The following is a 72,089-nucleotide window of genomic DNA, read 5'->3' as shown; positions in this document are numbered from 1 at the left end:
TGGACTAAGCGAACTACCATGTAGTGCCCGGAGGCACCAATTAGGCCGACACTCACGTCAGGGGATTTCACCGTGTAATAACTTTGACGGTCTAACAGCACCGCTTAGTTCCGAAAATACACGTGTACCGCGCACAAATATCAGGCATGGAAGCCGCAGCCACAAAAGTGTACGCGCGTTTTTGTTGTGTAGTTATCGGAAGTGGCTTAACTGAGTTTCACGCTTTTTTACAAGGATCATTGATTATAGCTGTTACAACTTCTTGTCCTTTCACGTGAACAGTGAGACGTGAAGGCGCTGACAGCACTGGCCACAATATGCATTCGAGCGAAGCCTTGCGCTATCCATACACCACCTTGTCCGCAACGTCTCATAGAAGCCTTAGTTAGCGATGACTACTATGTTCTTTATTTTATGATGGAAGTGGTGAGCGTATGTGACTTGGTCTAAGGATATATAATTACTGAGTTTTAAATGCGAAGCATTTATTAGCGAACCCTACGCACTTTGAGCGTTCCTATCTATCTATCTATCTATCTATCTATCTATCTATCTATCTATCTATCTATCTATCTATCTATCTATCTATCTATCTATCTATCTATCTATCTATCTATCTATCTATCTATCTATCTATCTATCTATCTATCTATCTATCTATTCGCCTAATTCTGAGTGCTCTCATGATGGCCTCCTTAGCTTGGTGTAGACCAAAATTGGTATGGGCGAGTAAGAGGGTTGGACGAATATGGCTGCCTCGTCATGACATGAATAACGTGAAAATCCTGTCGAGTACGTCGTCAAACCCTTTTCTACAGACACGTGTGGCACATACCCGTGTACCACGGGCTACGGTAAGCGGGTATGCCTCACAGGTGATTGACAGTTCGTATCTTCCCAAGAGCGGTGAGAGCAGACATTGGCAATTTAAAAGCGAGAGCTTCAAGAAAAACCGTCATTGGCAGAGCTGACCCGAAGAATGCGAAGAATGAAAATCAGTACCCGGCATTAATCGAAACCAAGCACTCTGCGTGGCAGTGAGGTATTCTACCACAGAGCCACGCGACGTCTTCAGACTGCTTTGGAAAAAGGCCCTATGCAGGCGTCATGTCAGTGCAGCGCCACTTGTGGTGGCAGTGCTGGCTATCTAATTTTATAACAAAGCAATAAACATTACATATGTACTCCTACGATAGAGGCGTCATGACGGGTTAACGCCAAATGTAACTCCAGTGTTGGCTCCGCATTCATAGAAGTCAAATAAACATTACATTTTTATTCTACGATTCAGGAAGTTATATTGAGGCGTTGCTCGATCCCGGATTAATACGCTAACGAAAGTTGCGTATGATATTCCGATCATCGCACGGTAAAGTGCACTTCGCTTCGATAATACCCACGTCTGTACTCTAAAATCAGTGCTGACGTTACGTCAGACCATAAGTCACCCTTTACAAGCCTGTGTTGTCGACGTGCCTGTAAGGCCACGATGTCCACACAACTACTACGCTTACAAGAACACGTAGATCCACCTCGCAACGCTTGGCTGCAGAAGCCAAAAGATGCGCCCATTGGACGCCCTGCTTCACCACCTCCTTTGCCACCCGGACTCTGCACCGGTGGTAGGAAACAGAGTGCAATGAAAGGCACGGTTTATGTGGATTCCACATGGCCTACATTGCCGAAGCCCAAGCCACACGGATCGGCGACGGCCAGTACAAACCAGAACACCATGGATTGCATGGACACAACGGACGCAGCTTGGCCTCCGTTGTCGAAGTCGCAGCGACATGAAGATTCACAGTGCACATCGGCAAAAGTGAACCTGGAATCTCCGACTGACAAGTTGCCAGAAGAAGACAAGTCAACCCTAATAGTGCTTCAGTCACTGTTAGATACACTTCGCGTGTTCCTCGGCAGGCTGAAATCGCCATAAGTTGAGTCCGTACAACAGGTACTGCATGTTCTATGTCCAGTACTTGCGAGCCTTCAGTAGGCATCATGATTCAACAATTTACAGTCGAACGTGATACGCCTGAGGTCTTGCGTCTAGTACTATCGAACGCAGCAATGCAGTTGAAGCCCACGTGTATCTTTTTTTGTATGTTCTCTTCTTTCTATCTCCCTATCTTTTCATCCCTTAATCCCCTTCCTCCAGCGTAGGATGGCAAACCAGACACGCGTCTGGTTGACCTTCCTGCCTTTCCTTCCTCTCCTTCCTCCTCCTCCAAAAAATGCAGCATAGACAACTACTCGCTGTTTGCTTCGCGTGAAACCGACTCTCACATTGCGTGGGATCTGCCGAATTTATTCTATGGTATACAATTAATGCAGTTATTGTTTTGATAAAATACGTTTTCATCCAGCTGTGTACTTAGATTTAGGTGCACGTTGAAGAAACCCATGTGGTCGAACTTTTGGAGCCCTCCGCTACGACGTGCACCATTATCATACCGTGGTCTAGCACGTAAAACCTCGGAAATTGTTTTGATTAATATGCACAGGTCATTATCCTCACTATACGGATTGGTCATTTTGCCCTCTAACGAAAACAGTGTTTTCAGCTCTTTGTTTCGGTAATTTGTTAAAATCAGAATTGTGATTTTTCAGTTAGGCAAAAACTTATATTGCCTATCATGAAAATGCAGTTGCGAAGAAAACACACATACCGATCACATAATAAACGCATATTAAGAAGATCAAAAACCTTTCAACGTGATAGCGTGAAAGAGCTTGTTTCGCAGAAATTCCGGTGTTGGCGTCGGTGTTGGTGTAGTTGGTTGTGAGCGAAAAATAAGCATTGTCCGTTACCGAAAAATCCCGAAAGATGCAAATGAAATAAGCAACAAAGACCTTTGGTTCAATTGAGATTCGAACCCAGGCCTTCTGCGTGGCAAGCAGGTGTTCTACCACCGAGCCAAGCCATTGCTTGAAACTGCTCCGAAAAAAAAAGTATATGAATGTAGTGTAGTGAAGGACACAATATTAATGACAACTAACAGACAATAACGCCAAGGAAAGTACAGGGGGTGTTATCTGTAGTATTTAGAATGTAAATGTGAAGAAAGTAAAGTGGACGAAAAGATGACTTGCCGCCGGCAGGGACCGAACCTGCGACCTTCGAATAACGCGTCCGATGCTCTACCACTGAGCTACGGCGGCGGTCATCCTCCCGTCCACTTTCTGGGGTATATATGTTGATTAAACCTAGGAGTGTTAGTCAGCGCCAATCGCAGCCATGGCGGCGAGTGTGGAACACTCTTTTTTTGCCTCTTGGCGTCACGTAGCACGTGATCTTTTTACGAGTTGGCAGCTGACCAATAATCCCTCGCATACTACCTGAAGGCATTAAGTCTGCCAGGACGAGACCCTCGTTATGAATGAAGGAAAGCTATGATTTTTCAAGGGCTCGTTTATCTTTGTTAGACACAATATTAATGACAACTAACAGACAATAACGCCAAGGAAAGTACAGGGGGTGTTATCTGTAGTATTTAGAATGTAAATGTGAAGAAAGTAAAGTGGACGAAAAGATGACTTGCCGCCGGCAGGGACCGAACCTGCGACCTTCGAATAACGCGTCCGATGCTCTACCACTGAGCTACGGCGGCGGTCATCCTCCCGTCCACTTTCTGGGGTATATATGTTGATTAAACCTAGGAGTGTTAGTCAGCGCCAATCGCAGCCATGGCGGCGAGTGTGGAACACTCTTTTTTTGCCTCTTGGCGTCACGTAGCACGTGATCTTTTTACGAGTTGGCAGCTGACCAATAATCCCTCGCATACTACCTGAAGGCATTAAGTCTGCCAGGACGAGACCCTCGTTATGAATGAAGGAAAGCTATGATTTTTCAAGGGCTCGTTTATCTTTGTTAGACACAATATTAATGACAACTAACAGACAATAACGCCAAGGAAAGTACAGGGGGTGTTATCTGTAGTATTTAGAATGTAAATGTGAAGAAAGTAAAGTGGACGAAAAGATGACTTGCCGCCGGCAGGGACCGAACCTGCGACCTTCGAATAACGCGTCCGATGCTCTACCACTGAGCTACGGCGGCGGTCATCCTCCCGTCCACTTTCTGGGGTATATATGTTGATTAAACCTAGGAGTGTTAGTCAGCGCCAATCGCAGCCATGGCGGCGAGTGTGGAACACTCTTTTTTTGCCTCTTGGCGTCACGTAGCACGTGATCTTTTTACGAGTTGGCAGCTGACCAATAATCCCTCGCATACTACCTGAAGGCATTAAGTCTGCCAGGACGAGACCCTCGTTATGAATGAAGGAAAGCTATGATTTTTCAAGGGCTCGTTTATCTTTGTTAGACACAATATTAATGACAACTAACAGACAATAACGCCAAGGAAAGTACAGGGGGTGTTATCTGTAGTATTTAGAATGTAAATGTGAAGAAAGTAAAGTGGACGAAAAGATGACTTGCCGCCGGCAGGGACCGAACCTGCGACCTTCGAATAACGCGTCCGATGCTCTACCACTGAGCTACGGCGGCGGTCATCCTCCCGTCCACTTTCTGGGGTATATATGTTGATTAAACCTAGGAGTGTTAGTCAGCGCCAATCGCAGCCATGGCGGCGAGTGTGGAACACTCTTTTTTTGCCTCTTGGCGTCACGTAGCACGTGATCTTTTTACGAGTTGGCAGCTGACCAATAATCCCTCGCATACTACCTGAAGGCATTAAGTCTGCCAGGACGAGACCCTCGTTATGAATGAAGGAAAGCTATGATTTTTCAAGGGCTCGTTTATCTTTGTTAGACACAATATTAATGACAACTAACAGACAATAACGCCAAGGAAAGTACAGGGGGTGTTATCTGTAGTATTTAGAATGTAAATGTGAAGAAAGTAAAGTGGACGAAAAGATGACTTGCCGCCGGCAGGGACCGAACCTGCGACCTTCGAATAACGCGTCCGATGCTCTACCACTGAGCTACGGCGGCGGTCATCCTCCCGTCCACTTTCTGGGGTATATATGTTGATTAAACCTAGGAGTGTTAGTCAGCGCCAATCGCAGCCATGGCGGCGAGTGTGGAACACTCTTTTTTTTGCCTCTTGGCGTCACGTAGCACGTGATCTTTTTACGAGTTGGCAGCTGACCAATAATCCCTCGCATACTACCTGAAGGCATTAAGTCTGCCAGGACGAGACCCTCGTTATGAATGAAGGAAAGCTATGATTTTTCAAGGGCTCGTTTATCTTTGTTAGACACAATATTAATGACAACTAACAGACAATAACGCCAAGGAAAGTACAGGGGGTGTTATCTGTAGTATTTAGAATGTAAATGTGAAGAAAGTAAAGTGGACGAAAAGATGACTTGCCGCCGGCAGGGACCGAACCTGCGACCTTCGAATAACGCGTCCGATGCTCTACCACTGAGCTACGGCGGCGGTCATCCTCCCGTCCACTTTCTGGGGTATATATGTTGATTAAACCTAGGAGTGTTAGTCAGCGCCAATCGCAGCCATGGCGGCGAGTGTGGAACACTCTTTTTTTGCCTCTTGGCGTCACGTAGCACGTGATCTTTTTACGAGTTGGCAGCTGACCAATAATCCCTCGCATACTACCTGAAGGCATTAAGTCTGCCAGGACGAGACCCTCGTTATGAATGAAGGAAAGCTATGATTTTTCAAGGGCTCGTTTATCTTTGTTAGACACAATATTAATGACAACTAACAGACAATAACGCCAAGGAAAGTACAGGGGGTGTTATCTGTAGTATTTAGAATGTAAATGTGAAGAAAGTAAAGTGGACGAAAAGATGACTTGCCGCCGGCAGGGACCGAACCTGCGACCTTCGAATAACGCGTCCGATGCTCTACCACTGAGCTACGGCGGCGGTCATCCTCCCGTCCACTTTCTGGGGTATATATGTTGATTAAACCTAGGAGTGTTAGTCAGCGCCAATCGCAGCCATGGCGGCGAGTGTGGAACACTCTTTTTTTGCCTCTTGGCGTCACGTAGCACGTGATCTTTTTACGAGTTGGCAGCTGACCAATAATCCCTCGCATACTACCTGAAGGCATTAAGTCTGCCAGGACGAGACCCTCGTTATGAATGAAGGAAAGCTATGATTTTTCAAGGGCTCGTTTATCTTTGTTAGACACAATATTAATGACAACTAACAGACAATAACGCCAAGGAAAGTACAGGGGGTGTTATCTGTAGTATTTAGAATGTAAATGTGAAGAAAGTAAAGTGGACGAAAAGATGACTTGCCGCCGGCAGGGACCGAACCTGCGACCTTCGAATAACGCGTCCGATGCTCTACCACTGAGCTACGGCGGCGGTCATCCTCCCGTCCACTTTCTGGGGTATATATGTTGATTAAACCTAGGAGTGTTAGTCAGCGCCAATCGCAGCCATGGCGGCGAGTGTGGAACACTCTTTTTTTGCCTCTTGGCGTCACGTAGCACGTGATCTTTTTACGAGTTGGCAGCTGACCAATAATCCCTCGCATACTACCTGAAGGCATTAAGTCTGCCAGGACGAGACCCTCGTTATGAATGAAGGAAAGCTATGATTTTTCAAGGGCTCGTTTATCTTTGTTAGACACAATATTAATGACAACTAACAGACAATAACGCCAAGGAAAGTACAGGGGGTGTTATCTGTAGTATTTAGAATGTCACGTGCTACGTGACGCCAAGAGGCAAAAAAAGAGTGTTCCACACTCGCCGCCATGGCTGCGATTGGCGCTGACTAACACTCCTAGGTTTAATCAACATATATACCCCAGAAAGTGGACGGGAGGATGACCGCCGCCGTAGCTCAGTGGTAGAGCATCGGACGCGTTATTCGAAGGTCGCAGGTTCGGTCCCTGCCGGCGGCAAGTCATCTTTTCGTCCACTTTACTTTCTTCACATTTACATTCTAAATACTACAGATAACACCCCCTGTACTTTCCTTGGCGTTATTGTCTGTTAGTTGTCATTAATATTGTGTCTAACAAAGATAAACGAGCCCTTGAAAAATCATAGTGTAGTGAAGGAGTCTCCTTAACGCATGTCATATTGCGTTGTGGAACCTTACAGTTGTGCCAGGCTTCAAAACATTGAAATGCGCAACAAGTGGGTGTTTTAGAAGCCCACCCATTACAAAGCACTCAGTCATTTTAATCACCATCATGAGCAAAAACATCAATGAACCTAGCAGCTGCGTAGGTTTGCGTGTTGCCTTACGAACGCGTAGTGGGCCCTTCACTGATTGGCAAAAGGGAGAATTATGATGTAGTGAGCACTGCGCCACTGTACTTGCCGTAGGCATTGTACGATAGTTTGAAACGCCGAGTGTTACGCGCACGGATGTTCGTTTCCTTGCATCACGGTTGAGGCATGCACTGAGAACCGAAGCTATTTCGGCTAGCAAAAGAGAAGGCGATGCGCACGGCGCCCATTGACGCTATCGCGTTTTAATCTTGAAGCCAGAGCTCAGGCGTCCTCCAAGCTTTTCTGGTTCTGTACAGTAAAAGCAAACGTTCACGGTGAGCATAAACATACAAGACATGGCGCAGCGAGCACGTCTAAGCGCTTCGTAGTACCTCGTCATTGCAAATAATTATATCTTATCTGATATGTAGTCACTTAAGCGACTCTGAAGGCGCTGAATTTTAAGAACGACATCCAATCAACTAGATCCGCGCGTTGGTTGCGTCATCTTTTCTGGCACAATGCCGACACTAAACGTCCCATTACTAACAAGGTTCTCAAACCGGTGCCGAAGAAAGAGAGAGAGAGATGACCCTTTATTGTACGAAGGGATTCGGGCACGTACGTCACAGGGTCCTCGCACGACCCCACGCGCTACTCGTTCATGAGTTCATGCCGTTCCATCACGTGGGCGGCCCGATCAGTGGCGATCTTCGGCTTGACCGAGTCCATCCTGTGCAACAAGGCACCCCAATCCTCCCAAGTGGTCTGTGGCTCAGGGTCCCACGGGGGAGGGTTCGCCGCGCATTCAAGCTGAATGCAGGTGTGGGTGGCATGGTGGTGTGTGCATTGAGAACATGATGGTGTGGGGGGAAACTGAGAGGGGAATAGGGGGAGGGAAGGGTGCGGATCTAAGGGCGGCGCCATAATATTTAGTAAAAATTGTAGAGGGATCAGTGGGGCGGGGGTTATATATCTGGCGTTCAGCGCGATATGCCTGGGTCATCTACTTGAACGAGTGCATGTGCTCCCTGGAAGAGCCCGACACCGATTCCGCCGCCGCCCGGTTGATGAGACCTCGGGCGTTGCCATTGGCGACTTCGTTGCCGGGATTCCCGGAGTGAAGAGACTTTTGTTCTTTCATATAAACGTGTCCAATTCGGTTCAAGCATGGCTGGCGTCCATGCTTTCATTGAATTGCGACACTGTAATTAATAAGATTCTAGCTTGTTCTAATGTCGTTTGATTGGAAAACGGTTGCTTCGTTTGGCACTTGGCTGGAAAGATCTTTACAGCAGAGCTGTTATGCCCGTCTGTGAGTTTCGACAGCGGTCACAGCGCTGTCGAAACTGACAAACGGCGGACATATATATATATATATATGCATGTGTGTGTGTGTGTGTGACTGAAGTAATATCACGTGCGGGTGCTCGTACAGAAAAGAAAGGCAGCTTCGCCATAGCGGTGCCAAGCCTGAAGGAAGTGCGCAGCTGGGCAGCCTTCTTTCTTTCTCTTCGGTTTTCTCTTTCTTTCCTCCTCTCTTTCTTTCTTTTACTTTTTTGCAGTTTTGTCTGTCCTTTTTTTCTGTCTTTATTTCTATTCTCTCCATTTTTCTTCTTATTTCTTCCCTTTCTTTCTCTCTATTTCTATTTGTTGCTTGCTTCCTTTTTTTCTATTTTTATACGTGGTTTTGCCTGCGTTGCGCCAAACGACGACAGCATAGGACAGCCCGGGCCCTTAAAGTGCTCCGCACTTAATATCATCATGCATGCGCTCGAAAAAACTAGAGGAAGAAGACGTCTCTGCACTTCCTATTACTTCCTATTCACCGAATTCAAGGAACGTGAACATTGCATATATATATATATATATATTATATATATATATATATATATATATATATATATATATATATATATATATATATATATATATATATATATATATATATATATGATGTCCGTTTTTGTTGTAATAAACGGGTGCATGCGACGAAGATGTCTTTACAAAGGTAACGCGAACAATTTCTACCGAGAATCGACTGCTGTATAAATATCACGACACACTGCAATCAGCTCACATTCTTTCTTCTTTTTTTTCCCCACGGGGTTTCAAATTTTTTTTTGACTAGCTGATGCGATCTTATTGCTTGCTTTATGTGATCGATTCGGCCAACCTAATTGAATGGGGCATACGTTATGAAGCTAGCACGATACTCTTTTTGTAAATATTTGATATTGATCTTGGCGACCCACTCGGATGCAGCAGAGAGGAACGTAAGTGGCATGAAGAAATAATTTGCATGCTCTGTGGAGAAAAGGAAGAAGAGATCTTCTTTGATCTCGCAGAATACGGTAGAGCGATACAGTTCAAGCGTAGCAGCGGGTCCTATGTTTACAGAAAGAAGCAAACAAGATAGATAGCGCTGCAAGTTTTCAAGGAAAAAAGCTAGGCTTCAAGTTTGTCAACATCTGACCGAGACCTTTGTGCAGCCTCGAAAGCTCCCGCTCTTCAATGGACGTGGTTTCCTCAGGAAGGGAACCTGGCTAATGGGCATGATATGACGAAATACGTCTTTCAACATATTATTACTTTAATTAATACCATCATGGTCTAGTGCTCCTGCAAAACGGGATATTTCTTCTAGAGCTCTCATGCCAGAGCTTGAAGGACAATAATTATGCAGGTTAAAGGTTGCGGCGCGCGTAGGCACAAGAGCGTTTAAGCAGAAGGAAAAGTGAACTTATAAATGTTAGAGGAACTCCGTACAACTTGAGTATAGGTTAGTGAGGAGGCTGAAAAGAGCGCGAGGCTCGATGTGCGTTTGTGTTTGTGGCATGCATGTGTGCGTGTGTGTGCGACTTATACAAGCTTTGTCTCTGAGCGCGATTTTATGTAGTTTCATTTGATGACGGTTGTGATTTTAGCTTATGCTTATACCACTGAAAAGGAGTCGCCGGTGCTGTATAAAGGCACCAGCACCTTCTAAACAAAATATAATAACGAAAATAGGGTCAACAAAAGGATTCCTATTATCTGAAGGACTTGAACGTTCTGTCTGTAGTTGACATTACAGATTCCTGCAGTGTATTATTAATTTTTATGTTATATGATGACGGCAAAATTTGCATATCACATGAAGATACTAACCAGCGTGTCATCCTTCTAGATTCCAACACAAGGCATATTATAAGTTTGCTGCGTTTTAATAATTGAAATGAGTGAATTTTAAGAAGAAAGGTGAGCAAAATGTTAGAACGAGCCCTCCATAGATGTTGTGGATGCACCTGCCGCATACAGTGTTCTCCTTTTTTTATGCCAGCTTTCTTATTAATTAATGATTCTACATTTGAATCAAATATTGAAAGGTAATTTTCTCTATGTATTCGTTGTCTTAATTTTCTCTTGGCTTCAATATCAGTAGAAACCTAATTTACTAACGACACTTTTCTTTTCTGCCTACGTTTCACATCCGGCCACCCTAGGTACTAAAATTCTGCTAAATTTTTGTTATATCATCGTAACGTTTGCTATCTTTGATTATGAGTTTCTTTGGGGTCGCTGCCGAGAAGTTAAATAGTGCAACTGCTTTAAGGAACCAAGACACTGCTACAATTTTATGGTTAGGGCAATAATTAGTGCTAATTATCATATGAACATCCGAGAGACCGCAAAATACCCATGGTTTTTAAGTCGGGTTCCCATGAATATACTGTAGCCATGACATAATGGATTTTCTTCCACTGCATTGCTAGCCTTCCGATAGGTTAACTTATGTATAGCTGAGATAAACAAGTCAGGGCAGCTCGGAAATAATGTATACTAATAAATGGTTTGGATTCAGAGCATAAAACCTAAAAATTTATTTAGATGCAAACAATTTCAGGGTTCTCGCATATAAATGAAACGTACATTATTAGCGGTGATCGAAGCGGTCTAAAAAATTGTTTTTGACTGCACAAGAAAACTGAATGAACAAGGAAAAAAACGCAGGCATGCGGTTGCCCAGGGCCCTCATAGTTAAAAGTAATATTGTGGTTACCTAACTATTACCTATTAGAGTGTATATTCATGTGTGCGTTCGCTCGAAAACAGAGGAGCAATGAAAAACACCAGCATCATATTAGTTATATTATACTTCCCTTTCAAATGCTGAATGTATTGCGAATGCATGGACAGCCCAGAAATAATGGGATGGCGAGGTGGAGAAGCCAAGTGCTGAAGCATACATAAGTACTACAGTTATACGCCGTTACATTTCTCATTGGACAATCGTTTTCTTTATTAACGCGATAGCGTTAAAGAGCTTTCACAGAAATTCGTGTGTCGGCGTCGGGGCCGGCGTCGATTGGTTGTGAGCAAAAAATCAGCATTGTCTGTACCGAAAGATCCAGAAAGTTGCAAATAAAATATATAATAAAAATATTTGGTTCCAGTGACAATCGAACCCAGGCCTTCTGCGTGGCGAGCGGGTGTTCTAGCACACAACCACACCATTGCTAGAAACATCTTCGAAAAAAAAAACACTATATGAATGTCTTGTAGTGGAAGGAGTCACCTTAACGCATGTAATATTGCATGGCAGAGACGTAGAATCGCGCCAGGGGTCAGAAGATGTCGATTGCGCAACCAGTGGGTGTTTTAAAGGCCCTCCCATTACAAAGCACTCAGACATATTAATTTATCATCACCAGCAAAAGCATCAACAACGTGAGCAGCTGCGTGGGTTCAAGTGCTGTCTTACGTACCCGTAGTGGGCCCTTCGCTGATTCGTGAAAGGAACAATTATGGCATAGTGGGCACTGCGCAACTGTACTTGCAGTAGGCATTCTAGGATAGTCTGAAACGGCCAATGGTACGCGCACAGACATTCGTTTTCTTGATGCACAGTTGAGGCATGCACCGCGAACCGAAGCTATCCTAGCAGTTTGGAAGGCGATGCGCACGGGGCCCGATTAGGTTATCGCGTTCTACTCTTGAAGGCGAAGTCTACTGCGATGCCGTAGGTATACGCTAGTGTGAATATAGGGCTCTGCTTAATTGTGCTAATGCAAGAAATTAGTATTTTATCGCCCCAAAAATAAAAGTACTATTTTATTGTGACAATTAACTCCTTAACACATCTTAACCACCACAAAGCATCATGGGCGATCATCGCTCATAGGCTTAAAACAAGTACGTACGGTGATGGATGCATTGCCGCTCTTTGGTTGTCCTGATAATTGTGAAGGAAATAACATTCTCTTCAATAAACATCCAAATGAGGGTAGGCATTTTACCATAGCTGTCTTTATTGAATCAGACTATGCACACCATTTGTAGTCACATTTCTCCCTTCTCTCCTTGTTAGTGAAACATCGTACATAAAATATGAGTGATTTCATGAAGTCTTAAAAGAGATAGCGAAGCTTGCTCTAAGCACTAAGCCGCGCAAGCCTTGAAACAGTGAAACTGGGTGATTGTGAAGAATAAACTGGTTGCTTCTAGGTTTATTTCTAGGCCTCCGCTAGGAAATGAGGTTTGTTTCTAGGTTGCTTCGAGGTCATTGCTAGGCTTCAACTATATATGTTACGTTAGGTTGTTTCTACGTTAATTCTCAGCGCAGACAGGTTCGAGTTAAAACACACACAGTCGCGGACACGACACGGATGTCTAGAGACAGGAACTCACGCTGAAAGCAAGCGTTCGCACCTCTCATGCAGTCAAAGACACCACATGGATGTCAAACCAGAGACAAACTCGTGCTGAAACGAAGCGTTCGTACCTCTCAGAGATCTACGGGCACGTCGTCGTTGGCGCAAGCCTTCCATTGCTTCGGGGTCTTCTCGCAGCCGCCGTTGTCTTTCTCATTTAATGATGATGATGATGATGATGTTCCTTGGATGATGGCACCTACCCACTCAGGGGGATCGGCCAAGAGTCGGGCGGATCATAAAGTCTGAAAATTTTAAGAGCTAATAGACGTTACTGTATCAATTAGAATGAAGCTTCCTTGTGTTGGGCTAACTGTTGCCTTCTTCCTTTTCAGTAGACCAGGGGTGAGTAGTGGGAATTGCCCAATTTCTGTGGCACATACCGGTTTACGATGAAGATAGTTTCTCGCCGCCACCGTGGCCTTTCCCATTGCCTAGTGTTGGGCTAAGTGTGGGAGTAGTGAAACTTACCAAATTTATGTGGCACATACTCGTTGATGAATCATGATACGGCACACATATTACGGCTGCTTAAAATGCTTCTCTGTTAAAAATCCCACAAAACTTCCTGTCCTAACCTTCGCAGTGTATTTATTTCGCACGGTAAAGTCACAGATACTGGTACGAAAGCTGACTTTACGCTAATAGTCATATTCTGCTATAAAGAGGTGGCGAGCGAGTAAGTAGAGCCAACCAAGCATTCTTGTTCAAAAGATAGGTTTTAGCTTTTCAGTGCCAACGCGAAACCGAGGCGTATACCAAGTTATGACAGTGTATTCTCGCAGTTTAAACATCTCGGTAACAGCGCGCCTACGGAAATACCATTAGTCGAGTCTTCTAGACTAAACTTGAACGTTTGAAAGAAGTCAGAATAACCTGGATACTCGTTTGTGGAGAGAAAGTCGAACCCTGTGCATCGACATTTCTTTTCCGGGCCGTAGTAAAGGCGTGCCCGCGCAGCATGCACAGCTGATTATTTAGGCAACTGCGGCGGCTGTTTCTTCTTATTTTATATGGACGCGTTATATAACTAACCAAGCCTTACAGCATTACGCTCTTTAGAACCGTAAGCTGAAAACCGTAGAGCTCAAGATAGGGCTGCGTGCTTTATCGAAATGAGAAACCTAAACCTGAAAAGTGGGATTTGCGACTAATATTACCGTTTATTCACGTCAACGGGTGATGGAGCAATACTGGGAAATGCGCCCTTCATTGTGTGTGGCCGTAAAGTTTATAGTATGCAAAGCAGAATTCTGTCAATAATAATATCTGGTGTTTAACGTCCCAAAACCACGATATGATTATGAGAGACGCCGTAGTGGAGGGCTCCGGAAATTTCGACCACCTGGGGTTCTTTAACGTGCACCTAAACCTAAGTACACGAGCCTCACACATTTTCGCCTCCATCGAAAATGCAGCCGCCGCGGCCGGGATTCGATCCCGCGACCTTCGGGTCAGCAGTCGAGTGCCATAACCACTAGACCACGGTGGCGGGGTAGAATTCTGTCAAATAAAGATACATTCATGAGGTGCATATCCGGGACTAAAGACTACGACAGGTCTCCAAGTAAAAGTGGTGACGAATTACTCGAATGACAGAGCGTGGAGCGAGTTGGCAGATACGGACAAATGAGCGCTCTGGGACGGGGACAGACAAGAGGCACACAGGATGCTGAAGAATCTCAACCTGGAATCGCTCTTGAAAAAGGTTAAGAAAAAAGGTTGAGAAGACCGAAACAAGTGCCTTGGAAGCCTTCTTCACAGGCAAAATGCACAAGCCGGAATGTCCGCTTAGGACGATCGTCACAGAAAAGGGATCCTGGCAAGGCCTTGTGAGCCGGTATTTACAGCAGCACCTAAGTTCTTTGGTGATAGAAGACCCCTTCCTAGTGCGAAGTTCAGGTGACATCATCAAAGGTCTCACTGATGTGTCCGGCTCCACTGGGCTGTCCGTGGACGTCGAGGAACTGTTTTATTCCATCCCTCACGAGGGACTGTTCTGTGCGTTACGTGATGTGATTGACGGGATCGGTGAGATTGGATTCCAGAACGCAACGGGGGTGAGCAGTGACAGCTTCCTTTCAATTCTCGAGTTTTACCTCGAGTCCACAGCTATTAGTTTTAAAGGTCAACATTATGTGCAAAAATCAGGAATATGTATTGGGTCTTCAGTCGCACCTGTTTTATGCGACATTTTTCTATCCTGTGTAAACAAGCGTATCGCACCTGAACTTGGCGATTTTCAGGTTGTTAAAGCATTCAGATACGTGGATGGTTACCTGCTGATATTCAGTGACGTAGAAGGACCGGTTCCTGACAATATTACTGCAGGCATATTGAACCTATTCGAATGATCCGCAGAGGGTCTTAAGTTCACTTGGGAATCGGTAGAGCGGAACTCCATTCAATTTTTAGATTTAAAAGTTATCTTCAAGCCAGATCATTTATGCTGGATATATAATCCCAGGTCCAAGAAAGGTTTGTTGCCGTTTGACAGTGCCCACTCCAAGCTTATCAAAAGGGGGATCGCCACGACATGTGTAAAAGCGGCTTTGCAAAAATTATGTCAACGTGAAATGAAAAAGGCACTTCAAATCCAGGTTGTGCGTCTTAAAGCAGCTGAGTACCCACCGTGGTTTGTCAACAGTGTTTGTGAGTCCCTTCTGCAGAAGATGAAGCGCACTCGTACAACTAACAATAGTACTAATGAAATACAGAAAACTCTAGCTGTTCCTTATGTCCATCGCATTTCCCATAATTTGAAAAAAGTTATCTCGAAGTACCACGTCAATGTTGTGTTTTCAGCGCCGTGCAAATTATCAAAAATTTGCTCTCTCACTTCTAATGGTGGTCGCACGCAGTGTTCCAAGCGGCATGCCACTCAGTTCACCGCATGCGCGGCGAAGGTTGTGTACCGCGTTCCTTTGAGCTGCGATAAAGTGTACACAGGGCAAACGGGGAGATGTTTCAATGAAAGAGCGAGAGAGCATAGTTTGTCAATCAAGAATAACGCTGGTGGCCACCTTTCGGAGCATTGTAAAAGGTGTGGGTGCAGTCCGGAGTTTGCGCGCACTGATTTCCTTAAGCGTTCTCATGACAGAACAGAAAGGGAAATCGTGGAAGCATACCATATTCACAGGGCCGGTGATAAGTGTATCAGTGTACCTTCTATCACACTCTGTGACAAGGAAGTCGCCTTCCTAGAAGGTTATTTATAAGCTTCCATTCTTTGGCGTAGATGTTTTGTGCTGTTGTTTTTGTTTATAGGGTTGAGTGGGTAATTCATTTTTTTTGGAATACTTCGTTTTCCACTGTTTTCTGACGTAGCTCCTTGTTGTTTAAGCATTGTTAATGACCTATTGTTTTCTCATGGTTTTTGACGCGGATCTTATGTGTTCAAGTTTTGTTTTTGGTTTTTATGGTGTTATGAAAAAAAATTGTTTATTTTACTTACGCGGCTCGTGGTTAGGTTTTCTAGGAGTTCCGTTCAGCATATGTGCAGAATCTGTAGCCCACATTTCTTTTTTGTCCGATGGTGGGGTAGTTTGTTTCCACATTGCTAGGCTGGTTCGTTGACGGCCTGTTCAGTTTTGTTGGCGCTTGCTTCCTTTTGGGGTTCGATGTTAAGGCTTGTTGATTTTGACGTTAAGGTTTCTTGTGTGCGCATGCGTCTTTCTAGATTTTTTTTTAATGCAAGTGTGTCGCGGTCTTCAATACCGGACGTTTTCTAACGGCTTTGAGCGGTAGGAACTTGATTCGGCGTGGTGCGTGGCCATGACGCGGTTTTGTGGTGAGGTCTTGGCACTTTTGTTATCGGGCGGATGATTCACAAATGTTATCGCCCTTGCTGGTTGCTTGTATAAATTTTATATGTCTGCTCAATAAACCTCAGTTGAAAGTTGAGCGCCTGTCCTGTGTGCCTCTCGTCTATGTCCCCGTCCCATAGCGCTCGTTTGTCCGTAGCAAGTATGAACCAACTTGCCCAAACACAAGTCTTGACGAGTTGGCAGATTTGGTTTAGCATTCATTGTGAGATAGTTAAATGCGATCCCCGGAAATAAAGAGGCGCAGCAACCAGAAACAATTTGCCCGTTTCGATGCTACGTATACCTGTTATTGGGACGGGGTTCAAGCTGTTCGCAAAGCACTCACCTCTAACGGGCAACATGAAAGAAACTCAAAAGAGAACAAAACAATTCGCCTCCTTAAAACTGTCATAGGCGAATGGAAGAGGTGTTATCAGCGAGAACATTTGATTGAGCTAGCTTCCGCTCTTCTTATTTCATGAGTTTATTGCCGTAATGCTCTTCCAAAAATTGCCGTTTCTTTTTCTAGAAAAATAGAGGAAAGAACGTGTTTAGGGCGCGCATGATACCAAGATTGTTCACATAATACAGCACTCGGGAGTTTTAGCATGAATTTGACCAAATGATAAAGTACCAGCACATCGACGGAGCGATGTATGAAAAGCTTTATCAAATGGTTTGTGCGAAGTTAATAAAAAACTTACAAAGCCATTTACATTGCATGACAACTGCATATAATATGCTTCCGGCAAAGTACTCGGCAGAAAAGACTGCTAGTTTTAAAGCTCTGAAAACTTCAGAAATAGTATCCGTCAAGCGAGACACCAGTGCACTCACTCTGAACTGGTGCTTATCTCCTCTATTTTTTGCGTGTTTTGTACGTTGTTTTGCACATTACGCTGTTGGTTCTTCAATATTAACAGAACGAGCAGTTCCGAATTCTCGGAATGCACTTTGTCAGCGTAAGTGATTGTGCATTTTGAAATATGTAAAACGTAGACGGCAAAACCGGCTTCGCAAATCGCAGTAAAGAAGGATTAGGAAAAGTACCCAAAATATATAGCTAACATGCAAATCGCATTAGTTATGAAAAATGAAAACTCTTTTATCATTTGGTTAGTGCGTGTTAGCGAATGCGCTTTAGCGACGATGTCTGAAGCTGGATTTATCACACGCCAACTCAGGCAGTATAATGGGCTTACGCGTGGGACGGTTCGTGCCATTTAGATAACGCGCCATGATTCAACGATGCTTCACGAAACCCAGATAAGTAATTCGGTTGCTGGACTAAAGTTTTACCCATATTTCGAAGTAAGCCGTCGTAAATGTCGTATAAAAATTTGAACACGAGACACGCATTAGCACGGACGGAAATCTTTGTCGCACTGCGGTCCGAACTTCGGTTGTCACTGCAATGGGACTGCTGCGAGCTCGAAACAAATCAGCGGTATTCTAGTCTTGAGCGCAATGCTTCGGACCTTTCACACCTACGAGTCTTTTTAAAGACGCTGGAAGATGCTACATCGTGAGCGAAAAGCTCGCAGATATTGCTTTTTATAGAAGTTACTTGTGGTTTCGAAAAGAACGAATTGACTTCGTTGCACCTGCTGCAATTCAATTAGAACTAACAGACGATAAAGCCAAGGATTGTATAGGGGATGTTATTTGTAGTAGTTATGATGTAAATGGGAAGGAAGTAAAGTGGATTTTCTTGAACTTATTTTCAGAAGAACACTTTCTGAAAGTATATGCGCTCATTAAGGACGCACTCAATAGTGACGTATATTAAATAAGCACACGCACTGGGCCTTTATATAAAGTGTCTTACCATGTGGCCTCGGCAGCTGTAACGTTTCGCAACATCACCACTAAATGATTGTTACACTGACGTGCTGTAATTAAAAATACGTAGAAATTATGATGTAATAGATAATTTGTTGAGGTGAAAAATTCAAATGCGAAGCATTGGCCCTTTCCGCAGGACACTTAATGTAAGAAAAAATACAGCTTTCAGCTCGACTACACAATGATATGATTTACTGCTACTCTATGTGAGATAGAAGACGTTCATTTGTGAGTGCATTACTATGACTTGCTAATACTCGGCTGCGGGTGGTTTTTTATTATGTTGAATGCGCAGTTTTAAGAGTATCTAATTGTACTGAAACAGCCAATCATTAAAAAAACTAAGACCAATGCTTCATTCGCTCTTGAAAGGCAACATGTATTTTCTTGATTAGGGTGCGCTACAAGAAAGAATTGTCTAAGGCAGACGTCGATAGACGTGCCTTAACAGGAGAAAAAGAAGGTCTGAAATTAAAGGAGATCTAGGCTGAAGTATAGCAACTCGATTTCGGTTCTCCTTCATAAGGACTGCAACGAAATCTCCCGAAACGCCGCTGTGATCCTCGCGCAGGATAGCAAGCCGGCAAGAGCTACGAGGTCGATAAAAAAATTGTAATTGTACGCTGTAGCTTGCACGGGGGCATCGCGAAAGCTCGTTTAGCGGCAGAGGTGGGGCTGCATCGCCAACTTGGTGGTGTTCCGCGGAACAGATAAATGAGGCCCGCGATCTAGAATGGCAAGGATTACGGTACCCTTTCTGTAATTTTCAGTTTTCTTTTTTTCGTGTGCCCTTTTTTTTCACTTGCAACGTTTTCTTTTTATTTCTTTGCTTACACTTGTTACTCCGTTGTTAGATCAAGATGACCCGTGTGATCAATTTCGCTGAAGAACGAAAAGATCGGGCCAGGGCCCCACCGAGGCAATCACACGCAGGTTCATAAGCTCGCGTCCGCGGCAGTCAGTACGTGTGATGGTGAAAGCATGCAGTTTTGCCGATAGGCTCGGCCGCTATGACACGACTATCAGTTCTTGCGAGAAAGAAGAGAGAGGGGGGAGAGGGGGAGCTCTGGGCTCTCGGGAGTTCAGACGCTGATAGGAAATGCAATTTCGAGACGATGTACACACACGCTCATATATCACAGCTGCGATTTCAAGACCAAAATATGATGTTTGCATGCGTTCATTCATCACCGCTGCTTGTACAAGCGATGGCCTAACTTGAATGTTCGGCTTTGATTGGTTATTTTGGTTTTGCGAATTCTGAGACACGGGGACCTTCCAAGGACATAATGCATAAGGTTCTTTGCGTGGTTTGTTCACATTCTTAAGATAATAGCTAATGTACAAAAATTACCCTGGTATAACATAATTAACTATTTTGTTGTTACTAGCATTTTTTTAACAATTCCTAAGTGTTTATTTTGCCCATAAGTATTATTGTGACATGTATTCTTTTTATGAAGTGGCACAAAAAGCGCCTTCGTTCCACTGTCAGTTTACGGTGATAGAATTTTACTTCATATATTCTCTGCAGCCGAGATTTCAAAAGCAAAGTGCCATATTGCCTTGCGCTCATTCAACATTGCAGCTTGTACCAGCGATGAGCAACGTTTTTTCAGTTCTTGCGTTACTTTAAAGAAAAGTCAACACGTTTGCTTCTTTAGACACGGAGATCTGAGCCCAGTGACGAGCCTAGGAGCTCGTCCAAAATATTTTCTATTCTGGTAAATAAACAGAATTGAAGTCGGAACAAAATTATGGGGGTATTTTTAAGAGCAATCGCTGTTACTATAGCAGTTTTGTACACAATGATACGAAAACAGATATCACAAAATCTCAGAACACTGCGTTTATGTAATCATATTTACATTACCTTAAAGTACACTGAAAAAAAGCTTACGTCAGTTTTCTTTGTTCACTTTATTCCACAAGTTATGTCGCTGTGGATTCCCAAAAAAAAGTTCTAGAGTAACACAAATATATATTCAGCAAAAACATAAAAAATTTGTATAGCGACCATATCATTATTGATACGCAGAATCTCTCAGTATAGATTGAAAGATTGCGAACTAATCTAGTCAAAGGGCGTGTCTTGTGGAACCCTATTATTCAGACTTATTGGTGAAAAGTCAAAATAACGCACCTCTATTCTTTGCTGCCAAGATGTATGCCGATATTGTCAACACATCAGCCAATTTTCCTTGAAAGGTACTCATTCAACCATCAGATAGTGGTAGTGGTAGTAGGAGTGAGGTAGTCTGAGTAGCTAGTGATGGTAGCAGTACTAGTACAAGTAGTAATAGTTGCAGCAGCAGCAGTAGTAGTAGTAGTAGCAGTAGTAGTAGTAGTAGTGGTAGTAGTAGTAATAGTAGTAGTAGTAGTAGTAGTAGTAGTAGTAGTAGTAGTAGTAGTAGTAGTGTAGTAGAAGTACTTGAACATGTTCAACTTAGCGCAATGACGACGTGGACACAAGAGAAGAGGAGACAAACCACATCGCTGACTCGCAACTGAATATTGATTAGAAGACATGAACAAAAAAAGGACACTTCAATCCTCACACCCATGTGACAAACTAAACCAATGAAACGGCAGATCAGCTGACATCCTGAACAATAAAGAGCCTCACGCAGACCACATGTAGCAAGCCGGTTTGGAGTAAGTGTAGTTTTTTCGTCGCCTAATAAGTTGGATAGGGTTTGTGGGATCGAAAACTTAAGAAACGCGTGTCAGGAGTCGTTAAAGATGGCTGTGTGGTCAAACACGTGACTGCTTTTGTACAGTGTAGGAAGGGTATCGTGTATCTTTTGCCGTTTACGTGTGGTCGTGTATGCATAGGCCAAACGAGTAGATGCATTAACGTTAGCCTGATGGAACACACGTTCGTTGCAAAGGAATGTTTACTCACATGTGTCCCAGCATGTTGCGCAGTGCCATTGCGCACCCATCTTTATGAGGCTGAAGTTCTATCGACACGCCGAGATCAAACCACACGAGAAATAACTGAAGCTTATAATATCAGAAAAAGGGGAGAACAGTGCATTAGCGTGCCTTCTGTTGCCCTATATGATAGCAAGGTTAGGTTTTTAGATAGCACGGTATCTTAACTTTTCTTGTGTTGGAGAGTACACGTGGTCCGCGTGAGGCTCTTTATTGTTCAGGGTGTCAGCTGACCTGCCGTTTAATTGGTTTTGTTTGTCACATGGGTGTGAGGGCTGAAGTGTCCTTTTTTCGTTCGTGTCTTCTAATAAATATTCAGTTGCGAGTCAGCGCTGTGGTTTGTCACTTCTTCTCTTGTGTCCACGTCGTCATTGCACTAAGTTAAACATGTTCAAGTACTACTACTACTACTACTACTACTAGTAGTAGTAGTAGTAGTAGTGGTAGTAGTACTACCACCACTAGCTACCAGGGCTGGGCAGAGATACTCAGAAAAGTATTCCGAAATACGGATATCGAAATACATGAACTGGAAGCCTAAAATACAGATACTGAGATACATTTGCTCTTAACATAACGGGATATTTCGGAGATACTTTTGCAATAAGACGAAAAAAGTATTCCGGAATACAGTTACAGCGATACAGATACTAGAATACTTTTTTTATTTGAAGGATGCTCATACTACGCAAAGACACATATTAGTGCAGCATAATGTTGTAATTAAAGAGACAGTGCATCGAAACGTTCATTTATTTATTTATTACAGTACCCTCAGCGCCATTAAGACATTGCAGGGGAGGGGGCGGGCAAAGTACATAATTAGCAATAATGACATAATTACAAGTATCAATTGCAATAAAAATACACTATTTCACAGAAACAGAACAAGGATTGGAAACCGAAATCGACATACTTGGCGTACAAACTAAGCTATGCTAGACATACCACACTTTAAGCAAATCACTCGAATAACTAATGAACACCAGTGAATTCAGAAAAAGTATGCATTTACTTTGCACATAAGATCTGCTTTGCTGAGAAGGTTGCTGTGTGAGCATCTCAAATAGGCTGCCTCCTAACAGCGTCGGTTCAGCCTCAGCACAAGACTCACGAAAGAAAAAAGTCTGTCTACCGCTGAAGGCGAGCACAAATTCGTGTTATAGTGAATAAATATCGCCTTCATAGCCGGATTGCCCTGCAGCGTGGCGATATCTCTTCTCAGGTAATCTAGATACCGAAACGCTTCCGCCCTCACTTGGGTTGTTCTGACTGTTCAGAATCCGAAGTCTGTCCCCATCTTCGGAATCCTAAGCCGTCTGAGCCTGTCGGCTTCAATGAAGCTGTCACCACCACCGACGCTACCAGCAGCCATTTCAGAAAGCCGCAACAGGCGAAGTCGGCTCTGGCGGTGGGGGAGCCTGCTACCACAAAAGACCGTTTCACGCATGTAATCAATTAGGAACGCACCCCGACATTGGAGAGGTGGCTGAAAGCGCGTCAAAGATAGCCATCTTCTAGTCCCTTCCGCCGCGACTACGGGAACTGCTTTTGGAAGTGCCGCCGCTTAGAGAACTGAATGCACGCGAAGCATTGCAAATCATGTTCCAAGGCGGTATCCACGCGGGGGGTCGCGAACTAATAGCTTGCCACCCGAAAAAAATTAGGCGTGCTGCACTGACCTTGAGAGACAGCGACTTTCGTCGGCAGAGGCCGACAACACTGGCCCCGCGATTCTGCCGTCTGCGGCGTCGCGCGCTTTACCACATGGACCATTCTGTGCTTGAGCGGAAACAATCGCCGCCCTATCTGTCGGCGACCGGCGGCGCGTCTTTTTGTCTTGGCAAAAAAAGAAAAAGAAACGCCATTCCCCCATTGGAAACAAGCCTCAACTCATTTCCGACACACAAAAAAAATGTAACGAGATACCCGTGTCCAGCATAGTATCGCGATACAGGCGATACATCGTAAATGTATTTCACTACTGAGATACAAATACATTTTTCAAATGTATCTCGAGACAGAAATACAGATACTCAAAAGTATCTCTGAAATACTATCGCGATACTCTTGTATCGCGATACTGCCCAGCCCTGCTAGCTACTAAGACTAGCTCGCTACTACTACCACTATGTGATGGTTGAATGACTGGCTTTCAAGAAAAATTAGGGTCTAGGCTTATCGGTAGTGTATCGTCATCTGCTGTCGCCGCGTGCATCGTCGTGACCCATCTGCTTGCTTGCATCATTTTGTCCTGTCCATTTGCTTGAGCGCAAGAGAGGGCGCCACCGCCTCAGCGCTCACCGTGTGGCGAGAGAAAGTGAACGGCGCGCGTTGACTATGGAAACGCTCTTTCTGCGATGAACGCTGAACTACCATTCGCGAAGAACGAAAACGCGCCCTCGCCCGAGAGAGACAACGCCGACGCAGGTAGCGTCTCCTAGCGAGTTCTGCATAACCGTTCACCGGCCACCCCGGGTACATAGGCACTGGATCTTGACCTGCGATGTAGTGCCGCTGAGAGTTTTGTTTTTATCACACCTTTTTTATCATCGCGCATGTCTTCGTCGTCGCTTTCGTTTACGAATGACAACGTCCACCCCATGACATAGTTGTAGTAACATTAACAATATAATTCACTTATTTGTCATGTTAAACGTAAGAACACTACAATGTCAGAAAAGCGCCATGCCCGCGCTGAACGCCCAGCACAGTCACAGCGTAAGAAGGAGGAGCAATCTTCATACAGGCCGTTATAAACTCCTTTAGGGCGCCGACTGGATGTACGTGCATTTACGAGGTACCCAGTAAGCAATGAATCAACAGATTTTTCGAAGTAACGAAGCACCCACTACGAGTTTCTCAGACAATATGGGCACCTACAGATCTGTGCAATTTGTTGTTACTGTGTTGGATAATGATGAGGATGGCGAAGAATTATAGCCCAGCCATTTTTAATGGGTGGGAAACTTTCAAAACCGAACTGTCACGCAATTGGCATGGCGTCACACCCGGTGGGATTTTGCTGTTGTGCCACACAGTATCACATTTATAAACGCGTTTACTCGTCATAAAAGACGCTTGTATATGTTCTTTTTTCCGAAAAGGCTTCGCGCTTCCTTCCCACGCAGAAAGCCTGGGTTTAAATCCGCCTCAAACCCTAGTTTTTAACACGAAAACGTTTTATGTCCGGGTCTACCACGACATTCATGACGTATATTCGTAAAAAAAATACGTCAACAAAATACACATGACCATACTGCAAAGAAATAAACTAGAAGAAAAAATTGGCCGCGTATCTGCGTGCTTCGCTGCAAATGTCGTCTAAAGACGATAGAAGAGGCGTTGCGTGAGATATGGACACCATCTGGCAATACGTCGGGAAACATGAGTGCTGTGTTGCGGGCTGGTAGTCCCGGCGCAGCGGCAGGCGAAGACCGGCGGTGACCAACGCGACCGGTGGGGACGCCGGCCAGCCCGAACACGTGGTTTGGCGCGATGCGCCGAAAGAGAAGAAACGTCCGCACTCAACGAGTACTCTCCACACACTCTCTTATTTACACGTCGCCTGGGTAAAACAGGAATGCCAGAGCGGCGCCCCATGGCATTCGTACAGTGCAGTACTGAACCGAAACCGAAACACAACATGAGCTTGTGCAGAGGGCACGGAGGAACACAAGTTTCAGCGCAGTCGCATTTTCAGCGCAGCTTAAGAAACTAGGGTCTTTAAAATTGCGTATCTATGTATTTTATATTAAAGGAACACACCGCCTAATACTTATGTAATGTTGTTGTGCCTCAGATATGCGTAATATTTACTTTTTGATCGACAACGTTCACAAGTATGAACAGCCGTACCAGTTCAAGATGGGTGGGCGGTAAGCAAGTGGTTCAACTTTGGCCGGGTTGTTGAATCGAGTGACGTGCCGACAAACAGAAAGACAGACAGAAAGACAGACCAAAATTTCTGCGTTTAAGTTCCCCAATAAAGACTATCGTCTTTAAAAATGTTCCGCAAACGGGAGACGAACCCATGAGCTCTGAGTCCGCGACGATAGGTGAAGGACGCTCTAACAACTGTGCCGCGGTCACACATCAGGGCACTCCATGAACGCGCCTTTTAGGGGCGAAGCTACTTAGGGTGTGGGTTGTTCCCTCCTCTGTAGTAGTAGTAGTAGTAGTATGTAGCCAGCTCTAGTTTAATGTATTGTTCCCTAGATGATCAATTCACTAGATATCATAATTTACAAGACATCGTAGTGTTCCATAATTTAATCACACTAAAATACATACTTTGCGGGCGATATACTCTGATGAGCTTTCCGCTATTCGTCTTAATGTACATGATAAAGAAATTATTTCTACGAAAAACACAAAGCACACCTTGAGCGAGATGTTTGGCTAAATGGGACCATGAGGCGATGCGAAGCAGGAGCACTTTTGCACGATCGCGTTCCGTTGGCTTTCGTTGGGCATGCTAGCGTCGTGGAACGCGAAGAGGAACGCTACGGGCGTCGTGTGTTCCCTCTAGCCTTGCCGTTAATTCTCACAGGGCGAGCGGGGAACGCGGTCGCTCTTGGCGCGCTTTCTCTTTCGCTCATGAGCGGACACTTTCCCTGCATTTCACCGATCACAAAGCAATGATAATGAAGGGACCACGTAAACCAACAGTACAATAAAAGTTTGATGTTTAATATATACACGGTGTTTCACACTCTTTATATGATGTACTGGGCGCAATTTCACGGAAGAGTTTCACGGTTTACCGATGATTCCCTCCGGAGCTTCGCCCCACTCATCATCATTCACCCCGTGGATATGCTGTCATTTTTTTATCTCTCACATTTTCCTCTCACAGTGCTCTTGGTTTGCCGGATGGTGTCGCCGTCTGGGGGCGTTAGAGGGAAGTAATGCATGGACTCCGCGATTAGCTATGGCGATGCGTCGTTGCACTGTTGTTACGGCCGTCCCATTTCCTAAAGAAGTGCAGTTTTGTCAACGCGTTACACCGAGAGGTGGCGCATTCAGCCCAAGCCTCGGTCGTAACATCCACCCATATGAAAAAATAGCTCTTTCGACTCTCGCGTGGCTTTCCCACCGTGGTGACCGCTCGAACCGTCAAAATTCACTGCCAGACTAGAGCAGAGACACAACGCGGGTCGAGTTTCCCGTCGAATTTCGAGCCCGCCGTGATGTGCCCTTTCTGTTAACTCTTTTACATTCCGCGGGATGGCGACCTTACCCCAAGCTCAGTAAAGAAGCTCAGCGCCCAATAACCGACGCTCTCCTGGCTGTGACGCCCCTTTCTTTGATTACGCTCTCCCCGTGCGAATGGAACGGCCTAAACAACACTGGCAGCGGCGCGTTGCCGGAGCTAATCTCGGAGGTCACGAATCATGCAGCATGACACAACGAGCACCGACAGCGAGCACCTCAGCGTGGCGGAGGCTTTCGCTGCAATATTGCAGATACCTTTATGGTCGGCGAAATGCGGCGTCCACGGTGATTTGATTCGGTGACAACGCAGTTACGTAATTCACCTTTCGCGTCAGCACGTGACGCCTCTTCACCAGCTTAGGTCCGCTTCCAAATGAACTAAGGGCGTTTCTCCGCCCCCCACCCACAGCTTCGAGTGCACTGGCACTGACTACTAGGGAGCGCACACCGTGCCGTTTCACTCCTCAAATGACGACGATTTGAAAGAGTGCATGTCGAGTTAATGTTTATTGTGCACGTGTCTAATAATAATTGTTGGGGTTTAACTTCCTACAGCACCGATATAATTATGAGAGACGCCATAGTTGAGGACTCCGTAAATGTCGACCACCTGGGGTTCTTACCCCTGCAACTAACTCTAAACGCATGGGCCTCAAGCATTTACGCCCTGCATCGAAAATGCGGCCGCCGTGGCCAGGATTAGATCCCGCGACCATCGGGTCAGCAGTAGAGCGCCATAACCAAAAGACCACCGTGGCGGCTATATGCATGTTTAAGCTATCTTTGCGCGAGATTGATTATATGCTGTTTCCACGTGTATGTTAACTTCTACAGCAACCACAAAGGTTTAATCACGCTCATAGACGTCGGTCGTGGGGATAAAGATGCGCCACCAGGTTTCAACGCGGGTGCGTCCACATGAAGCGGAGCTATAGTGCCAAAACACAAATAGACATTGTTCAAGCTATGACGGAGGGATCAACCTTGTTCTTTTTCCCCTCTATCAAGTTAAGATGCTCTTGCACCACTCAGGAAAAGGCATGCAACATTTTTTTTTATCGTGAAGACGCTACCTCTTTCGAACTGCCATACACCTAGGTCCTGACATGCACGCTCATTTCTCCGCATTCCGTCGACAGAATTTCTTCACCAAACGCTGAGAAAACTTACTGGTCGTTAGTCATCGTCCCTTCGAGAAACACGTGTCCGTGATGAACCATTTGTTTCCCGGTCTTGTACATCGTTCTGCATTCCTTTATACGGTGGAAATTAATCGCAACTTCCACCAAACGAAAATATTAGAAAGAGCACCCAAGAGAGAATAAGGAAAATAAGGCACCACTACGCGTTCTTCTGTTCATTTTCCTGCTTTGCAGCCCTTTATGCGCTGTCAATGATTGCGCGCCACATCCAACCAGCGAATCATTAGAGGCACGAGCCTGCATCTTCGAAACCCTGCCTCTCTGTCCTTGCAAAAAAATCTATAAAATACGCTGAAGCGTCGTCATTCCCCGATTGGGAGATACTAGAAAAATACCTTCCGGCGGAAAAAGGAACTGGGTGCAAATAAGGGACCTGAAACTTCCGTCTGGCGGCATTCTTTTCTCTAATTGTGCTTGAATCTCATTAAAGTCTCAAATAAGGCTGCGCACGCACAACTAAGCTACTTTGTATGCTCTTGCGAACGACATTTTGTCTGCTCATTCTCGCGGTATTCTTAGATATTTTCGATAAGACATATTTGACCTTCTACGTCCTTAGTGATACTTGTTGCCGGGCTAGTTCAAACATGCTTATTGAAATGGAAAAAAGAACGCCTGACCACCATAGCAGGGGTTATGAGTGACGCCATTTTCTGTTCTACCTCCTGTAATTCTATCGTTCTGACGTGTCTTTATGCATTTCAATAAGTCCTACGTACTTTATCACTTGTACGAAAAAAACTAGAGCCTATACCTGTGCGAAACGTTAGGACTAACAAATAAATGTGGCAGTGGCATTCTAGTGCAGCCAACAATATCTACAGCAGTTTTACTTGCTACGTAAACAGTTATTCTGCTGATATCAGCCAAATAGATCAAAGAGAATAAAAAGTGAGCACGCAACTATTCGTGTTTACACAAATGAACCTCAGAAAATATAACCATTTACGATAACGCTTACAACACAGGAAAAGTGTTCTTTAATATTGATGAGAATATACGAGTAGCAGAATAATACTCGCAGGTATTTTAAGGATCTTACTCGTCAGCGCTATAACAACGTGAAGAACGGAATAAGATATAACCTAAAAAAAGGGAAGTAGTATAGGCCTCTAGTACTAGAAGAAAATTCTATTGTGCCAGTGCACCCCCTACTTTTATTATCCAAAAGAGAGATAAAGCATGTAAAAGAAAGATAGGCAGTTTTGCTCCTGTAATTGTTACTGATACCCGCGAAAGACTTCTGGGTATGTATAAAAGGCCGATTTTCATCAAACATTCAGTTCGCAGACAGCGCTTGTCCTGTTGTATTCTTTCCTTTCTGTCCTTGTTCTGCAGTAGCGCTGTTTCATCCTCAGTTATAAATATGAACCAACTATCCTTTATCAAGTTGTTACTAATGCGAAGAGTTTGCCTTGCAAAGTCTTCACCGCAGTACCAATGCAGCAGTCACAGCAGCATTCACTAACTTGTTCTTAAGGGGCCGCTTCTCTTCATGACGCTTGCAGCCAACTTGCAGTCAACCCGAAATGTTCTGGGGAGTTGTGACGCCGGCTTCTTCATCTTCTGACTCCTATTTTGTAAGTGGTAAAAGTTTGCGAATAAAAGTGTGCTGCTTTTAATGGCCATTTCAAGAATGTATTCACAAGTGATGACGGTTGTCTACCATGCTTCTCTACAAAACTGCCTCCCCTTCCTGACCTTGTTATTTCGGAACATGGCATTCTAAATTTACTGTTAAAGCTTGATATAAAGAAATCCCCAGGACCTGATGGTATCATACACTGTTTGTTAAAGCGTTACGCAGAATGGTGTGCGAAATACTTGCGTGTTCTATTTACGAGATCTGTTAACGAATGAACATTACCGGAAGACTGGAAGGTTGCTAGGGTGAAGCCTTTGCATAAATCAGGAGACAAAGCTCGCATAAAAAATTTCAGGCCAATTTCATTAACTTCAACATTCTGTAAGCTCTTGGAGAATATCATTCCCAAACATATAATTAGTTTTCTCGATAAACATAAAGTGTTAACAGATATGCAGCATGGTTTTAGAAATGGCCGCTCGACAACCACGCAGCTCCTTGAGATCGTACATGACTTCGCTAGCACTATAAGTAAAGGAAAACAAACAGATGACATATTTATGGATTTTAGCAAAGCATTCAATAAGGTCTCTCATGTTAAACTTCTTCATAAGCTACGTGCTGTGTTAAAAAATGACAAAATGATACGATGGATTACAGCCTACCTTACAAGCCGCCGTCAGTTCGTTGATGTGGATGAAACAGTGTCAGATATAGTTCCTGTCAAGTCTGGCGTCCCACAAGGATCCGTTCTTGGACCCCTTTTCTTTTTGTTATATATCAACGATATCGTCGCTAACTTGTCCGTAAAAGTCAGGCTATACGCTGATGACTGCGTGTTATATAAATAAATAACAACTCAGGAAGACCAGCTTAGCTTAAACAGAGATTTTAAGAAGGTAGCTGAATGGTGTCAGCAATGGCAAATGTGCATCAATTTTGAAAAGACGGTGTACGTGCGGGTAACATTAAAAAAGAAGCCACTAATATATTGCTATGGCATGGAAGACGTTCTCTTATTAGAAGTTACACAATATAAATACTTAGGCCTTCACATAGCATGTGATCTCTCGTGGTCAAAACACCTTGACAAAGTGCTAGCAAATTGCAGGCGTAAGTTATTATTTTTAAGGCGTGTATTAAAATCGTCCACACCAACAGTACGTTTGTTGGCATATGAAACACTCGTCCGTCTTGATTTAGAATACGCCCTCATTATATGGGGCCCGTTCACTAAAACCGAGATAGCAAAACTAGAAAACTTACAGAAAAAAGCTGTTAGATTTATCTACAATACGTATGGCCGCACTTCAATCACTAACCTCGTATCTCAACGTGGCCTACCTGCTATAAGTCATCGAATTCGTGTATGTCGCCTAAAATTTTCTTTTTAGTTAATAAAAGGTCAGTATAAGATCGACACGTCACATCTTGCATATACGACAGGTTACGCTACCAGGCACACACTAGCTGTTACTCCATTCACTACACGTGTCAACTGTTTCAAGTACTCTTTTTTTCCTCGAACGATAGTCGATTGTAACAAACTGCCCGATAAAACTGTTACACAGGACTCACTGTCGCAATTTGAGTCACACCTTCAGTAGCTAGCAGTTTTCCTTGTCTGGCTGTGATGTTTCATGTGTTTTATTTTTCTTTTTATTTCACTTGTGCTAACGGATTCTCTGTTCGATTTGAAAATTGTTAGAATAACGTTACTTGCATTTTTATTTTGTTCTTGAAAGCGCATGTGTGAAGAAATTCATATGATCGTTTCCCATTGCTATTTTTCTGTTGTGTGCACCTATTATGTACCACGCTGCCAAGATCTTGAAAAAAAAGATCGCAGTATCTACAAATAAATAAACTTAACAGATGGCTGCAATAGGAAGAGAAGAATGCACCGATTATTTAAAGTGCGTCCTGACGTTCTGGAACTCAGATTTAGGTGCACGTTAAAGAACCCCAGGTGGTCGAAATTTCCGGAGCCCTCCACTACGGCGTCTCTCATAATCATATCGTGGTTTTGGGACGTTAAACCCCAGATATTATTATATTAGACGTTTTGGAACTCATCGTGCGCACACAGAATACAGGCAGGGATATTAAACCGGCGTTAAATTATCGGAGTACCGTTCCAGGAATTCGGGCAACCTGAGGAAGAACAGCGTAAGATCGCTAGGTAAATTGGGCCTGTTTACGAAATAGTTGCCTAACTAGTCGAAAGTGTGCGCAATCAGTGTAATGGTGTCATTTGTTCCAGGTAGGGGAGACTCGAAGCGAAACCGATAATGATTCTGGAACTGCTAAAGACATTGGTAAATGACTGCTGCCTAAACGACGTGACCAAAGCAAGCGTTCGGTTTTTCATGTGATATTTGTTGTCTACAGCCTGATATATCAGACGCAACACATTTGAGCTGCATGGTGTAGCGGCAGTTTGTGGCAATATATTGTGAAACCCTTCGGATGACCATTGAAGAAAATATTCGATAATAATTGCAGATACATATAAGTGAACATTTTTCGTCTTTCTAGCGATTTTCGCAATAATGATAGTTTCAATATACAGCTTAGATAGCCCGGAAAGCGAAATTAACGAGAACTGAAGCATTAAGAGGTAAACCTCAGGAGTAAACATCGAGGAAGTTTCGTGTTAGAAAAGCTGGTAGCACACGCTCCTACACCATGTATAACCAATTTCGTAGCTAAGTCGTATTGTTATTAATCCGGTATGCACGTGTATATTTGTGCATAAGGGTGTTGAAGCCCACAACCTACTCATTGTTTTGCTAGCTTAACGCTGGTGTGCCAGATGCCCAAGGGAGTGTCCAAGGAACGAAAATCACTTAAGACTCATCAGGCGCATACATCCTTTCGTTTCCATATCTCTATATTGTGACTTCCCATTGAACCTGAATACGAATGATTGATCAAACTAATAAGTAGCAGATAATTAGACCCGTTACATGTTGCTGTGACGGACTTAACGGGGAAATGTTTTCGTTTTTACGTCATGTTGGGTTCAATACACATGAAACACTTGCACAGCAACGCATGCACAATCCACACGCATACGTTGTTCTCATGTACATGGAAGATGAAGCCATGTTTAGTTGTTGATAAACGTTTGAGATGCAGAGGCAAATGGTCAAAGTCACGTTTTAGTATGCTCTTCGGAGTCCTTTCGAGGTGAAGCCTTTCCGAGGTGCTGCTTTTCGCGAAAACTTCACCCATACATTTTTTTCAGTCGTGGCCGTACAATACCTGAAAAGTATCATCCAAGTTTCCGAGCAGGACCCCTTATCTGAAGTTGCTCCAGCATGAGCCATCACTTCTTTAACGACCCCTGATTGTTAACAGGGAGAACCGCATTTCTCTGACTACCAACAAAGCTTTCTCGCTTTAGCAACAATCTACATAAAAAGAAAGCTACACGACCTGCAAGAGCTTCTGCATAGAAAGGATGAGGACCATCACTACCACCACCATCACCACAACCACCACTACCACCAAATACGCAACGCAATCTTCAATATCAAGATTGCTTTGAGTGAATAGTTCACTTTTTTTAAACCAAAAGGTGCCGCGTTTCACACTTAAAATCACATGTTACCACGCGAAGATTACCGAACCTACAAATCAATGCAAGCGTAAGGTAATATGCTCCAAACGGTGTTTTTAAAAGAATAGGAATTTGTAATGGCTTTCTAGGAATATTTGGGAAAGTTCGAAACTAGCGTTAGAGCGAAATAGGCGGCTGCGAATGTATAAACTTGTGCTCGAAAGCATACATTACGCCTCCGCTTGAAGGTACCTGGACATTCCTAAGGTAGGGTCTCCCATATAATATAAAGTACAGAAAAAAACGACACCATGGAAGACTGTCATTATGTGACGAAAAAGGAGCAGCCACTGCCCCAACGCGAATCTCGCTTTTCAAGCTGCAGCTGATCCTGACACTGATAAAAGACTTGGCGTTCGGATGAAAGGCCAGAAGTTGCGTCACTTACTTTTGTCTGCGCTTTTGACATATCCGTCACTCTGTTTCTTTTTAATGCGAAGCATTCTTGCGGAGGCTCCTAGAGGCTCCTGCGCAAGCTTGCAGGTCTTGCCAGGTCTTACCAGGTTATGCTTGGCCTCGTCCATTCTCGCAAGATTTTTCGATTCACCGTAAAGAAAAAAACCCTCCAATCGGAGTACATATTAGGTGCCATTCAAACTACTTCCATAGGTGTGCGTGTAGCTTACACTTTCCTCTGCAGGCTAAGCAGTAAAGCGGGAACATAGTTGAATGTCATCATCGTAACTAATATGTGCCGTAATGATAGTTTATTAGCGCCTGCTCTAGAGCTAGTTGGTACATAGCTGAAGTTCATTTGATCAGCGCAAATACGAGGGACAAAAACACAAGACGGAGAGGCACTTCTCCGCGTCTTTTGTTCCTTGTCCTTTGCTTAGCATTTGCGTCAATATATTTAAATTCAGTGCTGTAAGGAGTACAATTCTTTTAGTAAAGCGAATCTTACTGTTTCTCGTTTCTTGGGGTTTCTGGTTTGATGCTCCTGCGCAGTCAGCCTCTCCAGAAAGTGCACTTTTGCCCGTCCTACATGACCACACACCGCTAGATGGTACAAAGGTAGTGCCAGAAAGTTCACTCCGGCTGCGCATTTAGCCGCTTTGCCCAAGACTAAAAGGTTATATGGTTAAAAACCATAAAGGATGAGAACAGGAGGTTAAACAACTTTATTCTTAGAAATTTGCGTTAACGTTGCCTAACATATCCAACAGATATGCGGGCACAATGAGCAGTTTCACGTGAGTAACGATGGAGGCTTTCGAGGATAACTTAAGTGGCGCAATTGTGTATGTGGCTCCATGGTGAGTGAGAGTGCTTCAGCGGACTCCCCTAGTAGAGTACACGCTACTCTAAATCGTCTTCTATGTGTTCTAAGCACAGCACGTCTACAACACCTGTTGTTCTTAAAGCGAAGCTTGTATTGACTGTACTGCGAAGCTGGTGCTGCTGGTGTTCCTAAAAACCATCCCCACCCGCAGCTGGCGAGCACAAAGAAATAACAAATTAAACAAAATGAATTTTCATTCCGGGGCTAAGGTGTGAACGCGGGTTCCCGCAGTCCCAAAGCTAATTGCTTAACCACTAGGCCATACGCCCATGCTGGCTCCATGTGACTTGAACTAAAGCATATGAATGCATTCTATGGACGATGCAAAAAAAAAGAGAAAATTGGGAAGCAGTACACTTGCTACGGGTGCTTCATTGAAATATTTTGTGCTGGCGAATATGATCTGCTGGATAACGCGTAAGGTCGATATCAGAAATATTACATTTTAGAAAAGTTCTGACTTCCAGATAATTGGCGTCCTAACCCGCGTTTTAATGATCACGAGGTCGTCCTTTCATTGGGCCTTTCTACATGCTGACGAACTCTGGAAAGAACATGAAAGACGTCATGCCGATTAAACCCGAAAGCAGCGTTCCGGGGACGGCTGTTACCAATAATAAAACTGGACGCTTACGTTAGGAGGGAGCATTGCGCAATGAGAAAGAAAGAAAGAAAGAAAGAAAGAAAGAAAGAAAGAAAGAAAGAAAGAAAGAAAGAAAGAAAGAAAGAAAGAAAGAAAGAAACACAGTCGGTCAGGCACGCCCGCCCCAAACTTCGCTAGTCCCCATTTCCGCGATAGAGGTAAGACTCCTGAATTTTTGGGGATCTTTTTCTCACGACAGCTAATGGCTCTCCCCTTGCAGAGTACAAAATACTGTTAAATCTTCTCCATCTTATCCAAACGCACGAATGCTGCGGTAATATTGGGATACGGTCTCCTGCAACTCCCTCCGCAGTAGAGCAGCTGTTACTCCAAATCGTTCACTTTTTCGGTTATAAATACATGTCGCTTGTTTCGAGGCCGCTGACCGCTCTCGCATAGTACAGTTACACAATAGTTTTAAGTCGCCTCCCTTTCTTCTAAACAATCAAATCGGGGCACCGTCTTCTGGAGTACGTAATACTGGGAGACAGTAACGTACAGCTGTCTTACAGTCGATCAGGTAGTATTTAAAATCGTTCACTTTTAAGTGCGAATGCATTTATTAGTCGGGCTATGTCAGGCGTCCGGCGTTGTCCGTGCGCCGGCAAGTGTTATCTCTCCGCTCTCACACCCCTCTCCCGTAGCAACAGCTGCGGGCGCGCGCGCTTATCCTCGCCCCTAGCAACCAGAGCATGCGGTGCGAGAGAGTGTAGGAGAGGGTAGGTGCAGTTCTTCGCCGCTCCTTCTCTCGCCGTTCGCTCTCTCTCCTCCCTGCGCCCCACTCTCCCGTCCGCTCGCGCCTCACTCTCGACCGTTCGCTGGCTGGGCGCCTCTCAAGAACATCCGGTAATGTGTGCTCGAGACGCCGCTGTGAAACGCCAACGGCGACCACAAGGATGAGATTATGGCCGTCAGGTACAATGACAACACAAACAGGTGCTGATGAATGTGTAAATAAATGGTTACGGTACAAATCCTCGTCTCGTCATTAATTTACGCCATTAAAATTACTACACCGTGTACTCTCGGCGCAAGAAATGCATTCGCATTTCCCCACGATTCCCTTCGGGGAGCTGGGGGCATTTTCTTGTTTTGAACGGCGTCCTTTGATGGGCAGTTTAGCCGCGTACGTCATTGTGCTCTCGTGGCACAAACAAAGTGTGCCTCTTGCACAGTGCTTTGTAGGGGCGAAGAACCTTAGGTCTCGGCGTGTCGGCGTCCATCGCTCTCTGCTGTCGTGACGGTCCATTTGCTTGAACGCAAGAGAGAGCGCCACTGTCTCAGCACGCGAGTGAGCGAACGGCGAACGTTGACTATGGAAACGCTCTTTCTGCCATGAACGCTGAGCTCCCAGCTCGCAAAGAACGAGAACGCGCCCTTGCCCGCGAGAGACAACGCCGACGCAGGCAGTTCCTGCTAGCGAGTTTCTTGATTGAAAAACCGACTGCTCGCGCTGCACAGCCGTTCACCGGCCACCCCGCATATATAGGCACTCGATCTTGACCTGCAATGTAGTGCCGGTGGGGAATTTCTCTTGTGTGTAGTTGAACAATAAAGATTCGCAGCGTACACGTTAACTAAAAGCGGACTGCGGTCTCTGTGTCTAATCTTTCTTCTGTGTCTCACGGCACATTAGCAGTGATTTTGCTGTGGGAAACACCGGCGCAGACTGCATGCTTCGCTCCTCCACAGGTCTCACGTTAGTGGAGCTGAAACGCCCTTCCCTACGTACTTCGTCCTTCCCCAATTTTTTCACCGAGTTACATTTTATTGCGATAGCAATTATATGGACAGTCTCGGCTGGATTTTGCCCTCGCCGTCGCCGCCGTCATGCGCGGTATATGTATAAGTATGCATATATATGTAAAAGCCCCAAAGAAAAATAATTCAGAAAACTGCTTCCGAAGCGCGGAATTGAACCAGGGACCTCTTGCTCCGCAGCGAGTGGCGCTAGCCACTACGCCACGAAACGCAGATCCTCCACGTACCTAACGGCGAGCATTATATACACACCCTTTACCGCTGGACGGACTCAGAGACGACAGGAGATAATAAGCGTTTCTTCATTACCACCGAGATGGCGCTAGGAGCGCAACGGGCGCATTTAAATGTCGTCGGCGTGCTCGCTCGCTTCTTCTTATATTTGCGCAGAGAGAACCTCGCCCTTCCGCTGTCTGCTCGCGCGGTTTTCTCGTGGTGAGGGGAAGAGGAATGTTTCAAGCTTTCACCGTGATGTCCGCGCTCATGTTACAGAGCGTACGAAAGTCACTCGAGCTCAAGGGACGCCGCTAAACGAACAAACAGAAGATGAGCGCGAACTATCAAGTGTCACAGCTCGAAACTTGAAGTACGCTAGTTTCCTTCACTGCTTCGGCCGCCTTTGCAACTGGAGCGCTGTTCAAACTGAGAGTATCCATTGGCAAGCCTCACTTCGTATAGCATTAATTCCTTGCTATCGCATTCATTGCTCCGCCCTTGCGGCGAAACTGTGACATTTTTTGCTGATGCTTTATGTTCCACGCATAGCCATTGGTATATTATTTTGCTACACTGGAGAGAGAGAGAGAGAGAGAGAGATAATAAACTTTATTGAAGAATTAGAGTACGTGGCTAATCCCGGGTGGAGCCCTCTTGTAGAGCCCCACTGGCCGCTACACTGGAAGTACACTCGCCTTCGCATCCTCCAGACACGCCGTCGCCGTCGGCGGCCACCTTGAGGGAACGGAACAGGGAACTTGGCGACGCCGACAGTAAGTCCTTCTCTGTGAGTGTCCTCGCCTCAGCGCAGCAAGAGAAGAACTGTCCAAAGTGTTTGATAGACTTGACAATGGTCCATTGTCGGTGAAAATGATCTTAGGACACTGGCCGAAACCGTCCTCGGCACGGAAAGCTTTGAAAGCGTTGTTGCGCTTTTTGTGCGCAACTAGTCTCATAGAGAGACTTTGGGCAGTGTAAATGTGTGTATTATTGTTCTCTTTTTTTTTCTTCTTTTTTATAACATCTCTTTTCTATCATCTTTCACTCCCCCTTCCCCTTTCCCCAGCACAGGGTAGCCAGCCGGTCTGAAAACTGGCTAACCTCCCTGTCCTTCCGTTTTTCATCTTCTTCTCCTCCTCCTCCCCCTCCCTATTGAACTGTTTTCGACGAGCAATGCAGATTTCGACGTTGAGTTCATGCCTCTTTATAGCCGTAAAACAAAACGAAGGTCCCTGATTACTTCACCACCTCCGACCACACCGACTGTGATGCCGAAGGTAGCTCCAGAAAACTACAGCGTATTATTTGTGCAATTTACGTCATTGGAAAATATGAGCTTCGGATCGTCGTCGCTGCTGCATTATTGTCGTCATTATAACGTCGTCACACAGTCGTCGTGGTGTCTACTGCCTTCATCCCTTTTAGCGTTGAGCTAAGAAGCGTGGTTCTAAATCTTTTATAAGACACTAGTAAGTATTTTGCAGCAGCCTGACGCTCAAGATATATTTCAGTAATAGTACCTTACAGTTTCGAAAAAAAACAACGCTTTGCAATAGATAGTGAGGCAATGGAAGTGGTAAAGGAATACGTCTACTTAGGAAGAGTAGCGACTGCACATGTGAACCATAAGACTGAGGTAGTTAGAAGAATAAGAATGGGGTGAATCGCATTTGGAAGCATAATCGGAGCATGATAGTACCTTACCAGTTTCCCTCAAGAGGAAGGTATATAAGAGCTGCATCTTACCACTACTTACCTACGCAGCCGAAACTTGTAGGTTTACGAAAAGGGTTCAACATAATTTGAATCCGACGCAGCGAGCCATGGAAAGAAAAATCACAGTTGTACCCTTAAAGGAGAAGAGAGCTGAATGGATCAGGGAATAAATGGGTATGGGCAGGGTATGCAGTGCGAAGGCAAGATAACCGTTGCTCATTAAGAGTAACACACTGGATTCCGCGTCTCCCAATTCATGTCATTCTTCCAATGTCGTTAGTATACCGTATGGATGAAACAGAATTCTTAATGAAAGGCGTTCAAACCCCGTAGATTCTACACGCGGGAAAAGGTAGCGGTGTGACATGAGGCGATATCAGCGTAATGCTAAACCGACCACCATATATCTCGTGAACTCGCCGCCATCTTCTGTGCCCCGCGAACTGGCTGCATTCGTCACCGTCATCGGTGTGAAAGCCAGGCTAGCGAAGCGAGTCGGCTTGCGTTGCGCCAGTACAGAGTATCCCCCGTTCGCATTAGAACCAGTCAAGAAACCTGAACAGAAGAGGCGAGCCATTCAAAGTTTAACGAGAAATAGTTCTCATTGTAGGAATTTGTGCTACAAAGTCCTATAATGTAAAAATGGCGTCAGTAAGCTTTGTTGATATTGCGATTACTAGAATAGAGGCGCGTTTGTGCCTGGTTTATATTATCGCTCTGCTCAGTACTTTGACTTCGGTATGGTTAGAACGACAGACTGCGTAATAGAAATCATATTAACGCCCTTATCAAAAAAAGTGCAGAGGAAACGTAGCGTTGCTCTGAGAAACACTAGAAAAAAATGTATTTCCTTTGTGAGAAAATTCTAAAAGTTGATCTTGATTGCTGTAAGTACCATAGGGCAGTGACTGCGTGCTGCGTCAAATTCAGGTAACACTTCTAAAAAATGGGAAATGAAAATAAAATCGACGTGAGTTGCCCTCCAAACAATTAATAGACTCTCAATAAACAATCAGTGAACTGGGAGTTCAGAAACGGACAAAAGACGACTAAGAAGCGCTAGCGTTGCGTAGTTCTTCGTCGTCTTTTGGCGCCCTATATTGAAATAGGCGCCCTAGATTCAAACAATTGTCGGAAAATCCAGGTAGGTTTGTCCTCCTGCAGCGAATAACGAACTTTTCCACTTTCCTCTCCTACCTTGGCTGGCACCACATCTGCAGATGTGCAAATAATGGTTAAGCCAATGGAAAACTGCTCGTCAGTTGATCTACCTTAACTAAGACTTCGCGGTCACGGCCGATGTACGTATACGCCAGCATTTCGCTGAATCATTGAAGCCTCTACTATTAAGTCAATTAATATTTCATTGCGATGTAGTACGCACGTCCAAAACAAGGCTCAAGAACGGACAAAAACTCTATGAATGCTCACACATTTATATCCCAATTATTATAAATACAGTAAAACCTCGGTGATACGAATCTCGCGGGGTTGCCAAAAATATTCGTATCATCCGAAATTCGTATCACCAGAAAACATGGAAAATTAGTATGCAACAAAAGAAAGTTGGCGTACGTTTTGATTTAGTGTTTCTCAGGGCCGCAGTGACGTCATGAACGGCTCTGAATGATTGCCAGATTGCCAGCAAAGTTTTTAGACGTCAACGCTCATACTTTTACTCGTAAATATACGGTGTATGCGCGCGTGTGTAATTAATAGACGGGACGTGTTGTGCCCCGTGACGAGTACTGCGGCGAAAGTGACTTAAAAAGCGCATTGCACACGATAGATAAGAGGCTAAGCTCCTTCGCCAAGACCGCCCGCTTCGTCTCTTGGGGTCTTCGTCCACCTTTCATGGGACTTAATGACGGACCCGCAGCCCAAGTTTCAGTCTTGTTTCATAGAACGTCTGATTGTGGGGACATGGCTTGCATCGACGTGGCAAGCACGTGTTAACAGAGTACAAAGACGCCTCGAGCACAGGATCACCCGTCAACGCGTCGGGGGAAAAGAAGCGCGACGTCAACGTCATTCGTAATCTAAACGCGAAGGCGCGTAAAGGCCTCCAAGATTGGCCCGCACTGTCTCGGAGGCAACTACGCATCGTTGATGGTCACGCAGCGCGCATGACTGCCGCGTCTTCCGCGGCAACACCTGTTCGTAACTCTGCGCTAGCGTACGTTCGTATCAAACGTCGCGGGGGGCAAATCGGTTCGCAACAACCGTACTCCAATACACTGCAGGCTAATGGGCCTTGGTTGTGACCACAGAAAAATTTGTATCACCCAGAAATTCGCACAAGCCGTGATCGTATCATCGAGGTTTTACTGTATACCATCTCCTATACTTTCCTTGGCATTGTTGTCTCTTAGTTCTCATTATTATTGTGTAACAACGAAAAACGAGCCCTTAAAAGCCATCTTCTTTCCTTCAGAACCAAACAAGATAACTCGAGGCCATATTTTCAAATAAGAAGATTATGCACCAAGTGGATGCCCCAGTTTGCGTTCAGATGTTTTAAGGATAAATCTATGTGACTACCGTGAGATTAGAATGACATTATAGAAGAAAAACGAAGTGTGAAAAGCAAAGTCTCAGCGCTTTTTCTTTGTCGCTTGCAGTCGTTTACTATACGTTTACTAAACAAGCGAGGCGTGAACCTAGCACTAGTTTTGCGCAGTTCTTAAACCAGACGATGTTATTTTCGCTCATGCTTCCTTGAGGAAGTATCCGGCTTGTGGACCAGCACTGAATCCGAGAGGGTTGAACCCCCAAACTGGTTGGCCTGCCGAAACCAGTGCCGCCTTTTCCCGGACCGCCGCTGTCGGTTGTGACGGCAACTTCGGTCATTAGCGGTAACTCGAACGGGAGATAAATTATGCACACAGACACCATAAAGCGCTCCGCTCCGAAGCACGCCTAATGACTTCCGTTTAGTGTAGGATAAATTTTTTCGTTTGATCTGGCGATCCGGCTGTAGCAGCACACTCAGTTGTGTGAACTTCCCTGTCACTACCAAGTCGTTTCTAGTAAACGTCACTGATCATATACTGCCCGTCATGCGCAACTTCCGCATTCACACCGATAAACGTTAGTTCCATAAGAACACCTATATAGCAAAAAAAAAAATCCGCTTGGACACCGTGTCTTCGGCGATGATGTTCCTTTCTTGCACCAAGGTTCTTCTGGAAACACCATTTTTTGTACATTTTCACTTACTGCAGCGATAACGCTTAGTCAAGCAGTTTACGTTTTTGCTTTTAGCCCGGTAATGTTCGTACTAGCTATACCGTTATATAAAAAATGGACAGACGGCGGTGCGGTGAATACTTGCCGATTTTGTTTCCAGATTTTTTTTTCGCAATTGGCGAGCTGGCGATGATATCAATAACTCCGTCTTTCATTATTTTTTTCTTTTTGTAACCTTGGTATCCGTATAAAGCATCCGGACCTCTCTTCATCCCGCTTCCGCAATGTGGCGGAAGTCATCCGTACATCCGCCGCGTTTAGTACAGCTGCGGGGAGCGCTGTTCAGAGGAAATAAAGAGCGCGCCATAGGACACCGGTCACTTCGTAGACGGGCGCGTGCTGTCTTCTTTGTGCGGTCAACGCATCCCACAATCGGGCTACACGAAGTCAACGGAATTCGGTGCAAGGACGATCTTCTGTGGCACGAGTTTTGCTAGCATTAGCTGCGTGCGCTAATCAAGTAAAGTTATCATTCCCATTACTAAAGTTTCTTTTTGCTGTTACTGCACCTCCCCCTTCTTCTGTTAGTCAAGTCCAAGCTCGCTCAGGAAGCCAGCACTTTTTCTTTGTACAGACTGAACCGGGCTATCGGCCACTTTCCGTGCAGGCGCTCTTCGTGCACTGCTCCCATCATTTGTCGGTCCACGTGGCAGTGAATACGCTTTTGAATTTTGGGCTTTTTGATGATGACTCGCTTCAGCGGATGCCTTTGACTAGGTAGTGTACTTCCCGCGCACCTTTACCACGCACCTTTACTCATGCCCCCCCCCCCCCCCTTTTCTCTCTCTGTTTATCACTTATAATTTTGCACTCTTTTTCACTTCTTATCGGCGTAGGGTGTCCAACGAGAGGCTTGTCAGGCTAACTTCGCAGCCTTTTGAGTTTCTGTTTTCTTTCTACTTTAGCACACGATTCGAAAACAAAAAAAAACGTTTTGGAATCACCGTGTTAGGCGATGTTGATGCAGTTGCTTTTGATGAGATATTTATAATATGAACAGCTCAAACTGCATGAAGCGAGAGAGATGAGAAGTGACCGAACAACAAATGTGGCTAAAATCAGTGTTTCGACGAGGGGCCTTGCCTCTTCACACTTTCTACTTTTGACACGTTGTGAGAAATAAATTCAAACTGCTGAGCAGTGGTTAATGCGTACTGTAGAGTTTGCTGATGCTGGTCAAATGACAGCTGCTGCTGGCTGTTGTGCAAACATAGATTGATGATCACTAATGTTGACTAATGCGGCATGTCCACTGTTAAACCAGTACCACTGTCTTCACTCAGTCTAAATACTAGGGTCGATGTGCCTACCAACTTATTTTACATAGGTACTGTTCTTGCTTTACGATCACCTATACTGAGCACTTTGGAATCGGACGCTGAATAAATTCATACAGCACACTTTGCCAGACAACTAGAATGTCATTTACGGCGTTACACACTTCAGTCACCTCGTACATTTTCTAAAGGGGCGTTATTTTAAACTCGGTTGGAACAAAACGATGACCACATTGCGGTTAGGAACGTGTCTTCGGAAACATTTGCGAAGACGACCATTGGGACAAAGGCTTCTCAGAATGGCCTGAGAATGAAGAAAAAAGAAAGGGTAAAGTACAAAAATTCACGTTATAAAGGAACTTTCAGTGACGAGGTGTCAAAAAAGAGAAAAGGGCTTTTTGGCGAGATGCTAAAAGCGAGTTTCTCTTCGGGGGACACGATGCACGGACTCTGAGCTGAAGAAGCAAGGGACCGCATATAACCTAAGCGGTGCGAAGGAAGAACGTGAATAAAAACGTCGAGAAAGCCGCAACGAGAGAAAAAGTGCACGACTTTAAAGTGGACGAGAGGCTGTCACCGAGGTGCCGACCATAAAGTGTCCGGCGCGCCCCTTAACAAGGAAAACCGTTAAGAGAACCGGGAACCGGGTCAATGCGACAGAACGCGTCTTCGAATTTCGGTACTATTTGTTTTTGGAGCTTGTGAATTTTGCGTGCGCAATACGCAGATTCTGTTCTTTGAGTTGTTTGTTAACACGGCCGGAAGAGACCCCTTCGCACAAAAAAATGTACGAAAATAAGCTTTACCCGGCATTCCCATCGCGCCATTGTTTATTGCGGATCTTGCGGAATTCCCTTCACTCTTGTTTCAATTAAGCGCGACATAGTACACAGTCGTAGCGCCACGAAATTTCTGTTTCCTAGTATCTAGCATTCAGATTATCTTTCTTTCAAAACTAGCCGTCAATACACTATGTTTTGTTGTGTTTTAGAGTAAGAAAAAAAAACTGCGCAGACCAAGCGCACATTGGAGACAATGTAAAGGGGGCGTTTATTGAATCTGTTGTTGCAACAACTGTTGCGCAACTGTAACACATAAAATTGTGTTTACTTTGGTATATGCAAAGGCTAATCTTACGTCTCATACTGAATGCGCAAACAACGCGAGGACGATGGAAGGAATGTACGCCATTGCGTTTGCGCCGTCCGTTCCTTCCATCATGTTCGTCTTGCCGGTGTGTTTTCTACCAATCACTACTAATTCGCCCGTATGTCAGTTCTTATTTCAATGATATGGAATGTGCATGAAAATGCCGAGCAATGAGCCGAGGTCGATATTGCTCGATGGCGAAATGGTGATCGCCTCGGGGCACAGCCCTGTAAGACCTATCCAAGTAATACACAAAACGCAACACATTGGTTTACAAAGGAGGGGAGCGGGAACGTACTGGAGCTGTATGCTGAAGTGTGTTAGACGAAACGATGTACATGGACTACGGCGTACTCTATAATGGGAGATCTGTGCACAGGTGTTATTCGACTGTATATGACCTATGTAAGCCTAACCCAGACGAGCGTGTTTAGGAAAAAAATAGGAACGATTTGGAGTACTGTGTACAGTCGTGATTTATAAGAGAGGGAACACTCGAATTACATTTAGATGCGAAGCTCCTAACGCGCTTGGGCTGTCGGCGTCTTCTGTCGTCGTTGCCTGTCACGGTAAAGAAAGTGGCAAATAAGACGGCGCGTTCCCTCAGGTAAAGCTCGCGAGAACACGAGCTCGCCCGCGAGGGACAACGCCACATGTGCTCCTTCGAGTGGTAAATAAGGCGGTGAGTAGGCTATTAAGAAGCTTTGTTTCTGCTATTGAAGCTGCCTGCGATGGACGCCGGGCGCTGTCTGTAGCAAAGAGGACGCTGTCCTCTTTGCTACAGACAGCACTTTGCAAGTGTATGAGAAACCGCCACGGTGGTCTAGTGGTTATGGTGCTGGACTGCTAACCCGAAGGCCGCGGGATCGAATCACCGCCGCGGCGACCGTATTTTCGATACATTCGAAATGCTTGAGGCCCGTCTACTTCGATATAGGTGCGCGTTAAATAATCCCAGGTGGTCTAAATTTCCGGAGCCCTCCACTACGGCGTCTCGCAAAATCATATCGTAGTTTTGGGAGGTTAAACCCCAACAATTATTATTAGTAAGTGCATAAGAAATGCCGTCAAAGGTCAAAGGATTGTCAGTGTTATCTGTCAGTCGTTCACTGGCTCGGAGACATGTTAATTCACATCTTCGAGATGATGCTAGAAGACAGCAGTTTTCGCGCAATGTAATCGCTCTAGAGCGCAGGCTCTGCGTCAGGGACATCCACTGTCAATAGCTAACACGTAAATCTGAAAGAACGGCGTTAATACCAACCAGCAGCGAAAGCTACTAATTGGTATTGAAGCGAGTGATTGGTTCAAGCGAGTGATGTCCTTAGAAAGTATTGAAAGCAAAAATTTGTATCACATCCAACAGTGTGCATTTAATTTGAGCTGACGCTCTCACGGGTTGCATGTCCGTGCCACCGCGCTGTGTGCAGAATTTAGTGTGTTTGAACTACACACTAGTGTTTTTATTCTAAATGATAGGCTTTGGAACTTATTGTTCAATTTATGCGAGATGACTTCAGATGCACTTTTTTATCTCTGTAGGTTTTGCCGCTATAAATTTTCTGTGAAAGCGAGCGGTGGACGACATATGCGGGCCACAATCTGCTAAACCTGTTATATCGAAGAGAAAAGAAATGCTGGGCATACAACAACAACAACAAGAACAACGCAGACGACGACAACAACAACATCAACAAAGACTGTTCAGCTGCTCGTTTACTTAAGTGCAAAGCGGAGAAAAAAAAACGGTTTTAATGCGGTAGTGCCCAATATGTGTATGTCTATACTCGGCGCGGCAGTGCGGCAAATAAAACAAAAGGTAAATTGGGCCCCTTGTTTGTGGAAAAGTGCGGCACGGCTCTGGGACACAAAAGCCGAAACAGACGGCCGGAGGTGGTCAGGCACAGGGCACGCCTGCCACCCTGCAAACGACCAAAGCAGAACGTACGATGTCATAAACACAACGCGCAACAATGAAGTCCCGGAGGGTACAGTCTGATATAGAGAGTAAGTGGAAGCAGAAAGCGTTTGGCCTCCTGAGGCGCGCCTTGGCGCTGCGTTTAGGTCGCAGACTCGCAGACGCGACCATTGCGCAACCTCAGCGCCAAACAAAGAAAACGCACGAGGCCTTGCGCTTGGAAACGGGTGCAGTCGTTCCTTTCAGCCAACTAACGCACTCTTGTTTTATTAGCTTCTATTTCGGTACCATTCTTGGCAATATGTTTCCCAATGACCACAACGCTTGTTTCTTGTTTTGGTCAGCTTTTTGGAAAGTGAAATGAAATCTCTCGCCTGTGCTCGGTTTAAGAAGTACAGAGCGGATGTCCATAGTGCTGTATTTGCACACTCGCTGAGCAGCCGCTCGCAACGCAGATACATTATTTTGAAGGTATTGTAATGGTTGACAGCTTGCGTTTTCTGATTTATCGTGCACACTTGATTTTCGAGGGAATACGCGCACACACGCCATGTTTGCTCTCTCTCTATCTCTCGCACAAGTACACACGCTCACGCACGCGCAGTAATCAGTTTCGAATTTTATTAACTGACATACTGGAAAATGTGTTCCAACGTTTAAACTTATCATCCCATAAAGGAAATCCGCCCCCCTCCCCCCTTCCCCGCCCTACACACCCGCAGGTGCGTACCACGCGCGCACCCACGCCCAAGAGACGGTTGGCTTTTTCCAAACATGTGCCGTGACTTACATGACAGAATTTGCTCCAAATGAGCTATTTACCTTAAAGCGCTGCCACTTGACGAATTTAGTTTTTCGTTGCTTTGCTAGCACAACATATTGGCCAATTTGGCTTTGAAGTGGTCTTGGATCTGATTCTAAATGCCCGTACAAAGAGTGTCAGCGAAGATATGTCACTTTTATTTGATGTTCATTAGGAAGACGGATTACCGTTGGTGATTTTCTGAAGCTGCTTAACCTTAGTTTACAAGCGCGCACTGTTATAGTTAATCGCCCCGCGCACTGTTTATCTTCCTGTTCAAGATAATTTTGCTTTGCCACACAATTGTACTGCCAAAAACGAAGCACGCTTTACAGAGCTAGCAAGAACACGCAATTTGGACGCCGTTCGAAAATATGCATTCGACACTCTATTACTATTAAAAATTCCCGAATTGTACCTCAAGAACTTTGTAGGGATTTGTAATGTTTGTTTGTGGCTTCTGTGCACTTTTGATCATATCTTACTGCTACACGTTCAGAAGGAAAATAAAAGTGCGGTAATAATATGAAACTTTGGCCTCGGGCAAATACCGGAGGCAACATTATAAAAATGATTCTAGCGTACTTTGTTCTCTGAGTTGACAGCGTTATGTAACATCAGCTTCTCTTCGACAGTGAGAGGGTTCTCGCGCGTAGTTGCAGTAAGTGGTTCGACAAACGCAAATATACGCGAGGAAATAAACACTGCAGGCAAAGTTAGTGCAACTGCTCCTTCTCTAGAAGGCAGTACACGATACCGATCTCTTGGCAAGGAGCTCAAGACGCGATCTTGGGGCTGGAGGATTTCTAATGACTACATAGGCGAGTTTCGTGGTCCTTGTAGGCGAGTTCTGGCGCTTTCATTTTCGCTGCTTAAACCAACGTGGCTTGCGAAAATTCACTGTTAACGTAGAAAAAAGGCTCAGTAAGGTGCACAATTCAGTAAGTTATAAAAATTCGCAAACGTTTCATAAGGCAAGAAGACGCAAGCTGTTCAACGTCTTGTCATTTGTCTGTCTTGTTGCACGAAATGTTTGCTCTTTTATTACGCCGTACAAGAATGAATAAACTAGCCCACTAACGCATTTTGTTAATGCACTAAATCATTCTTATTTTAAACCTTAGGACTCTCTGCACCTTCTTACTCGTTTACCTGGTTTCTCATACCGCATGTTCTGCATGCAAGCACGGGATATATACTATTCTATGCATACGTCCAAGTCCCGGCATTTTGGCTGCTAAAATTGATATTTTTTATCTGCGACAGGTAAATGAACGGCACTACAGTAGACTCAACTGAATTGGAATGGTTGTACAGACGCAGTTGGTGTTTCATCGCCTCGTTAATTTTACGTCACGATATCGATCGTGTGAAGAACTGCGATGGCGCAATCCGTGATACGAAAATAATACCTATAGAACAAACTCAACAACGTGAGCGGACAGCATATAAACGTAATCATCATATAATGTGTACTGCCAGCACAAACTTTCGCCACCGGCTTGCCTTTGTTCCTAAAAAAACGAGGACTTCCCTTGTAAAGGTCGAACCACATGCACGCGATTTTCGAGCGACGGCGACGAGCGACAGCGACGTGCGACAGGATTTGTGGTCGTGGAGGGCTATCCATCGCCGTCACTTGTCGCGTCGCAGGTTTCTCTAAAGCCAAAAAAAAAATCGCTCGTCGCCCGGAAGTGAGCATGACGATTTGCGGCAACATGAAAGCCTCCCTGATCCTCGCTTCGGGTGCAATCTGCTCTTGATGCTTCTTATCGGCGCGTAATTCAAGGAATGAAAGATATCGACTACCTTCTTTACACCCACATCTTATGCGTAGAGCGAGGCAGCGGCCGTATGTTGTCGTTAATGTTGTTATCGACGGTTCATTTGTTATCGACGGTTGTTATCGGTTGAATCTTGTTATCGACGGTTGTAGCTTGTTGCACTGGTGGCAGCTTGCTGCAATGGCAACATCGTCGTCGTGTGAGGTAGCCCTTCTCCTTTGCGAAGCAGCGATGTGAGGCGCTGCGACTTTTCTTAAACGTTCCATGACATCAAGAGGAAGCGTTGTCTAGATACGCCTCGTCGACTAACCGTGACATAACAAAGTTTGCAAAGCGCGAAATAGTAGCGTCAGCGTAGGCTTTTGGGCTCCCCCCCCCTGCCCCCAAGGCACAGCAGGTACTACTGTCGCGGTTAAACGAAACATTGCGAAAACAGAAAGTCACGAAACGCTTTTCGGCTTCCTTATCTCGCACAAGACAATAATATATTTGGAATGCTGCCATTCATGTACTTTTTATTTCTTTTTCACAATTTACCTGCGTACATGCGGTATTTTCAATCGAGCAACAAAGGTACTTTGTCCCTCATACTATTCGCGATGTTGCGAACAAGTGGTTCCTTCCGTCGCAACGCGACAGTGCGACGGAGCCCGTTTGTCGCTGTCGCTCGTCGCCGTCGCTCGAAAGTCACGTGCATGTGGTTGGGCCTTAAGAGATATGCTGGCCACTGATGCATATCGGGTAACTGGTAATCGCGTTTCGCGTAGGGGCCATCAGCGCATAGTTTTCGGTCGAGATTGTCAGGCCCAGCGTGCGAATCCTCTGTCCTTTCCTCCCCTTCTCTCTTCCCAATGCAGGGTAGCCTACCGGGCTCAGCCGTGGCTAAGCTGCCTGGCTTTCTTTTATCCTTCTCGTCGGCTTCCTCTTCCATTCGTTCCATCGTTATGATTCGTTGGGCATCTTGCTGTATAAACTCTTCCGCCATCGACACTTCCACCCTCACTGCGTTGCCAGATTGTCCTCATCACTGAGTTGCCATATCGTTTCCTCTATGCCACAATTTTTCAGTTATTTTCTTCGGATTGTCGTCGCTGCTGCATTATTTTCGTCATTATAGCGTCCTCACACAGTCGTTATGTCGTCGTGGTTGTCGCATGTCGGTCGTTTTGTCGTGTAATTATTCCAGTGTCGCCACCGTGCTGTTGTAATTCTATCGTCATGATTACGTTGTGGTCCCACAGTTCTCGTCATTCCATAGACGTCATCTTTTTCATCGTACGTGGGATGCGCATTATCTAACTGTCCAAGTTCATACTGAGCGAGGCACTTTAAGAAGAAAAACTCGTCCAACTTGTCCCATTCTTCTATACTTGAAGTGGTCGCTAAACAAGAACCGAATTCTCGGAAAACATGGTTCGTTCACTTACGCTGTCGCAGTTGGAGCAATTTTGATGTTTCTTGTTTTGCTTTTCTCTTCATGTGCAGAAAAGTGAAACGAAAGACCGACTGAACACAGCCAAGAATTTTATACAGCAACAAACCTTCCTGAAGAATATTTAGCAGCAGTAATATTGCTGTACAAACATTTTGATGCTTAGCGTTTACGCAGCCCGAAGTACCAGCGTGAATTGCGAGAACAGATGAGGACTAAAGTTAAGAACAAGTGCTTTTATTTTAAATGTGAGTGTGGAATGAAGAGTATTACCGCGAGTCTTATATTTCATGAGTTGAAGGTTCACCCACAAAGACTGTGGGCAACGCGCTGCGAAGGCCTCGCGTGATGTGTAGGAACCTTCGCGATTGTTTTGGAACAATCTGTTAAGATTGCGCGCCGCACGAGAATGTTCCAGCTTTGTCGAGAGATAACGCCGCCAACAGCGATATCGCTGGAAAGTTCGATGGCGCCTGTATAAAAGTCGACGCGCTTGACTGCTTGTCAGTTGATCGACGGTCGACGCTCTGTTCGCCGCTATCAGTGAATACAGTGTGTATTGCTGTAAATTACCTTTCCGTTTCTCGGCCACAAGTTCGGCCAAATAAACAGTTTCATCTCGGACTTGCTGACTGCTGTCTTCGTCGACGTCACGACCACGTGACAGTATGATGCATGGTTACGGGGTGACGTCGTAGGTACTGCCTACGACGTCGCCCCCTACACTATCAATAAGGATTCAATGGGGGCTAGTTGGTACTGCATCGTTCTTGTTCTGCGCTAAAAAAATGTAACAGGAGGACGACACGGGAACACAGACGTGCGCAAACTTTCAACTGTTTATTTGCGATCAAAGCTCGTCAATACATACACAGACATGAAAGGGCAAGAAGCAGATACAAACGTGACGTAGAACATGAAAAGGCGTGAAAAATGGAAGAGGGTGCCAATCTACAGATTTCATGAAGACGCGTGTGTATTTACGTGATGGTTGTCTATGAAATTAAAAGCGGGGTTTCCCAGAACCACAGAAGGAGAGCTTACGTATGTTGATTGATCATTTTTTTGCATGAAGTAGGCCTCCATGATTTCTCGCCCTTTTTTCGATTTGCTGTGTTTCAAAACCTTGGTGTCGCTGAACATAGGCTTACACCCGCAACGTGCGCACTGCGCTGCTAAGTGCTAACGCTAATGCTACAGTCTCCAGGGCACTTAGCAGCGCACTGTGCACGTTGCGGGTGTAATTATGACAACGTATTGGTATAGCGCAGCTCAGTTTGAGCATAAAGAAAAGAGGCTTCAGCGAAGAAGGAAACACAGGCAAAAGGATGAGCCTGTTGCCTGTGTTTCCTTCTTCGCTGAAGCCTCTTTTCTTTATGCTCAAACTGAGCTATACCAATACGTTGTCATAATGAACCAACTTGCCCATTCTGCAGTACTTGCGGGTGTAAGCCTATCGACGTCCGAAAGGCTCAACTGATTCAACGGCTGGCTCACATTCTGGGGCTAGCTGGCTCACATTATCAGGCTAGCGTCTCTGTAGGAAGTTTCTTTTTTTTTTCATTTCTGCTTGGTGTGCATGGGCTTGTGACACAATGCATTTCTGTGGACCTGGTGGCGGTGAAAACGAATTTATGTCGTGCTGAAACCACTCACCACACAACAGATTTCCGCGTCCACTCTCGTCGCCGTGAATGCAGTTTCTTTGCGTCTGTGTTTTCGTGAGCCCGCCTTTAGATTTAGGGTATGGGTTTGGGCTAGCTGGTGGTTCATAACATCATTTTCTGCGCCAAATCAAAGTGGGAAATTGACGCAGGAAGACGAAGCCTGCACAAGCGCTAGTGCACGTTTGATCTCTCTGTGTGCTGGTCCACTTTGATTAAGCGCATAAAGCGACTTTCACTGGTATTATATTTGGCGGCAAGCATTTCAAAATGCCAAAATCATACCTTACTCTGAACCACAGCTGTGGTCCTAAGGTTCGTTTCTGTGGCCTTGATTCCTACATGACAAGATCCCTAAAGCCCCGAAACGAAACACCGTTGTCTCTCATAAAATAGTTATTAATCACTTTAGGATAATTTTCGCAGCAAGAAGCGTAAATAATATCAAAAATCCACGCAGTCCAAATCGCTATGACGCGCTTTTTTTCTCTCTTATTTATGCCGCGCCCTCAAGGCAGGAAAGAGCACCGGGTAAAGCATGCATCTCCAGTTCAACGCTGGCGTGATGCGCGTGCACTCCCGGAGGAAAGAATCCAAATTACCTCATACAGGAAGCGGTGCACAAGATTCCTCAACGGCGAAATTGTGTCCGCTCGAACGCGTCAGCGCTTGTTCTTCACATCGACCGAGAAATTTTTTTGCCGCCGTCATAGCCGAGGCTTCATCTCCAGCAGCGGCAAAGGGCAGCCGAGCGGAAAGCGCGAAGACTTCCTCTCTCAGCTTGCGCATCCTTTTGTCGGGCGCTTTTGCTCCTTTTTTCATCTCTCTATTTTCTTCCGTCCGCGTTTTGTAAGAGCGTTGTTGCTGGTGTATGTTGTCTGGCGCGCAGGTAGCGAGACCTAGCGTTTCCCGTCCTGTACGCATTTGGGCGGAAGTACCTCACGCACTGCATCTAGTACTTCCGCCTTAGCGGGTTTTGCTGCGGCTTCTGGCGCTCACCTTGCTCTCCGCGGGGTATTGTGCAAGCTTATTAATGCACCTCGTTCTAGTGAACCCTGGCGAGAGGCGTGCTCTTGTCTTTATTTATTTTTTTAGTTCGTTTTGCTTTAAAGAGCACAGTGCGCTCGTTATTGGAGCTCGTGTTTGTTGCTACGATGCACAAATGCCGTTCTGACAGGTGACTTCGAACGTTTTACACGTCGGGCTGCTCTCTTTTGTCGTTTTCTAGGCGAGGGATGCGGAATTTGCACGAAACATTTGCGCCAACTTTGTCACATGTTCCTGAAGCGTGAGCGAAGCTGTCGGTATACAAGACGATCACGCTTATTTATGCTTAGTTACATCATGTTCATAGCTGAAGTTCAAGGGTACGTATGTAAAATCTTCAGATCCCTATGTGTCAGCACCGTGCAGTTCGCTTAGGATTTCTGTTCTTTAGATCGCCGATTAAGGCGCAAGACTGGCTTACACTTTGAGATACATTTAATATTTATAAAAGGGTAAAAATAGTAAGCTTCCAACAAACCTCTGTTTTCCGCAGATTCTAAACGTGCCTACACACAAGTGTCTGAACGAAAACGTTTCGGAACTGCTCGCTTACTTTAAATCATGAGGCCATATTTATATTGAAATCAACTCTAGCGGAAAAGCTTGACTGAGAGGCCTGGTGTTTATAGTTTCGTGTAGGTTATATACTAGTGTGACTTGAACACAATTTTTTAAATGCGAAGCATTTCTTAGCGAACTTCTGCGACTTTGAGCGTATCTATCTATCTATCTAGCCGACTACGACTTTGTGCTCTCCTGGTCGCTTGGTTAATCGAATGTACACCAAAATTGGTATGGCGTAACAGGAGGCATGACAAACTTCAATGAGAAGTCATAACATGAAAATCATGACACGCATGTCATGTTCAGCATGAATTACAACCCCGCTCATGGTGCGCTGGCGGCCGTTTCGCTAGCTTTATATACACCAAAATTGGTATCTTGCGACGCGACTGTGTAACGAACATAAATAAGACGAGTTAACATGAAAATCATGATACGCATGTCATGTACAGCATGACTTACGTGCCACGCTCATGGGGCGCTGGCGGCCGTTTCGCTAGCTTGATCTACCCCGAAATTGGTATCTTGGGACGTGACTGTGTGACGAACTTAAATACCACGAGTTAACACAAAAATTATGACACGCATGTCATGTACAGCATGACTTACTTGCCACGCTCATGGTGCGCTGGCGGCTGTTTCGCTAGCTTGATATACACCAAAATTGGTGTCTCGTGACGTGACTGTGTGATGAACATAAATAATACGAGTTAACATGAAAGTCATGAAACACATGTCATTTACAGCATGACCTACGTACCGCACTCACGGTACGCTGGAGGCCGTTTCGTTAGCTTGATCTACCCCGAAGTTGGTATTGCGCGACGTTACTGTGTGACGAACATAAACAATAGGAGTTAGCATGAAAACCATGACACGCATTTTCCTCAATGACATACAAGACGATGTATGCAGCTCCTTGCTGGCTGCTTCGCATTACATCGATTCCCACAGTGCGTGGGATCTGCCGGCTTTTTTCATCGGCTAGACAATGAGTACTGCATATCAAAGAACCTGGAGCGACAAATATTGTTGCTTTTTAGACTTTCGTCATGCTGCTAATAGCCCACCTGTACTTGAGGTGCCTAGAGCCATGTATGTTTGTTGGTGCATTATTATTGATTCATATTTAGGCTCAAGCTATAACACACTATCAATCATATTGACAAAATGATCTTTGGTGCAGTACATTGTAATTATTCGTTAGTAAAATGAATGCCGCTCGATGTTTTTCTTCTCCTTTTGCTAAATCCTGTGTACCGTATTCCTACTTCGCCAATTTTCTAAAGAAAAATGGAGCCAACAAGCTCGCATGTGGCCTGCTCCACACGGAATGGGGAAGCCAATGCATAGAGTACGAGCGACCAGCAAGCAGTAGATCTGCTATGGCCCCTGCTTGCTGCTACCGCGCGGCATCTCCGTGCCCTATCTGTTGCCGAGGCAGCAGAAACGTAGAAACGGAGATACATATGGAAGTGTCCTCTTGATATAGCCGCCTGTGGGGGACCCTCAATGTACGCAACCGGAAATTGCGCTCGGGGTTGCTATTCTGGACATAGCTTTGTCAGCAGTCGTCAACGAGTAAGCTGAAACGCAAAAGCACCCGCTGTGGCGTGGCACACGATGACTGCGCGAAAATTGTTCCTCTGCGAGCACACAGAGTGTTATGTGGCTCCTCCGTCGAACCAGCCGGCTTGCCAACGGTTGGAGTGAGCAATCTATGTTTTCTCAGGCACGAAATACTGGAGCTACGAAGAAGTCGGGAAGTTACAACTCTTATTTGTTTGATAAAACTTCACTTATTCTTGAACACGAGAGCCCCCATCTTGTTCTATCGCACTGGGGCTTCTTCTTGTAACTGTTGACCGCTCGGATTGCTTCAATTTGTAACCAACTTACTGACGGCCGTGTAGTGAGATATTGAAGGCTCGTCGTCCAAAAAAATAAAAAAAGAAACGCCATCACTGTTAGAGCTGGCTGAGCGGCCCTCATAGGTCACACTGGTAACTTTCCTAGGACGCCCACTGCAAGTATAGTTTCGGGTCACCCGCAACACGTTTCGTTTCTAAGGCAATATACGCATCTGCGTAGCTGCATACTGATATTGCTGTTGTAGATGATGATGGTGAAAATGATGAAGAATTATGGTTGAGCACTTTGTAATGGGTGGGAAGCATTAAGCTACTCTCTCGTTACTTAATTTACATGGTGCGACGCCTGGCGCGATTCTACTCTTCTGCTACGCAATATTACGACCGTTAACGCCTTTCCTCGCCATACACGATGCTTGTATGGTGTCTTTTTCAAAAAAAAGAATGCTGGGGCCACTACGAAATAGTGATGCGATAACTGAGGAGACGGCGGAGCTGGTGGCCTTACCCTGCTCCTCACCCCCTACCCTTTGCCACCCCCTGCTGTGCTATACGATACAAGACTATGCTATGCCTTACCCTCATCCCTTCTCCTTTCTCTCCCCACAACCACATCATTATTCATCGCCCTCATTTCCCTTTCCCACCAACTTCCTATAATATACCATACATGGTTATGTTAAGCGTACCCCCTCCAATCCTCCTTTCTCTCATCTCACTCCTCCTCAACAATTTTTGTGGAGTCGGCGCTTGTACCTTCCGTGTGTATGTCATGGTAGACTGCGCGCCAAATGACTAAGGTTAGAAAAAATTCACAGGTTCCCTTACACATCCGCCTCAATGGACTCGAAGAGGAGTGCCATCTTCTGTTTTCTTCTATGTCGATGTATCAAACTTTCAGCGCCTCCCTCGGAAAGCATTCTGCAATTGGCGTGGTTTTGCAATGCCTCCAGGATCGCAGGCATTGTAAACTTTGTGCGCGGGATCTTGTTTTGCACTGCCTCCGGTATCGGCCCACCACTGACAAAGCAATGATCCCATGTGATGACGTCACCTTGTGACGTCGCGTTATGTGACGTCATGGCGACGTCACAAATTTGGCGACTGTGACGCGATGATTAGGTCATATGATAACGTCATCACGTGATGAGGATGTTTTGCATCACTCGTGTTGACGCCGCCGACATGGGACGCCGACGCGGGACGACGGTAAATTTTCGCCTTTGATGTGGCGTCTAAGTTTTTCGCCGTAATAAACTTCCTTATGCTATAGAATACAGCTGGCTATAGCAAAGCGAACAGTTAAGCCACTCAGGTGGTAATGGAAGGAAAGAAGTGTTCACGTTTAACCTGCGTTTTTCCATGTGATCGACTGATAAGGCTTCTGAAATCAGTCGACGCATGCTAGGAATAGAAGTTATCCATTCGCTCTACGTTACTATCCGAACCGAGCACACCGCATCCCGCCCTCCACACGCGCGTTCGCAGAACCGTGTTTGGGCTGATAGCAGTCTGCCTTGAGCCCTAACGTCTGAACTCGTTCCTCCGAGGTGCCAGTGTTCCTTCGAGAGACAGACGTTTGTAGAGAGCTTTGGCGTGTGAGAATCCCAAAAGCCAAGAAGAGTCGTTTATTAGGCTTACGGTTGTCAGGTAGAGAGACGCCTGCTACATCTCGGCGCGCATGTGCGCCTGTTGACAGGACGGATCAACTTCCTTAAACAAGCTCCAGCTTGGGAGTTGGAAGGAGATCACTGGCGTCGAAGAAGAAGCGCGAAGAAAATGCATTTCTCGTTTCAGCTATTCAGAGGACGTTCACTCTGGCCCCCTAGCTTCGCTACTGAGAACCGCTAAGGCGTTACGATTTCCGTCGAAGAGAGTTGCAGCGTAATACCGGTCATCATCCTTTGCTTAGGCTTCCTTTTTAAGCATGGTGCATAGGCAAACAACTAGAGTTATCTTGAAGCGCAGCGGGCACGTAAAAAAATTAATCTTTTTGTGAACTTTACGAAAAGATTTCGCTTGGATTGCGTATGATCGGGGTTCCCGTTAAGTGAGGCAGCGCTGATTGGAGAGAATGTCGGGATATGAAAATACTGCAATACTTCGCAGGCTCTGCACACGTAGTTATTTTGACCAAGGATATTTAAGAGGGGTGATTGCAGCAGATATTACGCCAGCTAGCATTTTGTTGTGGTAAATGTGGCATAAATTGTCATTCATGACTATTTTAGGATATATTTGTATTTTACACGTATTCACGCTTGACATAGCCTATGATTGCATTTAATCTAGGCTCGCCACTGGTGCTTTCAACAGACGGCCTAAGAGGTGCGCTAATGCCTCGAACACTACATCAAAAGAAATAAATGGACAGCGTTAGGCAAATAACGAATAGTGTCATCGTTGTTGAGGCCTTTGTGTTGTTAAAACTCCTAATTTTTATATCGTTTACAGGGAGCCCCGCTCTGACTCCGCGGTTTAGAATAATTCTCTTCAGAAAGGTATTCCTTCCGCATGCTAGCGACCATAGACTGAGAGGAATACAAGCAGGGGGAAGTTGGGGACGTAAACCAGGCGTGGATACCGTTTCCTACCCTAACATGTGAACAACGAAAGGGGGAGGGCGAGAGTACAGTATGAAGAGAGAGACCTGCTAGCAACAAAAGGACCCAACCCAAGACAAAAGTCGCACCGTCCCTTATGAATTTGCCGAAGATAACTCGAACGAGAAGCGCATCTCCTTTTTTTTCTCACTCGATTGTATTGACCTAATAAAAAAATGCGCTTCTCTGGCTTACAAGTCACAGAGAGCGTTGTTAAGAACCACGATGAATCGACGTAGTCGCCTTAGTTACTGCACAGAATTGGCATTGGAGAGTGGGACGGCACGTCCTGCGAGGGAGCAGACCTGGAGGCTTGCATCGGCAGCGATTGTATGATGTCGAAATACATCTTTCACTTACACGTAGCTATTTCGCATTACAGTTATTCGTCTTTGTAGAGTGGTTTATCGTTTTTCTGACCCTGTGAATGTGCCTGAGTATGCCTACATTTGTGTTCACGAATGTGCACTGGGACGAAGCGGAAATTCAGGTATGCCAGAGTTACTTCAACGATAAAATTTGAGATCTTCGACGCACTTTTTTATGCCCTTAAACGGGTCATGAACGTCCCACGGGCTTCTAAAAAAACCAAATGCAGCTCCACTAGTGTGAAACCTTAGGAAGTGCGTAGCACAGTCACGCAGTGATTCCCGTTCGTAGAGCTCCCACTGCTCCGTTTACCACACCGACCTTGACGTTAATGTTTGGCGTAAGCATGTAGGGTTTCCCCGGCACGAGTAGAATCTTGTTATGAAGATTCGCAAACTCGGTGTGCAACATGCGCTCTGCTTTTTGATGTGCTTTGTCGACTTCCCGTTTGTTTCGGCAGTTGAGATACGTTTCATCTGCAGCGAGTTCCGCTACGTTGTTTCACCCTTCCGCTGCAGCGACCAGGCGCCGGCGAAGTGCACGTGGGAGAAGCTATCGTGCTTTTGGCGATGTGGTGGCGTCATCTCTTGTGCGTCACGTGAGTAACGCGCATGTTTCTGAAAGGTTTTCTGTGATATTGAGTTATTTGTTGCGATTACTTGTTGGTTATTTCTGTTAACTATATTATTTTAGACCTTGCTCGTTAGTTTTAACCCGCTTTTATCATTGCTCACCTTGTTATGGCCTGTATTGAGTCATTCACTGTGAGCGGGATCACGCCAAATGAGGTGCATGTATAGACGACAAGCCGCACTTCAATAAAAAAACACGTCCTGCAGAAAGCAGACACTGCTATGAACAGCTCAGCCAATTCTTGCAGTCGTGCGCAGCAAGGAGAGTTTACAAGCGGAACGCAAAGTTTTTATTTCCTCAGCCACCCTCTTTTGATGCAGAGGCCTGTGCTCACTTTTTTGAGAGCTGCTAGTGCCGGTTGTTTAACGTCAAACAACATACAGCAGGTCATTGACTAATAGCCGACATCAAGAGCGGCGTTTGGATTAGATGCGCTTCTTGCCACGAGTATATCCAGGTGCCGGCGCCGTGCTCCATAGTCTGCTAACATTACACGCTAGCCACACTAGCGCGCACACTGCTTACACAGGAAAAGAGCGATCGCTTTTCATCAAGCGCGCTGAAGGCCATGACGCACGCTTACATTTAACTACTTTCCCCCGTGCCATCTCTCCCTGTATAGCTTCCAGCGCTCTCGTCGGGACGACAGAAGAGAGAGAGCGCTTGAAGCGTGAGAGAAATCCCCTCGTTCATGATGAATTCGACAAATGTTTCGGCAATATATTCGTGAGGCAATATACCCCTACGCTGAGGTCATTCGATGATTACTTGGAAAAGTAGTTCAGGACCCCTTTAAATGCTATTAGATGCCTTTAAGTGACATGAGCCCAGACAGCATGCAGAGAAAAGTCAGGGCTGGTATCTTATAGCGACGCCTTATGCTCGATTCTACGACAGTCTTATCATCAACTGCTAACGGCTACATCATTACATTGAGAGTATGGGTGGGCCATCACTCTGACTACTTATGGACACGGCGAAAAGCATGAAAATGAATTAGCGTCGACAATGGCATCAATATAATACACCCGGCCCAGGCGTGTCACCGGTAGTACTTAGCCTGGGCATTATTTGAGCGGGTGTCGTCATCGATCACATATACTTCCTGGTGTCAGCGGGCAACGACAGTTGCAGGAGCATGTAAGGCGTCGAGGGGAGCCTATCGATTGTACCCTAAGTCAGAACATCGTGCAACTGACCTACCTAATAAGCGAGGCTGAGTGGCATCGCGTGTTTAACGGGCTAGCCTCGCGTCCAGTAAGACGTACTGCAGGTGTCTCGCCATGTTTCGCCGTCCTCAGGCGGGAACCTTTGCGTCCCAGCTGAAACATATAGCCTGTGGCCATGCGCTCCTGAGGCCTTAGTGCTATGGCGATTATCTCTTTTACAGCGTAATCTAGTATGAGCTCACAACAACAGGCGGTTTTGGTGGCGTTGGTGTCCGTCGCCACTGCTATCGCGCACAATCATAGAGAGAGAGAGAGAGAGAAAACGCTGGTTCGATCGAGATTTCGAAATCAGGCCCTCTGAATAGCTGTCGAGTGTTTTACCACAGAGCGATGCCGGCGCACGAAACATCTCCGCAAAAATACGCTATACAGTTGTTATGTCGGATCAGGAATCGCGTTAACAGATGTAATAATATTGCGTGGCATAAGAGCAAATAACACCAAGCTTCACACGATGACAGTTGCATAACAAGTGAGTGGTTTAAAGCTTCCTACTAATTAAAAAGGCATTATATAATTCTGCGTAATCATCAGCCACAGCATAAACAATGTGTGTAGCTACTTTGGCGTCCATATTGCTTTACAGAGTGTACTGACTACTTGCCTAATTCGCACAATGATTATGATTATGACGTGGCGGGTATCTAGAGTAATTGTGCATACGATAGTCGCCGTAAGAGAGTTTGCAACGGGCTCTAGAAACGCTGCTATCCAGCGTACACTGTGACTGCGCTGTGTGTTCGGCGCAAGCCTTGCATTTTTCTATTTTTACGGGTGTTTATAACCTGCAGATGCAGTTGTTCGCAGCCATTGCCTATGCCAGCATTCCTCGCACTCAGTCAACTTATACGCATGTTGTTGGTTTCGCGGCACACTATGCTTCATAGCCCTATCACTGAAATGTTGCTTATACGACCGCAGGTAATCTTGAGAAACTTATTTTTGTAAAGCTTATAGAGACTTATGGGCTGCATTTCTTTCGTTTTATGTTAGTGCAGGCAGGTGAACAAATGTTTGTTCGAGACACGTTTTCTAACTATACAACCAAGAAAAAAGCAAAAGGCATGGACTGTACAGCTTAGGAATAAATTATTTTATTCTACACCCGTGTTACACTTAGTTTCTCTAAAACTACCATAATCATAACCTGCAAGTTTCTCTAAAACTACCATACCATAAAACTACCGTTCGAGAGGCTTTTGAAAAGGAGAAACTTTAACCTTTGAGCGCAACTTCAGCCCGACGCTGAAGCTTCGCCTTTCAGAGCTGAATGCGAAAGCGATATCCAGCCCCCTCCTCATAGCGCTCCATTTCGCTCACACACACACACACACACACACACACACACACACACACACACACACACACACACACACACACACACACACACACACACACACACACACACACACACACACACACACACACACACACACACACACACGCAGTTTGTAATGGGTGGCATGCTTTAAACCAGCAGCAATTACGTGCCTGGTACATTTTCGAAGTTGCGATGCAGTCACTACGTGTCCGTAAGGGAATACGCGCAGTAATGTGTGTGCCTTTTTAATCGGTGTGTGTGTGGGGGGGGGGGGGTCAGATTTAAACCACCAACTCGTTATTCAATACACATGGTGTGACGCCCGATGGCAATGTACGCTTGTACCACGTTTTACTGTGATATTACATCTCGTACTGTGACGCCTGTCAACAGGACGCGTATGTTTGTGAAACATGAAATTTACTTTCAGTGCAGTTCTAAGCATCGGCGTGGCTCTGTGGTAGAATGCCTGCTTGCCACGACGAAGGCCTGGGTTCGGTTCCACCTCGACTACATCATTCGTTTATTATTTCTATCTATGGTGATTTTTCGGTCACGGACAATGATCATTTTTCGCTCACAACCAATAATGCCGACACCGACGCCAGAATTTCTGCGACGCGGGCCCTTTAACGCTATCTCGTTAAAAGGAGAAACTTTCCCTTTTCCCTTCAGCCCGAAGCCACCCGACAGAAAAACGGGTGGTGACGCGACGCTTGAAATCAATTTGTTTCTTCGGGTAGAAACGTTGAAAACGGCGTGTGACAGCACTGCGCCAATTGGAAGACGACAAAACGCCACCTGGTTGTAGGTTACCAGAACACTATCAGCGCTGTAGCATCTACAAATGCGCTACGAACGTTGTACTATTACGACAAACCTGAAGAGAGCAACGTTATTTATAGAAAAATTGCCTTTCGTTTGCTCAAAAGCTGACAGGTAAACAACTTTGCTCCAAGGCAGGAATAGACAACAGATACGTCTCTGGGGCAACACGCACTTCAGCGCCCACCACATAGAGTGGCATGCTACTGTAGATGCTTTGTAAGGCCCCGTTGTCACTCACAATTTAAATGCGCTATAGCTGGCGCTGTCAACTACACTTGTTTTGCCTCGGGGAACCTCGCCGCGACGCTCGCGTTGGTCGTCGCTTCCGGGGGGTTTGTTCAGTGCGCAAGAAAATCAGTTTAGGGGCGACGAAGAGCACGGCATCCATCAGCTCAATTCAAAAAGCATTCCTTTTGCACGTGCTGTTTACCGCTGGCGCGCCGTATACGTGAATAACACCATAAAGCGTTTCGAAGTGCCTCGTCGGCTGCAGCCGGCCATGACATCTCGGAGTATTTCGGTTGGCTAGTAAGTGCTCTTACGTGCGAATAGTTTAAGCGTAAAAATTATAATTGTGTATAACTTTTTTTTTAGCGAACTCCAAGCCATTTGGACCGACCGAGGCACCTACCGGTTGGCACGCACAACCTAACGCGCGCAAATGGGCGCGTGAGTGACGCCTTTAACAACACGTAATAGTGTGCAGCGCAAATACGTTTGACAAGCTTTACATGACGGTGCGTTCTCACAACGCTGGCGGCGTGCCCTCTTCTCGCCGTTCACTCGAATGCGGGTTCAGATAGGTACTTTAAGAAACACATCGTCAATGACAATGGTATACGCGATGAATAACAACCCTCGTAGCATTGTTTATGCTGTAATTTTGTGTATCTGCCTCTGGACTACAAGCGTGCAAGAACAGTTACTACGCGCAAGCCCGCTCTGTCGACTCACCCACCCGCTGTTTTTGCCCGCTATCTATCAAACGCATCCTGCGCCTGCTCATTCTCGGAGCGCTTCGAGCGTCGAGAAGGCGGCGCATGTGCCGTTCAAACCGTAGATGCAGCTGTATGCACTGTTATGATCGAACTTCACGGCTTCGCGCCGCTGGGCCATTGGAATGGTATGGCGGCATCTGCCCTGCTTTCTTCGCCCTCAACGTTTCCTGAAACGAACCAGATGCGGCGACAACCCTGCCGTAGTGTTCTGGACCCTTCAAAGCTGTCAAGTGCACTCGTCAATTGCCTTGGACACGCTTGGCTGAGTTTGACGCTTTTATGGCCTGAAGATGAACTATTTGCAGTCCAGGCTGCTCGCAGGAGGCAGTCACTTGTGCACTGTTTTGTTCAGGCTTCTGCGAGATGCACGGAACAATTAGCCGAGCGCCGGAGATTCCTCCTCGGACACCTTTCCCACACTATGCGGTGTCTGCGACATTGTGACCCGGCCGGCAGATGGCCGTCACCTGCACCGGCGACTAAGGTCCCTAGGACCTTACCGGCGACGCATCGAGGCAAGGAAAGACTTGCGACTGTCAACACACCTGACATCACGGCCAGTTTCAGGAATGTGCGCCGCAGTGATCCGTTCATAGTGTGTATGGTTCCTCTGTGGCTTTGTGACCCGACTAGCAGCTGTCCGTCAGCTGCGCCGACGGCGCTATCGAGGCAAGGAACGACTGCACCTGACAGCACACATGACAACGCAGCCTGTTTCCAGGAATGTGCACCGCCGGGATCCCTTCTTTGTGTGTATAGTGTCTTTTGTGTCTTTTGTTCGCCTCCCAGGCACCGTCCGTCGTCCAGGCGCGCCGCTTCTCTCTTTCTTGGAGTGCGAAGAAGGTGGTGCTTACTTTTCGTCTAGTGGGCGGAGATGAAGCGAACGTGTTGATTGGACTGTCCTGGACTTGATTGTTTTCTCCAGCAGGGAATACTGGGAAGGCCCAGGCTTTATAACGCAAGCGTCGGGACGCTCCAAGCATGCTACGACAAGCGTCCACGAGCTACCACGAGGCTTCGACAGGCCACGTCGAGGCTACGTCGACGCGACGCAGCGTCGCTAGATGACGCTACGACACGCTACCAACGCATCATGTAAAAATTACACCATCTCCAGTTAAAGGGGACCATGAGGCGATGCGAAGCCGGAGCATTTGCACGATCGCGTTCCGTTGGCGTTCGTTCGGCATGCTACCGACCTCGCGTCGTGGAACGCGAAGAGGGACGCTACGCGCGTCGTATCTTCCATCTAGCCTGGCCGTTAATTCTCACAGGGCGAGCGGGGAACGCGGTCGACAGGCGGGCGAGAGGGGGGCAGCGTAGGAGAGGAGAGAGAGGGGGAGGGGACGCGCATGCGCTCGCACTCATCGCGGCGTTGCGCAGGAGAGAATTTCGGCATGTCTAGCCCGCGTTTCAGAGGAAGAGTGGAAAGGGGGAGAGGAGAGGGAAAGTGGAGAGGGTTAGGGTAGAGGGGAAGGGGGGAGGGTGAGTGGAGAGGGTATGCGCAGTAAGTGTGGTCACGCCGCACACCACCGGATTGAGCTCGGCCTTAAGATACTTCGCATCTAATAAACGTTCCTGTTATCAGCCCCGGTTCCTGAGCTCTACTTCTCCCTGAGGCCAGGCTGCTCCCCGGTCCTATGGGCAGACCCCCGACAACATCAGCACTTCCATTCGTTCCTATCATGGTGTGCACACTGCACTGGAGCAACAGACTGAACGTACGTACACGATCATATAGGAGTCAAACAAGGATTGTAGGCCCGACATATGCAGCACATTTCCCTGTTCAACCATTGATTTACAAAAGCTGTTCTGCAAAACACTAGAACACACACGCACACACACACACACACACATATATGTATATATATATATGTGTATATATATATATATATATATATATATATATATATATATATATATATATATATATATATATATATATATATATATTGTTAAGGTGTTTAATAGACAGCACTCAACGATAATGAGTAATGGCGACAGTCACGGCAAGGCACGAACTCTCTGCGCGAGCGGCGTTCTTTCTTCAAGCAACCAAAGAGGATGACCCACTAGAAGGCGCTGGAGAGGGTAACCCATTACCATGTCCCAAGGCTTCTCTACAATTATCCCGGGTACGAAAAGGGAGCCGTCCGGCGACCTAACAGCTCGTCACTATGAGTGGGTCATAGTAGGCCTTGAGGCGCTCCACGTTGACAATGTCGCGCCCTCGACGGCGCATGTCCGAAGCTGGTTCGATGGGTTCGATCAAGTAGTTGACCGGGGATGTGCGCTCGACGACCCGGTATGGGCCTTCGTATTTCGGCAGCAGTTTTGAAGAAAGGCCACTTGCAGTGGTAGGGACCGAGAGCCATACGAGCGCTCCAGGAAGGAACGTGGGTTCAGAAGTGGTGGTGCCATCGCGAATGCTCTTCTGCAGCTCTTGTTCCTGCGTCGTAAATGTCTTGGCAAGCTCGCGACACTCTTCTGCGAGCCTGGCTGTGTCAGAAATAGGCGCACACTCAGATGAATCCGGCTTGTATGGAAGTATCGTGTCGATGGTGTGCGACGGGTGCCTTCCGTACAGTAAGAAGAACGGTGAAAAACCAGTAGTGCTCTGAGGGGCGGTGTTATAGGCGTAGGTGACGAAGGGCAGAATGGCATCCCAATTGGTGTGATCGGCGGCGACGTACATTGCCAGCATGTCGCCGAACGTGCGGTTAAAGCGTTCGGTTAGGCCATTCGTCTGCGGGTGGTAAGCAGTAGTTTTGCGGTGAACAGCATGGCACTCTTTCAGAATGGCTTCCACGACTTCCGATAAGAAGACACGGCCTCGGTCGCTGAGAAGCTCTTGGGGTGGACCGTGACGCAGTATGAATCGGTGTAGTAGGAATGAGGCAACATCGCGCGCTGTAGCCGCTGGGAGGGCGGCGGTTTCGGCGTATCGCGTTAGATGGTCAACAGCGACGATGGCCCAGCGGTTACCAGCCGAACTCAGAGGAAGTGGTCCATACAAATCGATGCCCACGCGCCCGAACGGACGGTTAGGGCAAGGTAATGGTTGTAGACCTGCTGGCGACACGTGCGTTGCAGGTTTTCGGCGTTGGCAATCGAGGCCGGAGCGAACGAACTTCTGCACGTAGCGGTACATCCCACGCCAGAAGTATCGTTGTCGAATGCGGTGGTACGTTTTGGATACCCCAGAGTGCGCGCATTGCGGGTCGGAGTGGAAGGCCTCGCATATATCAGAACGCAGACTGCAGGGTATCACTAGTAGCCACTGGCGGCCGTCGGCGTTGTAATTGCGTCGGTGCAGAAGGTCGTCACGAACGGCGAAATGCTGGGCTTGACGACGTAACGCGCGAGTGGATGGTGTTGCCGTCGGATCAGTAAGCAAGTCGATCAGCGAGGTGATCCATTTATCCTTGCGCTGTTCGGTAGCGATGGTGTGAACGCTGATTGAAGCACCAGCTATGTGAGATACTGAGCAGGGGGCATTGTCGTCAGGCAAGGGAGAGCGCGAGAGGGCGTCGGCGTCAGCATGCTGGCGTCCGTTGCGGTACAGCACGCGGATGTCGTAGTTTTGCAGGCGAAGTGCCCAGCGGGCGAGACGGCCTGAGGGATCCTTCAATGACGACAGCCAGCATAGTGCATGATGGTCGGTGACGACATCAAATGGGCGACCATACAAATAAGGCCGAAACTTTGTAAGGGCCCATATGATCGCCAGGCACTCTTTTTCCGTGACTGAGTAATTGGTCTCGGCTCTGGTAAGCGTACGGCTTGCGTATGCCATGACATATTCGGGGAACCCTGGTTTGCGTTGCGCAAGGACAGCGCCGAGGCCTACACCGCTGGCGTCCGTGCGTACCTCCGTAGGGGCCGTAGGGTCGTAGTGACGTAGTATGGGAGGAGACGTCAACAAACGACGGAGCTTTGCGAACGCGTCGTCACACTCGGACGACCACGAATTTAGGGGTCCGTTACTTCCAGGGAGCTTCGTCAGCGGCGATATGATGGTGGCAAAGTTTCGTATGAAGCGTCGAAAGTATGAACACAGTCCGACGAAACTGCGCAGTTCTTTGACGGACGTAGGTTTGGGAAATTCGGCCACGGCCCGAAGCTTGGCCGGATCGGGAATGATTCCGTCTTTGGACACGACGTAGCCAAGGATTTTCAGCTGCCGTGCCGCAAATCGGCACTTCTTCAGATTCAGTTGCAGGCCGGCGTTGCTCAAACGTGTCAAAACATGTCGCAGACGTTGGAGATGCGTGGAGAAGTCCGGAGCGAAGACGACGACGTCGTCCAGGTAACACAGGCACGTGTGCCATTTCAAGTTACGCAGAACGGTGTCCATCATGCGCTCGAAGGTCGCAGGCGCATTACACAGACCGAACGGCATGACGTTGAACTCGTACAAGCCGTCGGGCGTGACAAAGGCTGTCTTTGGTCGAGCGTCATCAGCCATGGGTACTTGCCAGTACCCCGAGCGCAAATCGAGAGATGAAAAGAATTCTGCTCCTTGGAGGCTGTCAATCGCGTCGTCGATTCGCGGCAGTGGATAAACATCCTTGCGGGTGACCTTGTTGAGCCGTTGGTAGTCCACACAGAACCGCACAGAACCGTCCTTCTTCGTAACGAGAACAACAGGAGACGCCCATGGGCTGTCGGAGGGCCGAATTACATCGCGTCGAAGCATATCGTCCACTTGCTCGTTAATTACCTGGCGTTCTGTGGGAGACACGCGATATGGACGTTGCCGCAGTGGTGGTTGGGCGCCAGTGTCGATGCGATGCGTAACAGCGGACGTGCGGCCGAGGGAAGTTTGCCCGACATCGAAAGAATGACGAAATTCATCCAACAAGCACAGAAGCTGCGAACGCTGGACCGACGTAAAGTTGTCAGCAATGGAGGGACCAAATACATCAGTAGGTGACGAATCAGACGTGGAAACAGCACTGATGGTGCGGGAACTGGTACAGTGCGAGTCATCGGGTGCGTCCAGAACTTGTGCGTCTTCAACGGGTTCCACTTTGCCGAGACATTCCCCTCGAACCAACGTAACAATGCACGGGGATGGGTTGGTAACAAAAATAGTGGTGCTGCCCTGAGTGACTCGCACGGTCGCAAAAGGTACCAGCAATCCTTTCCTAGTGCAGACGCGGGCAGATGGCGAAAGGAGTGCAGTGGTGTCGGAGAGACCGGCGCAGTAGACCGACACAGCCGTTGACGAGTTTGGAGGCACTTTCGTATCGTCTTGGACGAGGATCTTGCTCATTGCCGATGGACTGTCTGTCGGCGTCAAATGTGAGAACGGTGAGAGTTCGATTTCGGCTGGTGCGCAACGAATTACGGCGTCGTGGCGGGAGAGGAAATCCCATCCCAAGATGACGTCGTGAGAGCATGCCGCAATTATGATGAACTCGACGTCGTACAGAACGTCCTGAATGACGACGCGAGCAGTGCATACTGCTGTGGGATGAATACTCTGGGAGCTCGCGGTACGAAGGGACATCCCAGAAAGTGGCGTCATCACTTTTCGAAGTAAGCGGCAAAGTTTTGCGTCCATAACGGATACAGCGGCTCCAGTATCGATAAGGGCCGATGCGCGAACACCGTCCACAAGCACGTCGATTACATTCGATGGACTTCGCTGAGGGCTTTCACAATTCGATAGCGTCGCAGCCCTTGCCTCCTGGACTGCGGCGACTAGTTTTCCTGCTCTCGTGCGACCGAACGAGGCCGCATGGGTGACAGTGACCGACGTCGAGGAGACGGAGAGCGGCGAGTAGCTGGAGGTGGGCGTGACGTCGGCGACATAGGTGGAGGTGGGTCGTAGAATGCATGGCTTGACTGGCTGGTGACAGGTGACGCGACTCGAGACGGCTGCACGCGTTGACAATAACGTGCCACGTGACCGGCGTAACCGCAAGCAAAGCAGATGGGCCGGTTGTCGGGGGTGCGCCATCGGTTCGCCGGGGTAGGTCCCGCCCATGTCGCAGTACGTGATTGACGAGTCGGCTGCTGAAATGACTGCCTAGTGGGCTGCAGTCGGGGCCGAGGGATGGCGTCAGCATATGTAGCCGGCACACCCGCCTCAAAGAACGGAGGTCTAGCGGCGGCTTCGGCGTAACTCATTGGGGCAGCCGCAGGAATTACTTCGGGCGTCCTGGCGACAACTTGAGCGTAACTCTGAGGCGCAGGAGCCGGAGGTTGCGGGTGGTACTCAGGCATGACCTCCGCAATTTCCTGCTCAATCGCTCGGCAGAGAGGAGGAAGAAGGGTGGTCGACGACTGTTGAACGTGCGGCGGGTGGGCAAAGGCGAGGAGGGAGATCTGGCGTGCAATTTCCTCGCGCACGAATGACTTGACTTCTGCCAGCAACGCGGCCTGGTCAGATATTGCCGCCAAGCCAGCAAGCTCTGCGTCGCATCATGGGGAGCGACGGGTCATTGAACGCTGCCGGCGGAGCTCCTCGTAGCTCTGGCACAGCGTTATGACCTCGGCCACTGTGCCAGGGTTTTTGGCGAGCAGCATGGTGAAGGCATCGTCGTCAATGCCTTTCATTACGTTCCGCATCTTGTCAGACTCGGGCATGGTTCCGTTGGCCTTCTTACACAAGTCGAGGACGTCTTCGATATAACTTGTGAACGATTCACCGGCCTGTTGAGATCGCTCACGTAAGCGCTGTTCGGCTTGCAGCTTACGAACTGCTGGGCGGCCAAAAACGCTGATGACGGCGGTCTTGAAATCGGCCCAAGTAGCAAAATCGGACGCGTGGTTGTTGTACCACAAGCTTGCTACGCCCGCGAGGTAGAACACCAAGTTGCGTAACTTGCCTTCTTCGTCCCATTTGTTGGGGATGCTGACGCGCTCGCAAATTGCGAGCCAGTCCTCCACGTCGGTGCTATCGGCGCCAGTGAAGATAGGTGGGTCGCGTATACGGGGGACACCGGGACATGTGCTCGTTTCGAGAGGAGGCGTTTGCTGGGCGGCGTCTTGAGGCATGGTAGATGGCAAGGTACGGGATCGGAGCTCCAGGGGCATTGAATGGGAGCAGAGCACTCTCCACCAAATTGTTAAGGTGTTTAATAGACAGCACTCAACGACAATGAGTAATGGCGACAGTCACGGCAAGGCACGAACTCTCTGCGCGAGCGGCGTTCTTTTTTCAAGCAACCAAAGAGGATGACCCACTAGAAGGCGCTGGAGAGGGTAACCCATTACCATGTCCCAAGGCTTCTCTACAATATATATATATATATGTATTTAAATGTGCTGTTCTAGCAGGCCAATCAGAAAGGCCTTCGCAGCTCTGGTGCTACATTTAAGCTACTTACCAAGCAATTATCTACTTTCTATGGCGTTATAGGGCATAAAAACGATATCAGGAATTGTGTGAACAACTTGCCCCGCCACGGTGGTCTAGTGGTTATGGCGCTCCACTGCTGACCCGAAGTTCGCGGGATCGAATCCCGGCCGCGGTGGCTGCATTTTCGATGGAGGCGAAAACGCTTCGGGCCCGTGTACTTAAAATTAGGTGCACGTTAAAGAACCTCAGGTGGTCGAAATTTACGGTGCCCTCCACTACGGCGTCTCTCATAATCATATCGTGGTTTCGGGATGTTAAACCCCAGACATTGTTATTATGTGTTCACAACATGCGGCATGGCACCGTGGTACGAATCTGTTGCTTTGCCGTGGCCTGGGGTTTGTTGATGCCCACAATGTCGCTAGCAACGGTCACAATATTTACCTCGGATGAAATGGCTTCCGCTTCATGACGTCGAGAAATGGTTGCTACGCCGAAGGAAATGCAAATAAGAAAGCACGACACAAGCAGAAATTTGAAGTTTATTTTCTAACATCAGAGAGTTATCTCGATACTATACAGAGCACACTTCGCAAAAAAAAAAAGAGACACAGAGACAAAAACTTGAGGCTGGACAACGTAATACTAACAGTGTGTCCAAGCTTCAAGTACAACAACGCCCGCGTCGCATCTCCTTTGTTAACTTTCGTCGCAGTAAATTGTGGTATCACAGTGCCTCAATGTTGCTAGTAATAGGGAGAACGTCACAAGAGTCTTAACACGGCTTACTGTACAGACAGTGTTTTCTTTTTTTTTTCACACTGTTCCACGGTTCCCGTGGTACCCATCTTTTTTTTTTCAAAAGGAGGGATGGTTGCGCACGGCCTCATGCGATTTCGCATGGGAGTTAAAAAATATATGATGATGATGATGATGTTAGGTTGCCGCAATAGCTTCAATTGACCCGCGTGAGTTGTGTTCAAATGGAGCTTCCAAGATTAGAGCAATGTTACGTTTGCTGACAGCCTCGAGCTAAACAGTTTGTATAAGTACCGTCTGCTATTCACAAACAAATTGTTGTGCGAATGCTCCGCAGTTCTTCCTCAATACTTCATCACATTAACTTGCTTTCTCCAGACATGAAAAAGTGACGAAATGAAACATTCATTCTAGTTTTTTTTTAATTAGAACTTTTTCCTGGAGAAAGCTCTCGTAGCGTTCTTGAACGAAATTTGACACGCCAGACTGTAACAGGAGCACTGAACTACTAGTATTAAATTAGGTAATGGGGCTTTTTTTTTATTTCCACGCTGATCGTGCTTTTTTGACATAGCCTAATTAA

This window comes from Rhipicephalus sanguineus, chromosome 5 (assembly GCF_013339695.2).
Source record: "Rhipicephalus sanguineus isolate Rsan-2018 chromosome 5, BIME_Rsan_1.4, whole genome shotgun sequence".
Lineage (NCBI taxonomy): Eukaryota > Metazoa > Arthropoda > Arachnida > Ixodida > Ixodidae > Rhipicephalus > Rhipicephalus sanguineus.
This window is presented reverse-complemented; position numbering follows the sequence as displayed.